At 32.1% G+C, this 72089-nt stretch overlaps 5 protein-coding genes and 1 long non-coding RNA gene across 10 annotated transcripts; 3 read left to right on the top strand and 3 right to left on the bottom strand.

Annotated features, from left to right (window-relative positions):
• The first annotated feature begins 21209 nt into the window (after positions 1-21209).
• LOC18101147 (lysine-rich arabinogalactan protein 18) lies at positions 21210-23811 on the top strand. The gene is made up of 2 exons (XM_006380595.3): positions 21210-21796; positions 23413-23811. Exons 1-2 carry the CDS (start codon positions 21266-21268, stop codon positions 23494-23496), a joined length of 615 nt encoding a protein of 204 aa, XP_006380657.2. The 5' UTR covers positions 21210-21265; the 3' UTR covers positions 23497-23811.
• Positions 23812-36428: 12617 nt separating this feature from the next.
• LOC18101148 (protein DWD HYPERSENSITIVE TO UV-B 1) lies at positions 36429-44055 on the top strand. 3 transcript variants are annotated; one of them, XR_002982950.2, is made up of 10 exons: positions 36429-36692; positions 37438-37504; positions 38865-39118; positions 40201-40816; positions 40921-41571; positions 41703-42143; positions 42730-42924; positions 43049-43105; positions 43336-43493; positions 43589-43694. XR_002982950.2 is itself a non-coding variant. In XM_024605523.2 (10 exons), the coding sequence occupies exons 1-10, from the start codon at positions 36667-36669 to the stop codon at positions 43667-43669; spliced, it is 2256 nt and encodes a 751-aa protein (XP_024461291.1). In that variant the 5' UTR covers positions 36431-36666; the 3' UTR covers positions 43670-44055. The 3 variants fall into 3 exon arrangements, 2 of the variants coding, with proteins under 2 accessions (XP_024461291.1, XP_024461288.1); XM_024605523.2 differs by having other exon boundaries at positions 36431-36692; positions 40396-40816; positions 43431-43493; positions 43589-44055; XM_024605520.2 differs by having other exon boundaries at positions 36431-36692; positions 43431-43493; positions 43589-44055.
• Positions 44056-46832: 2777 nt separating this feature from the next.
• On the top strand, positions 46833-47731 carry LOC18101149 (uncharacterized). The gene is made up of 2 exons (XR_002982971.2): positions 46833-47156; positions 47278-47731. It is a non-coding gene; the product is annotated as an uncharacterized LOC18101149 (long non-coding RNA).
• A 200-nt stretch (positions 47732-47931) lies between these two features.
• LOC18101150 (uncharacterized) lies at positions 47932-50108 on the bottom strand. Its single transcript, XM_006380598.3, has 4 exons — positions 49826-50108; positions 49503-49623; positions 48487-48547; positions 47932-48376 (listed from the first exon to the last, which is right to left on the bottom strand). Exons 1-4 carry the CDS (start codon positions 49854-49856, stop codon positions 48086-48088), a joined length of 504 nt encoding a protein of 167 aa, XP_006380660.1. The 5' UTR covers positions 49857-50108; the 3' UTR covers positions 47932-48085.
• A 402-nt stretch (positions 50109-50510) lies between these two features.
• On the bottom strand, positions 50511-54648 carry LOC18101151 (uncharacterized). Its single transcript, XM_006380599.3, has 6 exons — positions 54481-54648; positions 53665-54074; positions 52300-52610; positions 52122-52178; positions 51082-51506; positions 50511-50944 (listed from the first exon to the last, which is right to left on the bottom strand). Exons 2-6 carry the CDS (start codon positions 54054-54056, stop codon positions 50702-50704), a joined length of 1428 nt encoding a protein of 475 aa, XP_006380661.2. The 5' UTR covers positions 54057-54074; positions 54481-54648; the 3' UTR covers positions 50511-50701.
• Positions 54649-60546: 5898 nt separating this feature from the next.
• On the bottom strand, positions 60547-69267 carry LOC18101152 (U-box domain-containing protein 4). 3 transcript variants are annotated; one of them, XM_024605306.2, is made up of 6 exons: positions 69037-69267; positions 68119-68237; positions 64179-64459; positions 63129-63245; positions 60955-63024; positions 60547-60877 (listed from the first exon to the last, which is right to left on the bottom strand). In XM_024605306.2, the coding sequence occupies exons 3-6, from the start codon at positions 64452-64454 to the stop codon at positions 60818-60820; spliced, it is 2523 nt and encodes an 840-aa protein (XP_024461074.2). In that variant the 5' UTR covers positions 64455-64459; positions 68119-68237; positions 69037-69267; the 3' UTR covers positions 60547-60817. The 3 variants fall into 3 exon arrangements, with proteins under 3 accessions (XP_024461074.2, XP_006380667.3, XP_024461075.2); XM_006380605.3 differs by having other exon boundaries at positions 68119-68221; XM_024605307.2 differs by lacking the exon at positions 68119-68237.
• Between the last annotated feature and the right edge of the window lie 2822 nt (positions 69268-72089).

Genomic DNA, 72089 nt, shown 5'->3' with positions numbered 1-72089 from the left:
TTTGGGGATCATGACACATTACTAGATAGTGCACTTAATCTTCAAATATAAATTAATCAATTGTTGAATTGATAATATATTAAATTGATAATGAGATTAGAATTATAATTTATATTTGGGTCAATATATTAGGAACATAATGGGTCACACGATAAAACAATAAAACAAAATTATCCGTGATATTCAGAGATTATTCCTAAACAACTCTAGATCTGTCTAACGAGATTCTAGGGACTTACGGATAATTTTGTTTTATTGTTTCTATTGTGTGTATGATATTCAGGAACCCACATTAAGAAACATTAGTTATAAATTAAACTGGGATAATTAATCAAGTGTGACTTGATTAAAATATATTTTAGAAATGAAGGACTAGAATATAATTAATATAGGGATTATATTTCTAAACCTGAAAAAATCAAGTAAGAATTTGATTGGTTAATTTCTAAAATTTTCCTGAATTAAAAACCCTATAAATTGAAAAAATATCAATTTTGCTATTGAATAGAGATTTATTCATAGAATAGAGAGCTAGCACTCTATGTATAATAATCTCTCTCTCATAAATAGGGATTTAGGAGATTTCTCACTAGTAGTTTATGTGGATTATCGTTTTAGGCCAAACAATTGGACGGCTTGTGATTTGCGACAACCCAAATTTTAAAGAATTAATCAAAGCTGAAGAAGATTAAATCTTCATGTAATAAATCCATAAACAACTCTAGATCTGTTTAACGAGATTCTAGGGACTCACGGATAATTTTGTTTTATTGTTTCTATTATGTGTATGATATTCAGAAACCCAATAATTTGTTAGAGGTTAGTGATTTTACAATTATTTCCACCTCGTATTTAACTAGTTTAGCAAAAAGAACTTTTGTAATCAACTTTATCAATTAAACATGTGTATTTTCAATTACATTTAATTGAGTATATTTTTTAAAAGTTGAAAATTTATCTTAGCTAATTGACTACTAATAATGCAGCAAATAGAAAAAGAAAAAAGACTAGTTGGTTTGGACTATATCCCAAATGGACTAACCAAACAAAATTAGCAAGAAGAATCACATGAAAAGAAGAATAAATAACAACATGGAAATAAAGGAAGGAGAGAGGAAAAAAAAAACAAACTAGGAAAGAGAAGGATATTATAGACATACTGGAGCTCCGATGATGACACGCACTGTAACATACCGTTCTGACGAAACATGATACGCATGATAATCGACATAGCAAATAGTATGGAATTGTTTTTTTTTATTCTAGAATCGTTTGGTGATTAGCGAAATTTCTACCGAAATTTCAGCAGAGTTTTCCCCATAGTTAAGTATACCAAGTTATCGACATTTCATTGTTCAAAATGTTTTCAACATTTCATAGCCCAATCACCTTTTGACATTTAGGTCACACAAATTCTCAATAGTATAGCGTCAAACATACAATACATAAAAAGAAGAATTATTAGTAATCATGCTCGATTTACCTAATGCATACACGTACAAGTATAAATATAATTTAAAATAAAACAGTTCAACTTGAGAAAGCAAACATGCATAGATATCGTTTCTTTTTGTTTGTGTACTAAATTATCATTCTACTTCAAACATCCATCAAAGGACTTCAATACATAGGATATTTAAGTGAGATATATTATTGTAAAAGGGAATTGATAATTTAGATTACAAGGTGTATTACATGCATAACAAAAGGTTCCTGAAGTCCTTTTGTCTTCTAGTTATTTGGTTGACTGTTATATGAAGGTCCTGCAATAAGATTTAATTAAGATTTTTAGATTTATAAAGAAAATAGTTTTATCTTCAGAGTATCAAAAATGAGAATTATCATTCCCTCATGGTATGTTACGGAAATTTCCTCATTCATAATAGTCATATCCCTTGTAACAACTATGTAACCACGCCTAATTACGTTAGGATACAAGTTTCTAGTCATACATGTTATAATTTCAGAATTCTTATATCGGAGGTAATTTAAAATTTATTATTCTCCAACACTACATAAATGAATGCCAATATTCAATTTCAACATTGATCTTTACCCAAATGTTAAGGGATATTCCAATTCTAACAATTTTCCGCAACTCCAGAAACATGTCCAACTTTATCTTTTGTCATCTCGAAAACAACCCAAATTCAATGGTTTTCATGATTTTGGAAACAAGTCCAACATTGGTTTTCACTCACTATGAAAGCAACCCAAATTCAATGGTTTCCACCATTTCGAATAACATGTCCAACATTGGCTTTTGTTCATTGCGAAAACAACCCAATTTCAATAGTTTCATGATTTCAGAAACAAGTCCAACATTGGCTTTCTTTCATTGCGAAAGCAACCCAAATTCAATGGTTTTTTCTATTTTGAAAAATACATCCAACATTGGCTTTCGTTCACTGCGAAAGCGACCCAATTTCAATGGTTTTCATGATTTCAGAAAACAAGTCCAACATTGGCTTTCCTCACTATAAAAGCAACCCAAATTCAATGGTTTTTGCCATTTCAGAAACAACATTAAACATTGGTTTTTGCTCAATGTGAAAACACCCATAATTTTCTTCTTACGCCCATTACATTCACACATCATTCATAACCTTGTAGTTCCTCAATAATTATCAAAAATTCAAAATTTTAGAATTTAATTTAGTTCATTCTAGGTGAGATTTCGCGTACTTGTTTCTCCAGTCGCGTGAATTCCATCGATGGAAGATCGTATGCCCAACATACCTCTTGTACCACACAATATTTTTTTGTCAATATATGTTTAACGAGTTCATATACTCATTTTATTTTTATAAGGATTAACTTCTATAAAATTTTATCTCAAACTCATTATATTCAAACAACATATAATAAGTGCACTAACATACTGTTTAGTGTTTTTTCCTCCACTATAGTTTTAGGACTCATTTTCCTTCAAGACTTATTTCCTTAGTAAGCTAAGACACACTCACACATCTGGGATGAAAAGGTTCAACCTAGTTCTACCATTTATATGTTTAAATTTGTCGAAATACGTTAGTAGATGGTGTTGTCCTGTAACGTAACAGCCCGACCTCTGCCTTGTTTTTTATCCATATTTGGATTCTATAACTCCAAATGCGACAAGGCTTACCTCCTGTGAAAGCTAACATAATGGCACACATACAGCTACACATCCAGAATCTTAATTCAAAGTCTGGTGTATATGGTGCCCAGAATTTTCCAATTTTGATTGGTCTATGGTTTTCTACTAATATCTGGCATTCTATAGCTCCAATTCTAGTGATTCTAGTTCCATTTAGAAGCTAACACTCAATTCTACAACTTTCATGAAGGAAACTTTTCCCACATTATGCTTTTAACTAGGTCAAATTCTAGTCACAACTAATTAATCAACACAACCCATATTTTTCCAATTTGGATATCCAGCACATAAATTATTATTTTCATGCATTTATTTCTTTTCCTTAACCATTATCACTTACATAATTTATCTTCACACCAACAATCATAAATGAAAATATAATTTACTCAAAGTTAGGTTTCACAAAAGTACAAGTAACAAGGGTTTGTTTATAAGTCTAAACTTTCCAGCACAACATACTTCTTGTGGGATTCTCTACATTATTATTTTCAACATGCATGCACAACTAGTTTTCAAGAATGCATTTCCCCCTCTTTATACTTCATGTTTGCCAAAGGCTTGTAAGCCTTAACTTAGTCTTATTGTTCTTGATTTAGTTAAGGACATCATCACACTTTTCTTCATCTCTCTTCCCTTTCCCATCCCTTCTTAAACATACCCAGAAAAATCCTTAAGAAACTCAATCTAGGGGTGTGATTTTCTGCATATAATTTACCCAAAACATTTGAAATTGCTCTAGTAAGGTTGTATGTTTGTCCTAATTATGTATTCTACTCTTTTAAACCTCTTTCCTCCCTCAATGTTTTGGTTTCTCTTCTTCTTCCCCCTTGTTGCCGCCAACTCTTCTTTCCCCTCCTTCCTCTATTTGTTTTATCTCTTGATGTTCAATCTTTACTCTTATTTCTTGTTTTCTCTCATGTGTTTAATGGTGAGGGTTTTCTTTATGTTTGTTTTTCTTCCTCTTCCCTTTTATATCCCCTCTTGCCGTCAACTATTTCTCTTCCCTAATAGCTGACGGGTTCTTCTTCCTTTTCTTTTTGTTTTCATCCCTCATTTGTTCATGTCTTTTTTTATTTATTTTTTACCACATCTCTATTTACTTAATCTCACGCATCAATGTTTAAATCATTAAAAAGACTTTATCGAGATGAATTTAAAGACTTTAAGGAAGGCTATCATCAAACTTGGGAGTGAGCAACATGTAACATGCAAAGGCGGTAGGTGTGATTTTCCTCTCTTTTTCTCCAATTCAGTTCCTGGCTCTTCAAAAATTATTTGATCAATTTCCACGCAAACCCAAAACTAATTTAAGAGAACTACTTTTTAGCCCAATTAGACTAGGTTGCCCCAAGTAAACTTGCTCCAATGTACTGCTTGTACCAGTCCCACAAGTAACTCAAAAGACTATAGCAACTCAAGTTATTGTATCAGTACAAAGGGAATGCTCTCCAGCTCAATCAAACTACTCTCAAGTCCAAGTAGACTACTCTTAGCCCAAACTTTTTGTCTAATTAGGCCTCGCCTAAACAAGGTTGAATCCTCTCGTGCAAATTTCCAAGAGTCGAACAGATAGCAAACACCATAATACATAGTCACAACTTGCAAGAAAGTTAATACAACAACACACTCTTTTATGCTTACACATGAACTATCAATACGACACCTACTTTTCTCATCAATGACTATCTCTCACCAATCTGTCTTCCTAAAAGGCACATACCTATCTTATTGTTATAACCTAAGTTTAGGTCCCCTAAAATACCTATATTTTTTGAAGTATTCAAAAATTCAAAATCAAAAATATTTTCAAGACATAAATAGATAAGCTTTTAAGCTGACCAAGTCAAAATGCAAGAAGGATAGTCAGATTGGAATACTATTGATAAGATAGGCTAAGAAGGACTTAATTGAAGAAAAAATAAGTTTGAAAGTCAATTTGATCAAAATTGGAAAAAATAATTAAGTTTAAAAACTTAATTAAACCTCTAATGGGTCTAATTAACTTAATTAAGGACTTGTTTGAAGCAAAGCTTAAGTTACAAATCCAACTTGACCAAAATTAAAATAATTAATTAAGTTTAAGGGCTTAATTAAACTTCTAATTGGTTTAATTAACTTAATTAAGGCAAAACTTAAATTTGATAATCAATTTTGCCAAAATTAAAAGAATTGATTAAGTTCAAGAGCTGAATTAAAATTTAAAGGCTTAATTTAAAGGACTTAATTAAAGAAAAAATAAGTTTAAAGGCTTAATTTAGATCCATTTGTAATAATTGGAAGATTAGGGACCTATTTGGACTTTGAAAAGTCTAAATTGATGCAATTAGGGGTTTAAATGAAAGAAATTTGAAGGTTGATTAAGGACCAAATAAATGAATTTCAAAATCAAGGATCAAAGTGCAATAGGTGTTTGCATTAAGGACTAAAATTAATCAAATTGGAGCTCAATTTAAGACAAATTACAAGTTTAATGATTAATAAGGGTCAAATTGCATAATTAGAAAACCAAGGACTAGGTTGAAAAAGACACGAAAATTAAAAGATTCTAAACAATGTTTACAAGGATGTAATTATAGTAATTGAAAAGTTTTCAGTTCAATTGGGTATATAAACGCTGAAATTAAAAAAGCAAGGGCAAAAACAAAAATTATAAAAAACACCACAATAAGTCCATTGAATACACAATGTCATTCACAATATAACAGACCACAAACAACAATCACAATATACTCTCCTATGTTCTTTAGTCTCTTTCACTTTTCTGTATGTTATTTCTCTTCTTATATTTAATGATTTTAGCATCGGAGAGTCTATTATTTTAATAAGAGACTTGTTTTTTAGGAGAGCATGAATCAAGGTTGTTAAAAACGCATTTTTGACACGGCACGGAAAATGCAAAATAAACTCGGATCGTAAAAACGGATCGTAAAATCGTAAGAAATTTTAAAATACATTAAAAAAATAAAAAATTCATACTTCAAATAAAAAATCATACAAAGTTCGGCAGTCTTGTTACTTATTTCTAGAGCAATTACTTTATAGGCAATATATATGTGCAATTCACTCATTGAATAATTGAAGATGCATGCACTTACTCAAAGTTAAACGCATCAAGCAAACTGAAAATAATAAATTCTACTATGGTTTGGAAGAAAGCCAAGTTGCATATAAAGTAGAGATAGGTGAACAGAGGAAAATCAATGAATCAAACAAACTTTCAATTTTAATGGATATGCATTAAATCCAAAATTCTAGAAACTAGAACCAGTAACACAAAACATCTCAATACTTTTCAAGAATCAGATTCAGACTTCAATTCCCAATGTAAGCTGCTATTAGATAGATGAGAGCTATAAAACACATCGGTGACTTGATTAATGTGAACACAATAGCTAGACTATGGAAAAAGCATAAAAACAAACGCAGGACAAAATCCTATTGTAAACAAGTCTCAACATACATCCAAAAAGTTTTCATAAATGGGACAACTCGCTCTCAAACCAGGATAAACCCAGCTTAGTAGAAGAATTGCGAGGAATTGGCATTATCATTCATCAAATGCTCTTAGACAAAAAGGTAATGAAAGAGGACACAGAACAGGACACTTGCCAACACCTAGTGTGTATTTCTTACATTCTCTATCTAGCAGAAGCTTTCCTCCTTTTTCTGAGAAAGATGCATAATACAATAGAGTATACTTACTTAGGTTAAGCAGTTCCTATTATTAACCTTTCCAGTTAATCTAACCTTTTCACCTTTATAATGCCAAAGAGAACTTGGAAACTGAAAATGCACAAAGGATGGATGTTGCAGTGGCTGGTACCTAGGAAAGATGACACATTTAAACAAATGAAGTGGCAGGCAAGCCAACTATAATTCTAGACATGCTAAAATGCCATAAATGCACGAGTTCACTGATTTAATTTTTTTTGCTATGCATGCAAATTCAGTATTTTCTAAATGCAGAAACAACATTGATGGTGAAAATATTAAAGATAACGATCCTGTTCAAGCTTCTTGACAAAAAATCACAACCAAGGTAAATTACTCATTCACAATTTATACAAGTTCTCGACATGATTGGAAACATGTTTCATGTCTTGAAGCAACTAACATGCAAAATTTTAACAGAAGCATAATTCAAATATGTCAAACCATGAATAGTGCATTCAGTGATAAATGTGGAAATATTAACATTACGTTCAATGAAACCTAAATGAAAGATAAAAAAGAATACGATGAGCATGATTTCCCCAAAGTCATAAGAGAGATTAACTCACACTCCCTATTGTCTTATGAACAGCTACAACACGCTGGAATGCCCTCTCAGCCTCCAGAGTTCGAACTCGAAGCTTCAAATCACCTTGCTCGTGCAATGTAGGGTTGATTGCTAAGTAACAACTAACAAGTATGGATGTGGCTGCAGGTGAGTGGAGAGTGGAGAGTGAAATCAATTTCTTAATCTGCTGCGATTTGGGGCAGGGGGGAAAGGGAAGGGTGGAGTGTCGGGCAGGGAGTGGGGAATGGAAAGGGGAGTCCTGACTCAGCACTCAGCAGTCAGCGGGGAGTGGGGAATGGAAATGGCGTGAAATCGTGAAATCGATCCGATTTCAGCGATTTTAACGAGTTGGACCGATTTTACACGAGTTTGATCGGGTTTGACCGATTTTACAGGTTTTTGAGTTTTTAACCCGATTTAACACGTTTTTAAGTTTTGACTCGTAAAATCATACGATTTTACGAGTTAAAACGTGTTTTTGATAACCTTGGCATGAATGACCAAGTAAAGTCACCCCTATCTACCTATCGACTAGTGGCCAAGTCCAATCATCATTTAAATCCATCAAGTGTTCAAAACCAATTTAAAAAAATTTGGACTTCATTGAATACTCCTTTTTGTTTCGTGAGTCATTATTATCAACTTTATTTTCATTCTTGTTAATAACATTACCCATCCTGCAGTTTTTAATGAGTAATTCAATTTTCAATTTTAAAAAATTATACTCAAATAACTAAATAAAATAGATGGTTAATTGATGAATTGATAGCACAAAGACATTTTTAACAAACTGGTTAAAACACAAATTGCAAATAAAGAGTTTAGCATAAAAAATGTGTTCTCTCATATTTCTTTTAGCAATTCAAAATGAAACGTTAATATGATAGGATGTGTTTCCTTGTCAATGAACTTGAGTTTTAAGAAGTAAAATTTAAAGATTGATCTGGGTAGAAAAATAAAAATAAAAATACTACTTATCTGTTTATTAGTCTTTCGAAGGAGACGCCTGCTTGACCTCAAGGCTCAAACTACACAATTTTATCAAAGCTCGGTCAATTGATCATGAACAAACAAAATTATATTTGAGATACCATATCTCTAAATGAGAAGGCCAAATAACATGTTAGACCCGAAACTACAAGAAAAAAAAAACCACTGGCCAATCAATTATATGGTACAAGAGCGTATGTTATGCAGTCCTTTTATTTATTATTTTCCAATCAACCTCTTAGCCCATTTGTTACGAAATTAAAATCTCAAACCTAGCAAGTTAAAAGCCCAAAAATTAATATCGACAGCTGAATTTATTAACTCAAAACTAAAAGGAGTGGTGTTTTTATTCACATAACACTATTTATTTTAATATTTTTTAAATCATTGTTTTTTTTCTAATTTTATACTTTAATATTTGGTTTATTAGATACTGAACTTCATAAATATTGTGTTTTGCTTTATATGTTGTTAACTCAGTTTTATAACCCGTGTCACGAATTTGACGGGTTGACAAGAGTTTTTTTGGTCTTTTTTAATTAACACTTTCATAATTTCATCTTTCAACATTGGATTAATTATGAATTAAGCTTTATGATTTATTTTGGTTTGCTTTCTATGAGGTTATCTCGGTCTCATAACTCGATTTTTTTTGTCTTTTTTTAATTGATTTTTTTTTTTACTTTATCTTTCAACATTGCGTTAATTATGAATTAATCTTCATGATTTATTTTGGTTAACTGTTTATGAGTTTATCTCAATCTCATGACTCGGGTCGCAGGTTTAATGGGTTAACCTAGTTGACTTGAGTTTTTTTGTCTTTTTTAATCGGTATTTTTTCAATTTCATCATTCAGCATTTAGTTGATTAAGAATTAGACTTCGTGATTTTTTTTTTGTTTCCTTTCTATAAGGTTATCCTGGTCTTATGACGTGGGTTTTATGTTTTGCAGGTTAAACCAGGTAGACTTAGGTTGTTTTATTGTTTCATGTTTTTAAATTGATTTTTTTTCTCAATTTCATCCTTCAATAATGAGTTTATTGAAAATTAGGCTTTATAATTTCTTTTTATTTTTTTATGGGGTAATCAATCTCATGACTTTGATCACGAGTTTGGCAGGTTAACCTAGATGGACTCGGGTTATTTTTTATGTTTACTTTTTATAAGTTTATCCCAATTTTATGGCATGGATCACAGGTTTGGTAGATTAAATCAAGTCGATTTTCTTTGTTTTTTTTTAATTTCATTATTTAACATTGAGTTGATTTATATAGGATTGAGAATTGAGCTTTATAATTTCTTTTGATTTGATTTATATAGGATTATCATGGTCTTGTGATTCGGGTTGTGGATTTGGCATGTCAAACTGGGTAGCCCGAATCAATCAAATATGTTGTCGTTTCAATATTTTATGGAAAAAAATGATGTTGTCTTAATTTTTGTTAGTCAAACTATGTTTTTACTGGTTGTCTGAGTTACATTTACACCAATCAAGTCGATCATTATAATAAATAGTATATTGGACCATGATAATCAATATTTTCTTTTCTCTTATTTAATTTTTTTTTCATACGGTAAAGAGAAAATAAATTGATAGGACTTTTTTTATATTGTACAGAAGTTGAGTGGTGATAATTTTTTTTCATTTAAGGTTGGGTTAGTTGAATTTTTTTTCTCTTAACGTTGAGTCTTGCTGCCACCAGAACCCAATAGAGTTGGGTCATAGTGTTGGCCATGTTGCCCATGGGATACAATAGAATTGAGTTGCCGTCAGACTCAAGGCATTTAATATATTCTTTATACTTTTTATATTTTTTTATATTTAAAAAAATATTATTAATTCATTAATTCTCTGCGAAGTTCGGGCTAATATTTATTATAATAAAACAAGTTATCTTTTAGTTTGTAGTTTATTTATATATGATTTTTCCATTCACACTCGCATGGATGGGATTAGCTCCACATATTAGGGAGTTCTTTGCCTTGGACCGAGATAAAAGACTGTTGTTTATAAGGGACAGTGACCCCTCAGCCATTTCTTTTTTCTTTTTTCTTTTTTCTTTGAGATTGGTCAACCATTCCTTTTGATATACGCGCGCGCACACACATGGCTTCATCAAACCTTTTTATTCTTTTCTTTTATTTTCTCTTTTCTCTTTCTTGAAATCAATTACTAGAACATTGTTTAACAAATAAGGCTTCATGTCATTTCTATGTCATAAATTATTAATCCCACTCTACATTTATTATAAGTTTTATTAAGTTGACTATATTATCCTTTATCTTTAGTATAATCATGGAGTATATTATTTTAATAGATCCAAATTTCATTTTCTAATTATTAAGAATAAAAATTAATTCAAATAAAAAACAAGGAAAAACTGATGTTCACAAAATCTTAATTACTCTATAATATTTTGTAAAATAAGTATTTTATTAGTGGATAATATTTGAAAACATAAAAAAAATCCTTTCACAAGGAAAAAAATATAGCATGACCAAAAAGGTTTTTAAAGAAATTGAATTTGGTGATAGGTAATGATGATAAAACAAAATGGTAAAATGTGTATATTCTTATTACAAAAACTTTCTATTAACTATATTTTCTAAATATAAATCTAATATCAATATTTAATATTATTATTAATGAAAAATATAATTAGGGATATTTTGATCTATATAAGTAATTAAAGTACATTATGAAATAGAATTGATAAGCTATGGAGAAGGAATAATACCATCAAAATGGGGGAAAAAAACCATCTAACCGTTTCTAAGAAAATCATGTGAAATGGAACTATACAAACAAATGTGTTAATATAATCTTTTAAAAATCTTGTTTTATATTATTGAGCCCAAAATGTGGGTTAATTTCAATCTATTTTTTACATAAAAAAAAAAAGAATTACTGGTAATGGTTATATGTGTCCTAATATAATGGGATGGCTTAAATATGAGGTATTTACATTTCTATCTATACTAGTTTAATCCTCTAATAAAAGTGTAATCTTTAATTAGTTCTTTCAACAAATAATTACATACTTTATGTCTGGTAATTGCACACAATTTAATAGGGGTGAGGAAAAAAACTGAAAAATTGATTAAACTGAGAAAACAAAAAAAAATAACCGAAAGAACCGAACCGTGAAAAAAACCGATTAAACCGATTAAAATTTTGAAAAAACCAACCGGTTCGGTTCGGTTCGGTTTCGGTTTTATAAGCCTGAAACCGAAAAAACCAAATCGAACTCAAACCGAAAAAAACCGGAAAAAAACAAAGCCAAACTGGTTTGAATCGGTTTTTATCCAAAAAAACCGAACGGAACCAAACCAAAATCAGTCAGTTTGAACCGGTTTCAATTTTTTTAAAACAAATTTCAATTTAGTTATTTTTTTTAATAAAAACCAAACCAAACTAAAAATAATCACCTCTACAATTTATTCCACAGTTATAGATCACAATGAGTGGAGTTAAAGCATTAATAATTAATTGGACCTTCTTCCCCTGTAATATGTATCCCGTGCAATGTTGCGGATAATCTTATAAGATTGTTTTGATATTTTAATTAATTATGGAAATTTAAGTATATGAAATTAGAATCAATTAGTATTAGTAGTTGAAACTTTTTATTTTAATATTTATTTTGTAGTAATTAATATGTTCTGTGTATTCTATGTTTGAGTTTAAATAAATTAAAAAAATAGATAAAGAAAATTGTATAATATTAAACCATGACGATAAGGAAACTATAATTAACTTGTACAAACCTATTTTATAATGTAATTAGACACTTTTTTTTTTCAAAATTTTTTTTATATTTCAAACAATTTATGATCACAAAATATTCTTATAATTTTATAAATTAAATTGAAAAAATACCAATATTTTTATCAAAATTGTTTTCAACCAATATAAATTATAGATTGCGCAAATCAATCATTCAAAAAAATTAATAATTAAGAATTAAATTTAACCTACAGTCGAAATATCAACTTATAAAAGTGAATGTATATTTTTCAAAAATCATTTAAATTCTTTAATGAAATAACACCTTTTCATGTCAAAATTCAAGCCAAATAATATTGTTTCACGTTAAAACTATCGGTTTTGATGAACAATGTAAAACAATACATCATGACTTGGGTAATGTTAACGATAGAAATACCATATAATGAAGTCATGAAAAAATTTAAATGGAAAATTAGACTCTTCACGGTCAGTGAAATTAGGCTAAAACATATGAGCTGGGTTTTGTGTTTAAACATGTGTCTGGATTTAAATATTTTTGAAAAATAATATTTTTTTATGGAATAAGAAACTCTTCACTAATGATAAAAGAAAAAAAATATAAGAAAATTGCCTTGCAATTTGCATGAAATTGTAGAAAAATATTATGTGAAAAATTTGTTCTTTTTGTAACTGGTGACTTAATATATTGATAAATTTTGATCATATCAGCTCAACTCAAATATGAAGAGTGACACAATAGTTAATTGGTGCAAACATTAGTGTCCATCATTGATTGTAATGCTTTCGCTGTCGTTAGTAGAAAAATTAGTTAATTGTTGGTGACATGTTAGTTAGAAATAGCTAGTGGTCGATAAAAGTTGTGCTTGATTTGCACATGGAATGTATTGCATGTGGCACTAGCGACTATTGGTTAAAAATATGGTGTCAGTGTGAAAGTCTTGCACTTTCAGAGAAAATCTTTCAATAAAAATATTTTAAAAAAATTATGTATATTGATAGTGCAAGCATTGTATTTTGACTCTTAATGGCAAAAAAATATATGTACAGGAAGCTGAAATTTTTTTTTTGTATACTGGCATAGTAGTTTAAGCCAAGATCCAAGCAATATAAGTGTTGTCGTTTAGCCATGGCTCAATTAGCCACAAAAAGGTTGTTGTTGTTCGGACCAAACAGCCTAAACGGCAACAACAATTGTTGCCTTGTGGCCATTTAGGTATAAATTGTTAGATTAATATGTCATGAAGTTAATTGGTTGGTTACACGTGATATTATTATATTTATGTGTATAATTATTATTAATAAAGGCTTAATTTATCTTTAATATTCATATAATATTAGATTAATGAATCTAGAGTAAAGATAAAGTTCATGGGATAAAAATACTTTGCAAAGAAAATTATAAAATTGTTATAATTATGGGATTCTTACTGTATCGAAACATTGTTCCTAAAATATTCATAGTCGATGCTCTCTTAAATACTGGACATTCATTAGAGTCATAGAGATTGATATATTTTATGTTCTTTTCTTTATGAAATGAATGAGTTGTTCTCATAAGTTGAGGTATAAAAGATATTTCAAACTAATATGCAGGTGCTTGTCATAAGATATGTACACTGAACTAACCCGTATAAGAATTTCATATGGAGAGATCACCTATGTTTATGGAAAGACTCGTGTGATGGTTGTGTAAATGACCCTTAGACTTGAGATCACTAAGTTATCTTATATAAAGAATATTATACTTTGATCATGTTATATGTTATTTTAATCGAGGTAACGAAAGAGCAGACACTGAGCATATCATGAACTATATGAAGGTACTTGAGTGATCAAGAGATAATTCATCACCTAAGTAAATTAGAAAAAAAAAAATTACATTTGTTCTCAAATAGTATTGATTGGGAAATCCTTGGCCAATGTGAAATAAGTTTTGAAAATGATTTAAATTTTATTCAAACGATCAATGACTATTATATAAAGAACAAACATGATTTAACATTGCAGACATACTTCATGCTTTACTGTTAAATCAGAAAATTATTAATGAAAAGATATTAATTACATTGAGAAATCGGTGACTGAAAGGTTAAGTTAAACCTCTAATGACTTTTATAGTATTTGGAGGATCATGACACGTTGTTAAATGATGCACTTAACCTTCAAATATAAATTAATCAATTATTGAATTAATAATAAATTAAATTATTTAATTTATTTAATTTTATTTAATTAGAATTATAATTTATATACATGCCAACATATTAGAATCATAATGAGTCACACACATTAAGAACCATTAGTCAGAAATTAAACTGGGATGATTTAATTAAGTATGACTTGATTAAAATATATTTTAGAAATTAAGAACTAGAATATAATTAATATATAGATTATATTTCTAGACCTGCAAAAATCAAGTAATGGAGTCAATTTCAAAAATTGTCTTGAATTAATATATGGATATTATTCAGGGACAAATTAATATTTTGTCAATTCATAGGGTTTTTACTAGGGCTGAGCATTTCCGGTTCGGTCCGGTTTTAAACCAAAATAAACAACCAAACCGATTTTTTTTAATTTTTTGAACCGAACCGAACCGAAAACCGGTTCAAACCGATTAATTTCGGTTCGGTTCGGTTTTTTTCTCTTCCAAACCAGTTCAAACCCAATGGTCCTCTCTGCTTCTCCTACAACCTTGACCGCAACAACGTCCAACTGCACATAGCGTTGATTGTTCAAGGGAAAGTTCATCCATTTCATTGTAATTAATCAAATGGCAGGGGGGTTGTAGAAATCCACGGATATGAAAGACAAAAGAAAATGAATGGATCTACTATTCCAATTCCATTTGTGGCACAGACTCAACAAGAAAATTAAAACCCAAAGGAAACAAATCCATAAGGGAGGGGAGGAAAATCAAAGGCAGAGGGTAAAGTGAGAGAGATGCAGAGAAGGGAGAGGGTGGGGGGGGAAAGGGTAAAGTGAGAGACAGAGAAGGGAGAGGGTGGGGGGGCGGGTAGGCAAAGGCAAAGGGTAAAGTGAGAGAGATGCAGAGAAGGGAGAGGGTGGGGGGTGGGGGGTGGGTAGGCAGAGGGTAAAGTGAGGGGGGGTGAAGTGAGAGACAGAGAGGGGGGGCGCAGCTAGGGTTAGGAAATGTTTGTATTTATACTTGTTTTTTTTTTTAAATGATGGTTGATTGAACCGGTTTGGTTCGGTTCGGTTCAATCGGTTTCAGACTTTAGAAACCGAAACCGAACCGAACCAGAATTTTTTTGTGATTTTTTAATCGGTTAATTCGGTTTTTTTTTTCGGTTCTGTTTTTTCGGTTATTTTTTTCCGGTTTTCTCGGTTTAATCGGTTTATCGGTTTTTTTGCTCACCCCTAGTTTTTACATTTCCCTATAAATAATAAGTTATGCCTCTTGTTATTGTTGTTGTTGTTGTGGTATGTTAGACAGAAAAGCTATATAAATCACATAATAGATAATTAACACTCTAGGTATAACAATCTATCTTTTCTAAAAAGAAATTTAATAGATTTTTTATTGGTGGTTCGTGTGTGGTATTCAGGAAACCCAACATAAACAACTACAAATTATTATTTTTTATAGTAAAGTAAAAATAATTCACCATTACCATTCTCTTTCAGTATTTTTAAAATTTAAATTTACTTGTAAGATTTTAACTTTTTTTCTAATAATAAAGAAATACCACTTGTAATTCTAGTCGGTTAGGCAATATAAACAGTTTTCGCAAAGATTCTACTACTGATGCGTGCATATTACACAAGAACAAAATGCTAGAGAATAACTTCCTTTTTTTTAAAAAAAAAAAGTCGAGAATTTTCCTTGGAACATACACCCATGAAGAAGAGCTAGTTGCCTTTGCCAAGCTTCTCACTTTACAAAATTGTATCGTAATTGTTTGTACCCCCTGGGAAGTCCAGAATCGGAAAAGAAAAAGGACGCTTAGCGGACCCACAAAAGTTTTAAAACACTTGCATTTCTTTTTGAATTTTTTAAAAAATGAGCACAGTTTTGTTTTTTTGTTTTTTTTTTTTCAAATTATTATCGTAAATTTTGTGTTTTTAGAAATATCATAATGAAAAACACAGCATTTAAAAAAAAATATGTTGGTTTAAGAAAACACCCCTTCTTTGGCAATTATTGTCAATCCACGTGGCTACCCATAATTGGACTGTCAAACTGGCAAGCTACGTCCCCAGGACCCCATCTCAATCATCACAGCTGTATAAATTTCTCGCTCAAGCCGAAACAGAAACGCACAAAACCCCTCCCCCAACAGAGAATCAAATGATAGCTAGATGTCTGTGTAACCAATCGCGTTACCGAAGTAGCCTAATGACGTGTCACTCTAACATCACCATGACCATAACAATAATAATCATGATCACATGCATTGATGCACCAAATGGACAGGCATGGAACCCATCCAGCCAGATTGTGGTCAAGACGCCACGTTACACCTATCTGTTTGATAGAATAATACCAAATCTGTGGGCCCCTATAATATTTTTGTTTGGCAATCCAACCATCCCTTACCTTTTGATTTTGTACCTTAATAATCTACAATTACACTCCTCAATTATCCCTTGCTTTTTCAATGGTAAAGATATACTCGTGTCACCTTCTACATTAAGTTTTATAAAATTTTGATTTTTTTAAATTAATTTTTATGATTTTTTAATTGTTTTGATGTGCTGATATTAAAAATATTTTTTTAATAAAAAAATATTATTTTAATACATTTCTAATTAAAAAAACACTTTAAAAAGCAATCGTTACTACAAAACAAAACGCTATTTAATTCTCGCTTTAAACTATATTAAAATTACAATGCACCATAAAACTTTTTTAATAAATTCTTTTAAATGCCAAACCCTAAAGTTTAAGTTTAGAAAAAATCAAGGGAACAAACTTTTTTAAAATTGGAAGCAATATACACCTTTCATTCGCACACATTAAAGGTGCACTTAATAAAATCTAGTATTCACATGTATTTTATTTAAGTGAATATAAAAAAATGGGTATTAAAAAATTCATAATATTGAAACAAAATCCATAAATTTATGTCATTTCTTAACCAAAAATTAAGACTTAAATACTAAGATTCTAACATTAAAATCAGATTTATAAAAAAATAATGTAAATATTATTGATTTTCTTAAATAATCAATAATATCTGCCAAAGTTAGAGGGCCAATAAATCTATATGGTACGATAGTTAAGAGTTGATAGTATTATGGATGCTTAACTTGTATTATATAGTTCTTATTAAGAAGAAACCAGAGATGAATGTGAATATAGTAAATTGGTAATAAATGAAATTATAATAAAATTTGAAATGGAAAGTCATAATGCAAATGCATATTAAAGGATTTATTAAACATGCATAATAAATAGTTATATTTGAATTATGAAGTTGAGTATTAATCAACCTATTACTGTTTTGTTATAGGAAATGAAGATATGGAAATGATAGAAAATTAAAAGTAAATTCAGCCAAAATTTTATTGAAATGTGAATTCCATAAATTAAAGGAATATATTATGGTACAAATAAATGTGTTATAAAATGAAGTAATGGAATGAATTTAATATGTTTTTAAGATAGAAAGATGAAATTTAGAAATAATACAATGAAAAGGGAAATATGGTATAAGAGTTTTATAATTGATGGATGACTCATAAATAATCTTGGAAGATACCAAAAGAAATAAATGAAATTGATGAGTTGAAATTGAGGTAAGAATATTTACAATGAATAATTATGTAAGTCAATGTAATGGTATATTATGGGTAATACAAAATAAAGATATAATATCTCAAGTATCAATTGAAAGAAATTATAAGCTATTAAGGATGGAATATATTGTAAATGAATCATAATTAAGAGATTATTCCTAATATTGCCATTATAAAAAATAAGGGATTGTTGACCTTTAGATCTAATATTCATGTTTTTATATATTTTGATGATAACAATAAAATAAAAAATGGACTAAGAACATGCCTTGTTGATAATAAGTTTTAAACATGTTAATTCAAAGAACATATCAACAAGCATGGTGAATCTTGTGAAGAAATCAATTAAACAGTTCAAGAAGAAAGCAAAGTGAAGATTCAGATTAAATATTCATTTTAAGTGCTTAATGTAAATTTTTATATCTTACTTGATAGCACCATTAAAATAAACTCACAAACATCACTAAGTATACATTTAAATGATTGGTAAATCGTATGATAAAATATAAGATAGATAGTTTTAAGAATTCACCAAGGTTAATCTGTTAAAATTAGAATTCTGCATGAACCAATCGACTAATTAGAATAACCAAATCAATGGGTTGATCGTTAGTTCATCAGTGATGAACACCTGAGAATTCTATAGAAACGGGCTAATTGATTGGCATGACCAATCTTTTTTTATACATTCTAGGATTTTTAGACCACTTGGTATTGATAGTGCATCATCTAAAACACGTGAATCATGTGTGATATACTCTCCTCGTGAAGGCATGACATCACGACGACCCTTCCCGGACAGTGTCCTAGAAGGTTTTTGGTTTAATAAGGGAGTCGTTACCTAGTATTATAGTTACTAGAAACCCTAGATAATCTTTTAGAGATTCTGGACAAGGAAATAATTGTATAAATGAAAAGTATAAGCACCCTTAGTATGTCTTACCTGAGGTAAACTGTATTATTTTTTTTCTCTTTATTTGTTATAGTCTGATAATATTTCTATTTCTTTTAGCTTACTATGACGATTTTGCTACAATGAACAAACTCTGGTTTTCTAGGTTAAAGACTTGGTCTAGAATGATAAAATGTCCTAAATTATAATTGAGGAGGATGTGTAGGAAAGAGTTTTTTTGGGTTTTTTTTTTATGTTTCCCTTGATTAACTTTTATTATGACCTCCTTTTTTTTTTTTTTGGCCAGCACACACTTAATTTATATTGCAATTCATTTGGCTTGAAGGCAAAGCAAACCAAAATCAACCATTAAATTTCAAGAATTAATCTATACTACTCATTTAATTTTTGGTGCTTTGTAGGAATAACTTAGAGGCAAAGCAAATAAATATGGGCCCTTGGATTAAGAGTATTGATTATGGACTATTTGATTAAAATTTAGGTTGCTTGGTGAGAGGGTTTCTAATTTTAAAATCGGTCATATCCATTCCACAATTATAATTAGATTGCTAAAATAATAAATGCATTTTTTTTCTTTTTTGATTTTTGAAAAAAAAACAACATTAACGTCGACTTAATGAGCACATTAAAAACTGAACGCGTCAAAAGTATATTTTTTAACTTTAAATTATTTAGAAAAGACGCTGCAAATGATACAAATACATTAAGAACATAGTTTTTGGGTTTTTTTTTTGCTATTTTTTCTGTTTTTGTTTTGATTTTTTTTTAAATAGGGTCAAAATTGGGCAATAGCAATTTGCACTTTCTTTCCATCTAACTAAAACATATGTAAACTTCAAATCAAAAGTTATAGCTACTAAAATATTTTGTGTTGTTCCCTCGTTTTGCCTACGACACATTCATTGAATTTCAACAGGAATATTTGTAAAAACATGGGTTCCATCAATTTCTCCAACTCAATCCGATATAAATGTAAAACAATAATGATAAACTTTTTCTTCTTGATGTAATTACTTAATTTATAAAAATATTTGTATTGTTCTCGTACGTACCTTGAAATAAGGATTTAATCTTTGATTATTAATTATCTTTGCAGGAACCATATCCTCTAGGTCTTTAATAAGATGTTTGTATAACTTAAGAATTGTTTTTAATACAATTCTAAAGTAACAATGCATAGTTTCAACATACATATAGTAAAGACCACTAATAAAATGAAATCTTGGGTTTTGACCTATAATTTGTAAAAATATAATTATTTGCTCCCTAATAGATATTTTTTTGTGTTGATTGTAATTGGTTATGACACACAAATGATAAATTGGTTTCATATGCATTTGTTCAATACAATCTCTACCATCTCGATTCAAAACGCTATCTATATAGAATTCTTTTTAATCAGTTACATTTGTATATGATTTTCTTGGTATATAAATTTTATATCTTTCTCGTTCAATAATAGATGTCCTTGCAACTAGAACATATACTATTACTCTCATACATGTAATATGAATATACTTATTATCCATAACAAGCAAATAATTTTTTTTAAAAAACAAATAAGTAATTTCCAGATCTATAAGGTGTGAAATTTCTAGAATTGTAAAATCTTAAAAAATCATGAATTCTTAAAACATAATTCCATAATCCCTTCAGCTATTAATAAACAATGTAAAGATATGAGCATATATAACATAACAAGTAACTAGGTAGGATATTTTCTTCACCCATCAAAATCAAAATTATTATGATTTAGGATAAACTACTCAAAGGCAGTTTCTAACCACCTAATTTTGAATGGAAAATACAACCTTATAGCAAAAATAAAATAAAATAATGATACACATGAGATCAATATAGAAAATTTTATTATAATAAGTAATAAAACCCACAACAAAGAAAACATGTTAATAAAATTGATCCATAAATTTGAAAATGAGGAAATAAAACACTAAAAATAAAAAAAATATACTAAGAGAATAATTATATTTAGTTTAATTTGATCACAAAGAAAGTTATTTTTGTTAGAAAGATGTAGTTGTTGATGTTTAATGTTAGTAAGTGAATAAGAAATAGAAAAAAAAAGTGTATTTCTTTGCTAAGGGCAAAGAAAAAAAAATTCTTAGCAAAAATGCTTATTATTTAAATTGATTTGAAATCACTTTTCCTTAATTAACTTTTCTAAAATTCATTAAATATGACAAAGTTTAAAAAATAATTTTCATAAACGCCTAATAGTTTGTCCTATTTTGATATGTTTATCTAAAGGCTATTAATAGCGGGCCCCTTTTATAATCAACGATTCAGATCCACCTAATCATGTCCGTTGCGTTTTACTAATGGTCCCTATATATAAGGTCTTCGCTTCTACTGCTATACTCCGACAAAAACACACTCATTCTCGATTCTCAGTCTCTCTTTCAAAAAATGGATCGGAATGGCATCCTTGGTTGGACACTGATTTGCGTCCTTGTGGCCGGTGTCGGTGGCCAAGCACCGGCTGCGACGCCGACATCAACTCCGGCGACTCCAACAACTCCTTCCGTACCATTAGCTGCACCTGCTAAAGCACCTGCAAAACCTACAACGCCAGCACCCGTATCATCACCACCGGCGGTAACACCAGTAGCATCTTCACCGAAACAGACTGTTCCAACTCCAGTGGCGACGCCATTGGCTACACCACCTCCAGCCGTGACTCCAGTTAGCTCCCCACCGGCTCCGGTTCCTGTTAGCTCTCCACCAGAAAAATCTCCTCCGTCTCCAGTGCCTGTTGCTCCACCGACAAGCTCGCCTGTGGCAGCACCGACAGCAGAGGTCCCTGCTCCTACTCCGAGTAAAAAGAAGCCAAAGAAGGCACCGGCTCCTGGTCCAGCATTGTTGAGCCCACCCGCGCCACCAACGGAGGCTCCTGGACCTAGCGCAGAATCCATGTCTCCTGGTTCTATCGCTGACGACGTAAGTTCTATCATTTCATCTTTATCTTTTTATGAGCAATTTTAAAATTGGGTTTAACATGTGTGATATGGCAATGCGGGAATAGATCTAGAAAACACAAATCATGAAAAGTTTATTAAAATGGAAAGATCCAGTTAGGGTTTTTGGTTTGGTAAGAGAACCGTAATGAATTAATTATTGGCGATGTTATTAGGTATGTAGTGTTATACCAGTAGGAGCTCATTTATATTTCCTAATATGAAGCTGATTATTGTGCTTGCTTGCTGTCTTAAGTAGATCGGTAATTTTTTTATTTTATTCATTTCTGTAATTATTAATAATTATATTAAATAAAAACCTAAACCTATACTGATTTATAAAGCAATCGAGTCCTAGTGTGCCTAGACCTTACCTTAAATTAGAGGTCAAGCATTCTTGGACTTGCAAGATTAGGCTCGCTAGCTCGCCTGCCTTTTAAAATCAAAGGCTAGGCATGCCTAGGCTTTCAAGCCAAGCTCTCGTGCATATGGATGCCTGGACCTTGGAGTTCATGCCTACACCTTTTTTTAGACCATTAAAATTAAAATTTCAATATATTCTCATTTAAAAAATAAGTAAAAAAACATTTTAGGAACCTCCAAAACTCTATTCCTAACCACAAAAACACATTCTAATCAACTTTTAAACTCAAAACTAAATTGAACTAAAGCAAAATTTCTGGACCTTGATGTATTTTTTATCGGTATCATTAGAAGCTAAAAACACCTCTTTTTCACTCCTTTTTTTAAAGTCAAACCCATAACCATCTGTATTGTACTCCTCCTTTAAAGTGTAACTCATGGACACCCAAATTAGGGTTGCTGGTGGTTAGAATGTGATTGGGTGAAAGCTGTCTCTCCTCATTTGTTTTTTGTTTTTTTACTGAAATATAGATTTTGATAAAAATAGAGATCAAATTGTTGATAGACGCTCCATGAACAGTGTAAATAAAAAAATATTAATTTTTATCCTTATTCTTTCATTTTTAATTTCTCTTGTTATTTTTTTTAATTAAACCCTATAATTGTATTGTATTTCGTAATAGCAATCAGTAATGTTTCACTGTAAGTAGTACATAGCCGTGAGTATTTTGTTGAGTAGTGAAGATGATGGAGATACTTCTTGTCGGTGCGTGCTAAATAACTAGTGATATGTGAAGTGTAAAAGAAGAAGAAGGAGAAAGCTGCAGCAGCTTCGTGTCTCACACTCGAGACTGGTTCTAGTACAAGACTAGTAAACGCGTTTTGTAGCATGTGAGATGCACTTTCTGACAAGTGAACTCCCATTCACAAAAGAGTTGTCCACTACTCTGACATCAATGGGATTTGCACGCTTGGCTCACCGCCGACAACTTTTGATCAGATGTTAGAAGTTCCCGGAATCATTTCAACCACCAGAATCTCGCACTCGGTACTGGTTCATGCCAGCATGTATAGAAAGATCTCACTGAGGAAATAATGCTCGCGTCAGAATGTGATTTTAACGTGGGTCAAGCTATAGAGAAATGTTTTGTTACTCGTAGATATGAATTTAGCTGCAGTAAATATCATATATATATATTTTTGAGTTCTAAATTTTGAGCGAAACAATTACTGCAGAGTGGAGCGGGAAGAACAAGATGCTTTCAGAAGATAGCAGGAGGTTTGGCATTGGGATGGGGTCTGCTTGCTTTGATCTTCTAGAGAGATAATGTTCTCATCATCCTCTCTCACCTGGAGTATTATTATTATTATTATTATTTTGATCACATTGGATATTATTTAAATTTATTTTGACACTGTCTGGTTAAGTTATTACTATTGGTACTCAATGGCGCGTGGTTTGGTTTCATCGTTCCTGAAGGAAAGGGGGGTGGGAGGCATTGGGGATTGATTTGTATGTATTCTCTTGGGAGATTTTGCGGGTGGAAGGGCTTTGTATTCTGTAGTTTTCTTCTGCTCGCTCTCTCTCTTCTTGGATTATTACAGACATGATGATTCTCTCTTGCTTGCTTTTAACGTTTTGTATTTAGCACACCTCTCTAGGTATTCCTTTATTCCTTACTTGTTTGTTATTTAATGAGAAAAAACTGTTGATTATAAGAGAAAGCTACAAGGAAGAAAGAAAGATGGCGGCGAGCATTGGCCAGGCAATTAGATTTCGATGAGTCAGCTCGGCAGAGCTCGCGAGTTAGCTTATAAGATAATTTAATTGTTTATAAAGGGTTTGCATGGTGTTGAGTAGTTAAAATCTTCTATCAATGAGATCTAGCAGTGCGGTCCGTCCATTCTCTTGTTAATCAATGGTCGTGGTAAGAGCTTCGTTTGACTCTGTTGTTTGAAAGGAAAGTCCTATTTTGAGAAATCTTGGTCGGGGAAGTTCAGAAAGCTCTATTTGCCATTTATGGAAGGACTAGATGTTATCTAAAACACCAACGTTAGGAAGAATTTGATCATGTCTATTTTCCTATAACAGATAAAAAAAAGTGTAATTTGTTTTATATTATTTTCATATTAATAAATTACTCTCTTAAAAAAAAAAATGATATGATGGAGCTAATGGATCTTTCTTTCACTACATTGATTATAAATCCATTATGATATTAATGAATTTCTTAAACTCAATTTTAATAAATGGATCGTTTGATTTCCTAATTAAATAATATTTCAATTAGATATTCAAATTAATTAAAATAGCTAGTGTATAAATAAAGATTTAATTTAAATCCAATAAAGATATCGTAAGGCACTTGTATTTAATTAATTTTTTACTATAAAGATAAAAGAGATTTTCTCTTGCTTTTTTTCATTTCAATCCCTGACTTTTAGATTTTTTTTTATTTTCATTCAATTAAAGCTTTAATTTTATACTTTCTTCTTAATTTCATCCCTAAATGCATTAATTCAACCCAGTCATTTGGCCACTTCTTACAATTAGGCAATTTTAATCCTAACATGGCTATAATGAATTTGAGTTAAGTAAGACTTTAATCAATTTGAACCCAACAGGTTCATTGTTACTTTGAGTCCGGAAAGGCTGCAACAAATTTAGGTCTAGCAAGACTAAAAAAACTCAAAATCATCAAAGTTCATTATAATTTTGAGTCCAACAAGGCTCCAAGAAATTTAAGTCTAGCAAAACTCTAGCGAATTCAAACCCAACAAGATTCATTGTAATTTTAAGCCTTTCACAACTTCAACAATTGAATGGTAATCTCTATGATTAAAACTAAATTGATTTATTGAAAAAAATTAATTTTTTTATTTAGAAAATAATGTAAAAGAATAAAAAGAGAAAATAATATATAAAAAAAGAAAAAAAATACAAAACAAAAAGAAGGATAGTAAGCTCTCCAAAATGTCCGGGATTAAAAATTAAATGTCAAGTGATAGAGCACAAGAAGCTTGGAGAATTAAGATCGTAATGAGATCACTCGCCTTAATATCAAAATCTAGGTTATAAACCTAAAAGATATCTACATGAAAGAAGTGATCATATATCTTTTAACCCTTTAAACACCATTTAAGCCTAATGCATATCCATTCTTTTCATAGATGTGAACCATAACCTACATAATGTGTCTTCAGAAGTCAATTCTGATAAAAAAAAAAAACTTTTTATGTTGAAAGATGTCAACCTCTATAAAGAAGAAAAAAAATCATAATCTGGATGTGAACCGCATGTCATTTTTATGAATTGAGCAATCTTTACTAATAAATGGACAAGCTTAACACAACACAAAGCAAGATGCTCTCATTTTTTAAAGCAAAAAAAGAAAATTTAACTTTGGAACCTTTTCTTTCCATTTTTTCCTTGCATTTAGCAAAAAAAATCTATTTGAGCCAGTTATAACCAAATTTCATTAAAAATCACTTTTTTTTCTCACAAGCCCAACTAACCATCGCCTTATGTGCCAATAAAATATCCAAAAAAACATCTTAGCATTGAATAATGTGTTTTGGGCTCTCAACCAAATAAGTTTAATATTCATGAAAATACTTTTAAAATTTACACCTTAATGATTTTTTTTTAACAATTAGATTTGAATGAATATAGTCATTAAAATTTGTAGCAAAACAGTGAGTCGAGTAATTGGAGGACATCAAAACAAAAGCAACAAAATCAAAGAGTTAAGTAACTGGAGGACATTAGAACAAAAGCAACAAACTCAGATAATCAATGATAAAATTGAAAAAGGGGACCTATACTTCAAACAAGTAAGTATTTATTTATTACTGTGCAATGTTCTCATGAGACCCATATGTAAATCCAGTAAATTTGAACCCAACAAGGTTCATTATAATTTTGAGTCCATCAAGGCTCTAACAAATTTGAGTTCAGTAAGACTTTGGCAAATTTGAAACTAGTAAGGTTCATTGTAATTTTGAGCCCAACATGACTCCGGTAAACTTGAGTCCAATAAGACTCTAGTTAATCCGAAGCCAACAAGGTTCTTTGTAATTTTAAGTCCAGCAAAGCTCCAGCAAACTTGAGTCCAACAAGACTCTAGCAAATTTGAACCTAACAAGGTTCATTGAAATTTTGAGCCTAGCAAGGCTCTCATAAACTTGAGTGTAGCAAAACTCTAGCAAATTTGAACCCAACAATGTTCATTGCAATTTTAAGCTCAACACGACTACTATAAATTTAAGTCCAACAAAACTCTAGCAAATATGAAGCCAACAAGGTTCATTGTAATTTTAATCATAGTAAGGCCACAATAAATTTAAGTCCAGTAAGACTCTTACAAATTTAAACCCAATAAGGTTCATTGTAATTTTAAGCCTAACTTGGGTCGAACATATTGAGCCCATCAAGGATCCAACGAATTAGTCCAGCAAGACTTCAATGAATTTGAACTTAATAGGGTTCATTTCAATTTTTTCAGCCTAACGATCTCTAACAGATTTAAGCTCAATAGGTTTCCTTGTAACTTGTTTGAGTTCAACCTGGTTTAATTTTAATTTTTCCTAAAAAAGATAATCACCTCCAAGTTTACCCGATTTTAATTTTTCAAAGAGAGAGTGGTCATCTCCAAATTGATTCAATTTTATTTTTTCACAAAGAGAATGATTGTCTTTAAGTTGACTTGATTTCACTCTTTCAAAAGAGAGTGGTTATCTATAAGATGACCTGATTTTAATTTATTTAAAGTGAGTAGTCATCTCCAAGTTGACCCAATTTTAATTTTTTACTAAGAGAGTAATCATCTCTAAGTTGACCTAATTTTAGTTTCTAAAAAAAAAGTGGTTATATCCAAGTTAACTTGATTTTAGTGTTTTTTGTAAAGAAAGTAGTCCCATTTGATTTGATCTAATTTTGAATTTCTACATTGAGGTTGGTCGCCTTTGATTTGACCCATTTCATTTAAAAAAGTATTTTTTTTTTATAAGCTTACTGCATAAATGCAAATTATTTTCATATTGTAAAATAAGCATTGTAAAAAGAGGACAATTATCATAACCTATATTTTGATTCCAATTATTTTTTAAATAAAATTACCAATAATATCTTTTAAATTTTAATCATTATTTTAGTCACTTGTGTTTATTTAATTTTTGTGTATAAAAAAATAAAAATATTATGTCATTTTCATTTCAATCCCTAGCTTTTGGATTATTTTTTTAATTTTCATTCAAGTAAGCCTTTAATTTTAGACTTTCTTTTTAATTTCATCCCTAAATACATTAATTGAACCCTCTATTTTGGCTTTTTTGTTTTTACAATTTACTTATTGGTTTCTAAAATTATGTAATTTTGACTAATTTTGCTCTAATTTTCACCTTTTCTCTTCAATTTCATTAGGGAAAGTAGGATAGACTCCCTCTCCAAGAAGAAAAATTTCTTCCATCCATTTGCTTAATCATCTTCCTTTCACCCATACTCAACCAATACACCTATATAAACAGAACCAATTGAACCTCCCTCATATTCGTTCTAAATCACTCAAACCCGGTTGAATGAACCATTATAGTACCTCTTGATCACTATCATTTTCTTCAACCAAAACACCACCACTATCCAGGACTAGCCTTCACCAATATCTTCTTCCCCTTCATTCTTAACGTAAAAACTAACATTTTCCCCTCCATTCTCAGCATAGAAACATCATCTTCATCAACCACTCACATTAGCCTCTTAACAAAAAAAAAAAAAATTCCCTGCTTTTAGGTTTTTTTTTTTTAATTTTCATTCAATTAAGGGTTTAGTTTTGGATTTTTTTTTCAAACCATCCTTTAGTGCATTAATTGAACCATTTAATTTGGTCACTTTTTACAATTTAGTTTTCGGTTTCCAAAATTATACAATTTAGACCAATTATGCCTGAATTCTCACTTTTTTCTCTTCAATTTCACTGTGATTGAATTAATTGAACCCTTCTAATTCTTATATTTTCTCTTTAATTTTATCCTTAATTGAATTAATTGAAGCCTTTAATTTAGGGTTCTTCTCCAGTTTAATCCTTGGTCCTTTAATTCTTTCAATTAAAGCCAAATTAAACTATTTTTCTTAAAATATTTTTTAATTAAGTCCCTAATTGCATTTTAAATTATTCATGATATTTTTTTTACATTTTTTTAACTCAATCTTGGGATTTTAAAGTCAATTATTTGTCTAATTTTACCTCCAACTATATTCTTGTTATTTATGTGTTTGATTTTGTGTATACTGATAGTTTTTTTTATACACAAATGTGATTTGTATATGTTGTGTGAGTTTGAGCATTTTCATAGTAATAAAAAAATTAAAACAAACAAATAAAAATGATTTATTACTGTAAACTTTCTTTTGTGTTGTGTCGTATTTTTCATAGATATGATATAATAATTTGGGTTGGGTAACGTGATCCCACATAGACCTAAATGAGTAAGAGTGGTGTCTTTTGATACTATTCTAGACTTAGTAAAAGGAAAGGGGCTAAAACCTATTATTTTCCCATCCCTATTGGTCCAATGCTCATTTTAGAAATAGTTAATTCGACAAGTCTCATTTTTAAAGATTGATGTCAAAATTTTTGCGAATCACCTAAATCAATAAGTCTCCTACTTCTAGGGACCAATATTGAATTATTCATTAAAAATGATAAAAGGATTGTAAGCAAGCTTAGGAAATAATTAGAATATTTCATGGCAAATAAAAAGATAGATTTATAAGAAAACATGTGGTAAAGCTAACATTTCATTTGAAAGAATATGGTAAAGATGACATCATTCTTCCATTAAGCATAATTAACTCTTTATGTGAATCTTTAAAACTAGCATTAATCTTTAGGATTTTTACTTTTCTCTAATTACTAGGTGGCGACTTAAATTTTTCATATATTTTCCCATTTTATTTTGGAAAGTCAGAAAGTCCCATTTATATCTAGGTGGGATAACATGGTGTGGCATTCATTATCTTTTGGTAAGTGGCTTTATTATTTTTAAGCTCAAAGGGCATAGTCTCTATACAAAAAGGTCACCCTATCTATTATAAAAGATGTTTTCTCCTCGTCTTTAGAATGCAAAGGGATCTAGTTGTAGCCCAAACTCGTATCTAGGGAGCTTAAGAATTCAAACTCGATCATGGAGTCTACAAGTCTATCTATTTTAGGTAGAGGAAATTTATCTATAGGATAAGTTTTATTGAGATCGATGAAGTCTACACACATCCATTATTTTCCATGGATTTTATTTATTATGACCACTTTAGCGAGTCATTCAAGGTACATCACTTCCCAAATAAAACTAGCTTCAAAAATTTTATCCACCTTCTCGGATATAGTTTTTATCTTTCCCCTTTAATTTTTTTTATTATGATAAATAGGAGGGAAAGTTGGGTTTACCTTTGGCTTATGGGCTGGCATGTCAAGGTTAATGCTAGACTTATATGAGGGCTAAAAAATAAAGTTATCTTTTTAGATGTTGAGGATCTTTATAAGGGCTTTTTCTTGTTCATGATCCAAAATAGAGCCAATATTAGTGTTCATGCTTGTATTTTCTTATGAAGGGTGACCCTTTGTAACACTTATATTGCTTCAGTGCACAATCCTTTTCTTTTCTTCATAGACCTTTTATAGTTTACCACTAAAACATTTTTGCCTAAAGACAAGTGAAGATTCATCTTCTATAGCCTATTTGGTTCTCTCCTTATTATGCCACCATATTTTGATATAAAACTTTATGGTTAAGTATCTTATACTAATAAAATCATTAATTTCATAGAGAAACGGTTTACAGATGATAGGATCATAGAAGCCTTCATCCTTTAGGGTTATTCTGAGTAAAAAATAGGGATTATAATGGGCTTATTAGGACAACTATCCCTCCTTATATATCGTGTCAAATACACTAACTATGTCATCTTGGAGGTTGTATTAGTTGGGTTAACTTGACCATCTTAGAACGGTGTTAGATGGTTCTATAAAAATTATGCATTCCTTGAGCATGATGTGCTTGGATAGGTCTGGTAACCCACCAAGCCTTTAATTGATGACCTTGATGAGCCTTTTTATGCCAAGATGATATATGGGCAAATACTAAACCTAATCATGGGTTGTTATTAGGTTTGAGTCTTAAGTGAACGAAGCAAATCTGGCTTATCACCACCTAAACGATAATCCTCATACTAATTTTATGCTTTACATTACATAGCTTAATCCATTCAAATTGTTCGAATATTTTAAAACTTCAATTATCTATAAGTTAGATTGGAGACTAAATAAGGATATGATCTTTAGTATTTTGTCGTTCAATGCCATAGTCAAAACATCTATCATCAGGTCATTAACCATTTCTTGTATGCATTCATTTTGTAACTTCAATTACCCAACTATCAAACAATATCCCCCCTATCTCACTAGTATTCTTTCTAGAAAATGTCTTACTTAATCAAATTTCTTATGATAAGTAGCGTTTAATCATAGTAGACAAAATTACATCCATGACATGATTAATTTTTACTATATAGTTGTTTAGGATATGTGGAAAACTAGGTATTTATCAGAATTTTTAATCATTCATCAAATTTTTAACAAAGTAGTCAAATATTAATTAGTCCTTACAATTTTCTTTTTTGGATAGGTTTTTGTTTTTAGCTTTAATTTTAATAGGAAGAAGAATCTATAAATCAACTTGTAAATTCATCAAGATCAAGTTTGTTTTCAAATAATTTTAAAAATACAATATAACAATGGTGTATTTATATAAATATATATTTTTAACTATTTGTTTTAAAATTATAAATAGCATTGACAAATTAACAAATTAGATGTGGAGTTGATCAATTTTGGATAATATTTAATTTGTTATGAGCACATGTGGAGTCAATGTCTTGTTATGTGCCTATCACAAGTTAAAAAAAATAAATAAACTTTCCCATCTTTAATGATTGTACAATTCTGATATCAAAATTCCAAGTAAAAGTTACTAATAAAATAAAAACAAGACAATAGGTATTTGAGAGTATTTTTTTTAGCGCTTAAAAAAACAAATAAAATAACATAGTACATAAAATATTTTAGAAAGTAGTATAGTTTAGAGAGTATAAGATGACATCTACAACTTGCGAGTCGCAAGTGACATTTGCGACTCTCTTCAATTTAAAAAATAGACTTCCATAATTTAAAATAAAGAGAGAGGAGAGAGGAGATAGAGAAAAACAAGGAAAAAAAAGAAGAAAAAGACCACCAATATACATTGAAACTCCGATGAAGACATAATCGATACCGTTGAAAAGATATCGACGAGACAAATCCAATGACACCAAGAAATGTCACTATCATAACTCATTTTGGGTTATTCCCCAAAATTTTACCCTTTTTCCTTTTAAAATAAAATAATAAATAATAGCAGCAAGAAGACTGGCATTTTAAAAAAAGCAGGCTAAGGAGGATTCCAAATATACATAAAAATCAAGCTACAATGGAATTGAGAGCTTAATTGTACCTCATTGTATCCAAAATTAGAGAAACAATATAAATTTAAGGTCAAATCAAATCATTATTGGACAAATCTGCATAAAAATTAAGTCTAAGAACATAATTAGATTTTTAATAGGCCAATTTGATTTAATCATAGACCAAATTAAAGTATAATTATGTTTAAGAATTAATTTGGGTATAATTAAAGGATTTAATTAGATGAAATGACTTAATTATACTTTAAGCTAGCATAATGGCTCTCGCTCCGCAGCAGGTCAATAACATTTTTTTTTAATATAAAAATTTATTTAGAATATAGAGAATGCTTTAAGCACCTTGGGTCTAACAACCGTGAGTTTGGCATGACTGCAGACCAAAGACACTTAAAACATTCTCTAAACTCTTTATATATTTTTTTACATTTTAAAAAAAATTGATATTGACCTGCTGCAGAGCGCGAACCAATATGCTAGTGTGTGTGTGTGTGTGTGTGTGTAATCATAACAATATTTTAGTCCTCCATTAAAAAAATATAAAAAATAAACAAATAAAGTGAGATAACTTGGTGATCCAAGACATGGACCTTTCACTGAATCATATTTTAATAGAGTCTACCATATCTAAAACTATCTAAAAACTATCAATTTCATTTCAAGTGCATTTTGAATGGAAAAATTCAAACATAATATAGACTAAATTACCTAACAATTATTTTATTTGCTCTAATTTTTTTCTTCATTCTATTTTTTTAAAAAAGAAGAAATTAATTAAGGGATTAAGTTATTAACTAATTAAAATAGAAAAACGATATATATATATATATATAATTTTGAAATTACAAGGATTGAGTGTATAGTTTTGTCAACTATAGGGATTATGTTATAATTAACTCAATTTTATTATTATTATTATTAGTTTTTAAATAAGGAACTCCTTTTGCATGTGTTATGTATATGTCATTGTAGAACATTTGTATCGATAAAAAAATGATTCTTTGGACTGGAATGGCTCCCAAATCCAAGTAACTTGGGCTTGGCGTGGTTGCCAGACTCCAGATGCGTGGGTCTGGTGTGGTTCCCAAACCCAAGCATGCAAGTTGGCATAGTTGCCAGAACCAGGCGCATGGGTCTAGACCCAAGGTATTTGAGTATGACAAATATGTTTGATTTGACAAACAACAAACAAAGAGGACAATTGTACACTTTAGTTGTTAAGAGAGAGAAAAGAAAGAAAAAACACAAATAATCGATCACTAGCGGCAATCCAATCATTATCTCTCTACACGCGCCACACCATGTGAAAGAAGGCACGACTGCGCATCCAGTGAGATGGTAGATGGCCAGATTTGGCCACCAAGAAACATCACATGCATCTCCTTAATGACGCAGGTGCCACCCTTTCGCTGGGGTAAAAAAATAAAGCCAAAGAAACGTCTCGCGAAAAGATAAGAAATTAAAAGTGAAATTACTATTACAATCCATATTAAAAGCTCTCTTGATTTACAATAATTTCCCTACATCATTTAGCTTTTTTTATAATGGTTCAAATTAATTTTATTAGGAACTTAAGTGGTGAAAAATTAAGTTTGAGAGACCAATTTGGGCTTAATTTAGAAGATTGGAATTTTAGAGGACCAAACTGAATTTTTAAAAAGTTAATTGGTTCAAATCAGGGGTGAAATTGCAAGAAAATTAAAGTTTTTGGGGTCAATTGGGGGTTAAATTGAAGAAATTCGCAATCAATGACCATTTTGAAAAAACATCAAACTTTGGGGACCCAATTGATTGAAATCAGAGGTGAAATTGAAGATAATTGAAAGTTTAATGGTCAATTGAAGGTCAATTTGCATAAATTCAAGACTAATGACCAAAATGAAAATGGTGCTGAAATCTAGGGCTTACATTAAAGTTCGACAAGAAAATCAGGGGTGAAATTGCAAGAAAATTAAAGTTTTTGGAGTTAATTAGGGGTTAAATTGAAAAAATTTGCAACCAATGACCATTTTGAAAAAACATCAAACTTTGGGGACTCAATTGATTGAAATCAGGGGTGAAATTGAAGATAATTAAAAGTTTAATGGTCAATTGAAGGTCAATTTGCATAAATCCAAGATCAATGACCAAAATGAAAAGGTGCTGAAATCTAGGGTTAACATTGAAGTTTGATAAGGGTAAAATTGCATAAAATTGGAAGTTTATGGTTAATTAGAAGTGCAATTGAAAAAAAATTAAAAGCAGGAGGACCAAATTGAACTTTGGCCAAACCCCTAAATTAAAACCCTAAAAAGTCCAAAACGGTATCGTTTTGAACAATTAAAAAAGGGAACCAGACAACATGCTGTCTGGTTACTGTTCATCTTCTTCTTCATTTTTTGCCTGAAAGAACTGCTCAGGTAACTACTTTTCAATAGCATTTAATACTTCGTCTCTTCATCAAATTTGACAAAACATACATCACCATGATGACCTGACATTTAACTATACCTCGATATGGTTCATTTTGGTTGATTGACACCGTAGCGCCGCGGTGTAGCCCTTAAATGGACAACTTAAGGTAGCCTTTAGCTGCCAACTTTTTCAGACCATGATAACAACTTTGAACCAACAGTTGGGGTCTTTCCGGTTTGAATCAAGGGCCAATATTTTTTTTCAAAAGAGACAAAGTGTCCCTCTTCCACCCCCTATAAATAGGGGTGGATTTCATGCATTGGAGGAGAATAAATTCGGGTCCAAAATTGGCAAAAAACTAGCTTCTCCTCAATCCCTATTTTTTTTTCCTCTCCACCGATTTTCCTCTCTTTTTTCGTTATGTCCCCATAGTGATGCCACCATCAGCGTCACGACAACCCTTCCCATATGACCAACCAGCTATTTCCCCTTGTATCAAGTAAGTTTTCTTCTCCTTCCTGCGACAAAACAAGCCACTGCATACAGAAGGTAAATATAATTAACATGGTCACTAGGCCTGGCCAGTGACCATGTAACGCATAGGCTGGACCCATTTCAGCTTAGCCCAATAAAGAGAGAGAGAGAGAGAGAGAGAGAGAGAGAGGGGTCAGGTTTGTTGGGTCGCTTGTCAGCCCAACCCGACCCGGCTGGGTCCAGCTTAGATGGTTGGGCCAGATCTAGCCCAGCCTATATAATAATAATATTATATTATATAATAATATAACAAAAGAAAATGAAAACATTCCCAAAAAATTCCAAGGGTCACTTTAAAACAAAATTGAGATTTTCTCGCATGTTTTTCTACCAATTTTATTCAATATCGGGCCATAGACTTATACTGTAAGATATGAACCCAGTAAAAAATATCTGATTTTCTCTGAAATTTCTTAAAAAACAAAATATAAAAAAAATCCTTATTTAAAAAACACAAAAAATATTTTGTTTTCGTGCACACGACCAAGTCCTAAAAGTTTTCCAAGCAAATTTTCATAAAAAAACAAAAAATATATATTTCTCATGTTTTAAAATGTAAAATTGATATCATAACCAATTTATGATCATCCGTTAGGGTTTGACCAAAATATCAAAAATGCTTCACCAATCATTTTGTTCATTTTATATTTAAAGTGTTAGGATTTAGCAGTAAAGACTTCCTCACGAAGGGAGATCTACTTTGAACCTTAGACAAGACCAATAGACAGAAACATGACTTAGAATAACAATCAAATAACAATGTAGTTTACCTTAGGTAAGGTGCACTGAGGGTGATATGTCTTTCCCTTGCACAACCAGTCCCTTACCTAGACTCTTGCAGACCATAAGTTTCCCAGTAACTATAATACTAGGTGGCGACTCCTAAATCTTATAATCATAATTTTATAATTAAATCCAAAACTCCTTTTCACCATCACTCAGGAGGCAGACTCGTCGTTCTCGACGTCGCATGCCCTACAATAGTCACAAATGGTGATCGGAGTGGGCTACAAGAGCTATCTAAATATGTTGGGGCTCATTTGCCTTTAGACGACTTATGTGGCACACTTCGATCACCATTGGTGACCTTCCTTGATGTCATTTGATTCATCTCGTCAGAATTTTCTCAACGATACCAGTGATGTCATCACTAAAGCTTTGGTGTGCCTCCGAGATTTTTTTTTTTAATTTTTTTACTTTTTTATCTATCCTCTCTCTTCACAAATTATAAACAGGAGAGATGAAAGAGAAAAAATAAAGAAAAAAAAAAGATCCCGAAGGAACACCAAAGCTCCGATAATAATATCACTATTATCGTTGGAAAGATTTCGACGAGACGAATCCAACGACATAAAAAAGATCACTAACAGTGACTAGAGTGTGTCACACGAGCTGTTCAAAGGTAAAGAAGCCCCGACACATTTGGACGGTTTATGTGACCCACTTTAGTTATCGTTTGTGATTTTTCTGGTGTTGTTACATTTATTTTGTTAATATATTTCTAATGGCACCGATGACATCATAATCGGAGGTTCAGTGTGTCTTCAGAGTCTTTTTTTTTATTTCTTTTTCTTCTTTTCTCTCTTCTCTTTTTATTGTAAATTATATCAATTTATTTTTAAAATCAAAGAGAATCACAATAACATTTATGACTCGTAAATTTTATTACTTTTCTAAATATTTCATACATACGTTATGTTATTTTATTTTTTTAATGTAAAAAAAAAAAAACACTCGGGTACTTGGCAGTAGATGAGCATGCATTTTATTAATGTAAATAAGATATAGCTCAGACATCACTGTCTGCCATGAGCCCACAGACACGTTAATGGAGATTTGACTTATTCACAACTGATATGATATGAGCAGTAGTCTTCTGCCTATCCATTTGGTATCGAGAAGCCACTTCGCTTATACAACCGCCAATACGTACCCTTCCTTTGGTCATAGCACAGGAATCTTAATTCCCTCTTGCAACTTCAGTTCTGTATTTCTGTTGTGGATGAACTGCGTATGTGGCATACGTGAAGCAGAGCCCATCATTTCCATCAATGGATGTCTCCAGCTTACAATCTCGGTATCTTTCTTTTTGTTTGGTTTCCTTTTACTTTCTCCATGCCTGTCTCTGTCTATTTGCTTTAATGACTTTTGTTTCTGTTGTTCTTGCTTCAGTATAAGGGGACTAAATTGTTAAAGATTGTGTAGCCTTGGGGGTTGGGGGTCAAGTTTTCGTATCATATATATGGTTATATGGAGTTGTTGAAAAGAAGCAAAGAAGATGCTGAAAAATTCTTGGCCAGAGAATTGAGTTTTGATAGATTTCGAGCTAATTTATGTCAAGAAAAGTTTGAAATTTAGCAGAAGGGTGTTCCTTTGTGGATACCCACAAGAACGAAAACAAAAAAATCATTTATATCTTTTTTTATTTATTCCAAGTTTAATATCTTTGCATAATAAACCACTAATATATATAAAGCTTACCCTTCCTTTATTCTTTCTCCGTCCAGTGTCCTATTAAGTCCATTATGGAAAGTTAATTTGTTAGCGGTGTCCGGCAAAATTTGATCTTCCTCTGCTGCCTTTGATGCAATAAATCTAGTCTAATATGGTCGAAACTTAATTCACGAGTAGTTTGTAAGCTTAAAAAATTGTAAATTTCATTACTACATCTATGAAACTCTTTTGTGTGGACATGCAACTTCCCATCAGTTAATGGTCCGAAGGATTTGATGGCTTGATGGACGGCTTGGTGCATGGCTCTTTTGTTCACAAGGTCTTTATTGTTGACCTTTATTGTTTTCTACTTGTCTTTTTGGTTCCAGGTACCTTGATTCTTGCAAGAAGCATGAAGTGCTACCCAACTCTGCAGTTTTGTCATGGTTTTATAAGGTCTTTTAATAAACTTGCACTCATTTTCTATTGTTGTTCCTATGAATATTCTTATTTCTTAAAAGTTCTTATATGAGATTTTACTTTGATCTGCCTTTCCCTTTCGATGTTACTTGACACTTTGAGATAATATAGTTAAAATCTATGGCTTTCTAGTTTATCAATGAAAGATACTAGAAAGTAAGCAAATTGTAGATGGCTGTGAAAAGTTTCCAGCGGCTGGATCATTTTGATTTCAGTGTTTGCATCACCTAAGAAGTGCACTCTCCAGAAGTAATAGAAGCCAGTGAAGGTTGGAAAAGAATAGCACCGTGCACTAACTAGATAGTGGGCTACAGACGAGAATGGTGCAGAAATGTTGCCTAAGGACTGCAACTGCAATGATAATTCTGTTGCTATATGGTGATACCAGCTAGACTTTTCTGTATTCTGTATTTATAGGCTCAGTAATGTAGTAATCCAATATAATATAACTGCACTCCTCTGCAAGCACTAGCTAAATGTATCGTGTTCTGAAGCTGTTCTCGGAATAATTTAACTTTGTCCTTAAAACCAAGCAGCTCTGCTTAATTTGTATGTTTTAGACAGGATTTGCAGGCATGAGTTGAAGATGTTCAATCGAAGAGAATATCATCCATCAGTTTAGCAGAAATATTTTGCTAGTAATAAGACCAGCTCTTAGAGGAAGTAGGTTGATGAAAACTTCTTTATTCACAAGTCTTAGTTCGTCTGAACATTCAGAGTTGACTATTGATGTAGAATATGGTGGTCAAAGGTTAAGGTGCAAGGCCTTTATTAACCTTTTAAGGACTTGTATATAACTGAATCTAATGTTGTTTTTCGAAATGCTTGAATAATGTATCTTTTTCTTGTTAAGGAATTAGCAGTGAAACTAATATTACATCGATCCTGAAATATTATCAATATAGTCTGCTATAATGCCTGTATGGATGAACTAATATAACTACAGCCTTTTGATCAGCTTAGTACTTGTCGAAAAGGATGGCTCTGTATAATAATCCACTCAATACTAAACTTCTTTCAGACCACTTCTCTGGCATTCGTGTACAGACCTTTTGCTGATTGTTAGTTTACAATTAATTTGTGGTGCTTCTACTGATGAGTATCTTAGATCAATCATCTTCTCATAAATGAATGAAAGAACTTATGGCTCATGTTGTGTGTTCACATTTTAAAGAATAACATTTGCATCCTACTGAGCGATACTAGAATTTTACACCTTAAATTTTTGACTTCTCAAGCCTGTTGATACATGCTTCAATAATTTTTGTAAACTCATGCATTTTTAGCACTGAAGGCACCAGACACTTGAATTACAATTTTTCTTTTCATTATATAGGCTGAAATCCAGAAGTCCGAACTAGGGAAGTGCAGCATTAAGTTCTTTCTGAATCAGCTATGTAATGCTGATATTTATCCCCTGATTGATGTGTTCCTGGCAATAGACTCTTCTGATGTTGATGCAGTCGACATACTTCATGAATCACCTTGCAATTTCAATGAAGAATATGTTATGCCTTTGTTGCAGACTATCAATCTGAAACTCCGAGTAGTTGATCTCCATGACATGTCCCCGGAAGAGAACTTTTTGCAGTTAGTATTATCACCTTCTTATGCCTCACTTCTGAATAATTTTTTCTAGGATAATTTGCCTTTCATTTTCTATAATTTCACTTCATTATCTATCATTAAGTTTCATTTAATTTTTAGATTTTTCCCTTCTTGAATTTAAAAAAGGTGGCGGGGGGAAGAAATTTGATGTTGAGGCATGAAGCTCTCATAACTTATTTTAAAATTTTGATATAAAATCACTGTAATTGGAAAATTCCACTCTCCAGTGTATGTTGGCCTTCGAAAAGAATATAACGATGGAAACAAGACTATGGATGTTGGAGAATAATATGAATGCAAGAAGAGAGTGCAATTTGGACCAATTTAATGGGAGAAATTCAGTTTGAGTTCTTAAAAGTAGAGGGAAAAAAGCAGCAGATCTCGCTTGTGGAAATTTTCAGTCTATAAGAACTAGTGCAAAGGGGGAAAGGTTTAAGAATTTGGGCTGGCAGATTTGCCTGGGAATTTGCCATTTTATGCCCTAAATTGATAGAATAGATATACTGATAATGGAAACTACACTTGGTGAATAGATAAATTTGTGTAATGGTAAACCCTTGTTTTGCCAAGAACGCAAATGTCATGTTAAGTCTTATCAGTATTCCCTCAATGTGGAAATGCTAAAGGTCCAGACTTTGGTTGAAATACCCATCTCAGGACCCAGCAACAGTGGCAGTACACAACTACTTTTTTAAGGAGGGCAGTTGATAAAAATATACATTATAATTTTTATAAAAGGACTTTTTTGAATGATGTAAATATGAGGAGCAAAGCTATAATATCCTAGGGAAAATTTCTTAGGTCAGGGAGGGTCCTAGCCACTCTGGGCCCTTCCAAGGGATCTCCACTGGCCACCATAATTATGTAATCCGTTTCTTGGTGCATTTGCATTACTTAATTTAGTTTATTGTAATGAAGTGCTTCTTGTCCATCATCTTATGCGTGGAAATGACATGCATGGCTAATCAACTCTACTTGAGGAGGGTGAAGTTTCATCATCCTTGTGTGTGTGGTACTCTACATTTATTTACGTTTCAACATCCTGTAATTTGGGATCTTTCCAGGAATTTGTGTCATCATGGCCTAGCGTGTCATATTCTAAACATGAGGTCTACTCATATCCAAAAGCTCAACATGGCTGGAACATTTATGCAACTACACACCTTGAATTTGGATTTTTGCACTTCAATTGGTAGTTTGGATAAAGACTGTTTTTCTTGCATGCCAAGTCTGATGCGTCTCTCAATGTGTGAGACTAGGGTAGCAAATCTCTGGACAACCACTGCTGCTCTATCAAAACTTCCTTCCTTAGTAGAACTACGGTTCCAAAATTGCTTATGTTGCAAGGATACTGGACCATGTCCTGCATCGTTTGGTGACAAAGCAAGAATTGCATTTGAGAAACTTGGTTCAGCACCATTGAATATGTGTCTATCCAGTGAGACATCATCTATCAGCATTAGAGATGCTACATTTCAAGGTTTCCATGCTAAAGAGAATTGCGGGGACTTACTTTCTCTCACAGGTTCAGCTTTGATCAAGGAAGGGTCTGGAAAATTTGATAATTTATCGCATATCAGTAAAGTTGAAATTTCAAGCTGCCTTCAGAGAGTAGGTTCAATAGAAATATCATCTGATTTCCCACCCAATTTGAATGGACTATCAAATTTGGAAAACAAGGTAAGAGGATTTGCTGGTTAGGAAGGGAAAATTTTAAATTATTGAGTGCTGTGATGAGTCTTTTTTTTAGTTTGTCTAACAGGTCTCTTTTTTGCGGATTATAGATTACAGACAAAGAGGAGATCCTTGCAAGAGCACATATGTGGGACTTGAAGAATGGCCGCCCTACCTCATTAAAGAACTATATTTCACATCATCCTTCACCCATTTGCTTTGAGAAACATTATAGGGAATACATGGTTGCTTTGTTGCCTCGTTTGGAGGTTTTAGATAATTTTTCCATTACAAAGATGGACAGAGAAATGGGAAGAACTATTTTTTCAAAATACTATGAGTACTTACCATATAAACGACAGAACAAACAAAGTGTTGTTACTGTTCTGCAGAAGCGTGAGATGGGAACAACGGGTGCTTCCTGCCCAAATTTCTCAAAGTTCAAGCAATCATGCCATTATGGAAAGAGTCCATGTCACTTCTCAAGGTCTCTTACCGCTGCCAAACTTGGGTCTGCTGCATGGCCTTTGTTGCATCCTTTGCACACCTTTAGCCATATATATAAAGAAGGAAGTAAGAGGCTTCGTGCAAGGCAGTTTGAATACCATCCATCTGATTCTCGTCTGATGGTTTATGGAACTCTTGATGGTGAAGTTGTTGTAATCAATCATGAAAGTGGGAAGCTAGTTGGTTATGTTCCATCTGCTAACAACATGAACAGCGTTTTGGGTCTCTGTTGGCTCAAGAAGTATCCTTCAAAGGTATGTGTTACCAATAAATTATTTGTAGCAACATCTTAACTTTTTCGTTATTATTTAGATTTTGAAATCATCTTACATTTTGATTCTCATAAATGTGGCAGTTGCTGATCATCTTTTATGTGTGTTAGCAGCTGCTTGCTGGTTCTGATAATGGTTGCTTGAAGTTGTTTGACATCAGTCATATACCGCCAATAGTCAGTGATGTAAATTGCAGTGCTGGTGTGGTCACTTTTGATGACTTTGACCAATTGACTTCTGTTCATGTCAATTCTGGAGATGATCAGTTTTTGGCTAGCGGGTACTCAAAAGATGTTGCTCTATATGACATCTTTAGTGGAAAACGTTTACATCTATTTACTAATATGCATCGAGAACCCATTAATGTCGTGAAATTTGCACACCATTCCCCCTTCTTGTTTGCCACTTCCTCATTCGACCATGATGTCAAGCTGTGGGATTTGAGACAGAAACCACAGTGGCCATGCTATACAGCATCAAGCTCAAGTGGAAATGTGATGGTTTGCTTTTCACCAGATGATCGCTATCTGCTTGTATCAGCTGTTGATAATGAGGTATTCCTTGTTAGATTACGTATATACTCAAGTGATATTTGGAGAAACTACTAACTAATTCTAAATTTCTGATCACATGAGTGTGTTTGGTTTTTGAACTTGAAACACAGACTAGAGAGAAAAGTTGGAGCGGAAATTTCTAGTCTTTCACTTCTGTTTGTCCACTTGCAGGTTACATAACTGATATATCTAGAGAGAGCTAGGTTACCTAATCTGACATGCTACTAACTTGTACTCCTGCAATAAATTAATCTTCATACATATTAGATTTTATATCAGATTAGCTCCCAAAATACAAGTACATACTACTTGCATGCATACAGTACACTTCTAAAAATATACTGTAGAGTATTTAGCAAAAGTTTCATTATTCTAACAGAGCGAATATGGATTCCATGGTTCTTGAAAGGGTTTGTTCGAATGAGCATGGTCGTCAATAAAATCTTCCAATTCGACCTCACCGTTTAACCCATCTCACTTTAGATGTCACCAATGTATCATCAAATGCAAGATGCTGCTTTAGGTTTCAGGATGTCCTTTTTCTCCCTTTATCCGACAATAATGAACCTGTTGTTTCTGGTGTCAGGTCAAGCAACTTCTGGCAGTAGATGGGAGGCTTCACATGGATTTCAAGATAGCTTCAACAGGAAGTGCTCATAACTATACCCGCTCCTACTACATTAATGGAAGTGACTACATCATTAGTGGAAGTTGTGATGAAAATGTTGTCCGAATCTGTTGTACTCAAACTGGAAGGCGACTTAGGGACTTTTATCTGGAGGTATGCCAATGATAGATTCTTAAATTCCATTTTTGTATCATTCACTTGAGTCCATTACTTCTCTGCACAACTCTTATTTGTGACAAATGACAAGGAATTTGACGTGGCTCTTGTTTCTCTGCAGGATGTGGAATCTGGGAATTCTCTGTTTGTTCAATCCTTAAGGGGTGATCCTTTCAGAGTAAGTTTTTTGCTGAAAAATTATTGTGCTTGCTATTTTCTCATTTTCTTGATCAATAAGATTTTCTTTCAGATTTAGATATTCGCAAGGATTAAAATATTCATCATTGAAAGAAATGCCAACCACAAGTCCAAATTCAAATTTCTTGCGCGGTTTTCATTTCTAGTGTACATATATGCAGCAGTTATACATTTATTTGCTGAAAAACCCAGAATATTCATGTTTTTCAGGATCTAGGCATTATCTTTGTTTTATGTGGAATCAAGATATCATTGTGAAGCATTTTCTGGTATGAAACATTTATTAGTCGTGTTCCCAAATGCAGCTTTTCCACATGAGTGTGTTAACAGCCTCTAAACGTCCATGTTCTAAGTGGGAAATCATCAAGGTAACTTCTGCAACCACCAGTGCTTGATGTTGTTTGACAGTGTTAAAGCTTAGAGGTCATTTGCAGTAGCTGAAACTATTGAGATCCTTGTGCAGGTCAATTTACTAGCTTCCAGCCATGGCACCGAAGAGCATTCTCACGGTCAAAACATCCGATCCACCTTCCTGGGAGGTTGACGTTGGTATTTAATTACACAGTAAAGCTTGCATGTATAGTTATGTATCTACCCCGTGTATGTATTGCAAAGGGGAGCTATGTCGCCTTTCTCTGTTTTTTTAGGAGTTGAGAAAAATTACACGACAAAGTAGGGCCTCGTCTAATTGTGCACCAAGTTCTGCTGCCATGTAGGTTGTGCAGGACTGGTTTCATCAGGGCAATGACCCTTCTACAGCTTGAGTGCTACGGTTCTAAATTTGAGAACTTGTTTCTCTGATTTAAGGAGGTCCATGCTTGAATTCAAAAAAAGATAAAAAAAAGTGTATCAACTTTCCATAGCTTGAGAGTAAAATAGTCATTTGATAAGCTCTGCCTCTTGATAATGATCACAAAATTGTATTCCTAACTGTTGTTGTTGATGTCATGCACTCAAGTGCAAAGTTTCTCCCCTTATTTGTCTACTTTTTATATCGTCATTCTTGGCAGAAGTCATGCTCTTCAATCCCTATGGCTATGACAGATAATAAAGAGCCTTGCACCGGTAGTTCGAATTTTTTCCTTTTAGCATCGAAGGCATTTTGTTTCCTTTATTGAGATTTGGTAATGAAGATTTGAAGAGATCGAAATGCTAAAACTCTTATTGATCTTCAAAGAAGTTTTTCCCAATCCGTCTTACGGTGAATTGTATCAGTATATATACAGATGAATAGATTCTAATCTAGGAAGGAAGCTAAAACCAATCCTAATGTTTACAATGCATTTACACAGAATATTGTTTGCTGTTGTTACAAGCATCTTTTCAGCCTTGTTTTCAGGTCTTGTGATTCTGCGCATGAGTCTCGGAATCATGTGCTTGACATGAGGTGATTTTCCTTACATCTGGTTCCCTGGAATAAGAACATGAAGCAAGCAAACCTCCTGACAAGGATGAAAAGCCCGAACTACTGATGTGCAAGGCCAACCAGGCACACAAAATACCAAGTGGGATGCACCGCATACACGATTTCTTTCATGATTTTCTGACATAGGATGCAGTTTCTTTCTATAATTTAGTAATTTTCTCTTCAAGGCAGCCCATGAAGGACTTGCTAGCCTGTTCTGTCTCTCTTGTGCTCTTCTTTTTTCGAATTTGTTTACAGAATACGAGCCATTGCCTCAAGGAAGCAGCACAGGATGTGTTTCCCTGAGAAGCCACTGGTAAAGAAATAACAATAGAAAACAAGTGCAAGTTGAGAGATGCCACACAGCCTGCAAGTCTCTCTCAGTTCTTATATCTTTGTTCTCTCTTATTCTAAGGTTTGAAATCCAAGTCTTTACCAAACCCTATAAACAGTTAAAAAATTGCAATGCAATTGAGGCGCATTGGAGAAAGCCATTACAGCTTGCAGTGAGCCCATCACAGCTGTTTCAAGTGGGCATGGAAATTATAAAGAAATTGGTGTGAGTGCCCGCGGTGGCGACCCTTTTTACCACTGGCAACTAGAAACTTCAGCAAATAAGTTGAAGTAAACAATATTGCATCTGACAATTTCTTTAGTATTATGACCCCACCATGACGATGATTATTTTTTAAATATATTTTTTTTCTTCATATAATTCTTTTTTGACAGTAACATCTTTGTTTTATTGGTAGCATGATTTACTGAATTAAAACTAATAACAATAAAAGTATTCGTAAAAATTCCAATGACTTGAATTCAAGAGAAAAAATATTTTTTTAATAAAAAATTATCTTTCCTCATTTATATATTTCTTTTTTTTATAAAAACCTGTTTTTTATTAGAAGCATTGTTTTTTTAATAAAAAAAATTATTATAACTGTGAATACAAGATTTGATAAAAAATAAAAATTAAAAATTATGAATCAATAATTTTTCTGCACATGTATGAGTAGACATAGAATAATAAATCTGAAAAAAAAAATAATAAAATAACAATAGAAATAATAAAATAAAAATTCTATTTTTGTTGAATATTAATAAAAAAAATATTTTAAGAAAAATTATGTCTATTAGGTTAATATATAATTGTTTATAAAGTAATTGTTAGAAATGATGTAATTAGGTAATTGTTTAAATACTATTTTAATAACTTTTTTTAAAAATATATATATTCTAGAATTTTAAAAATAAAAATAGAAAAGGTTAAGGGATAGGCATGCCTATGCTAACAAGACAGGGTCCGGCCTCTAGCCTAAAAGAAAAATCCTAGTCGCTCATGGGTCTAGTCGCCCATGGCAAATAATGCATTGTTTTCATGGAAAAAATGAAATTTTATATCAGATTATAAAAAGCTAAAAGAGTGACCATATTTACATAAATCAAAACTTCAAGGACTAAAATAAAGTTTTCCATGCTTTTTGATCGGTAAAAATTAAAAAGGGTGTAGTTTTTTACACTTATCATAAAGAGCATGTAAAGTGGAAAAAATCTGCACCTATAAAACTACTTACAGCGTTTCTAAAAAAAAATTTATTATTAAAATTTAATATAATTTATATGTTTTGGATCGTTTTGATGTGCTAATATCAAAAATAATTTTTTTAAAATAAAAAAAAAATTATTTACATGTATTTCGACACGAAAAGTTATTTGAAAAGCAACTGCTACCACACTGCCAAACATATTTTTAAAATAATAAAATTATAAAAGAATAAATTTCAATAACCGAAATGAAGAAATACACCATTAATGTACAATGCCATTCATAGTAGAATTCAGTCAATATTCTTAGTTGAAACAGTGATTCTTAAAGAATTGAATTTTTATGTTCTGTGGATCGTCGTTTCGGTGGAAACACTCCCAAACACCGACAAAGAGTGCTTCCACGAGAGCACGAAACAAAAGCCTCAGTCAGAAAAGGAAAAATAAATAAAAACTATTACTTATTTAAACTATAGTTCACATAGCCAATGTTTTGAATTGATGTAATTTGGTCGAGCATGTGGCTACACGAGCAATTCTTGGCAGGAGGAGATCACAACTCCACTAGCACTAGCCTCAGCTTTTCGTACATGCTAATGCTGCGAAGAGCAAGAGGAGAATTAATTAAAACCGCAGTTCCCAAACCTATGCTGTGGATGTACATGTTCTTGAATTTATTAACACCTAGCGAGGAAGCTGCTAGTGGCACAAAAAGAAGAAGAAACCTGCTAGTGCCGGGCTACACAAGTCGAGACAAATCCATATCGATGCCCCGCCCCCAAAAAAACCCTCCTCGCAATGTGTAATTAGTTAATAATCTCTTGCAATTTCCCACGTAGGGCTTACCTTATAGTCTCCTTAGGCCACTATAAATACCCTTGTAAACCCCCTCAAGGCCATCACCTCCCAAGCAGTGACCTCTAGCTAGCCCTGCAAATCAAGCCTTGCTGATATAAAAAAATGAAGCTCTCTTTTGCAGCACTGCTGCTACTTTCAGTGGTCCTCCTGTCCTCTTTCCTTCGGTTCACCATGGCTGTGCCCAACCACGTCGCGTCACCTCCACCTCCCTCCCCAGCAATTCCAAGTAATCAGAACCATTCACCTAGCTGCTATACACAACACACACATATATTTTATAGTATTGGGTTTTTTTTATTTATTATTACAGACTAATTGTAGATTTATTGGCTTGGAAAACGTGACAGGTTTCTGTGATCCAAAGTGCAAGGCTAGGTGTGCCAAGGCGGGATACTACCAACGCTGCTATGACTACTGTATAATCTGCTGCAAAGATTGCAAGTGTGTGCCTTCAGGGACTTACGGAAACAAGTCAGAATGTCCATGCTACAGAGACAAGTTGAACTCAAAGGGCACCTCCAAATGCCCTTAAGAAATCCATTATCCCAACCTTTATTTTCCCTTTTCACTCAATAAAATGCAACAACTTGTACTTAGACATTTCCAAAAACTGAATCTATATATATTCATGACTGTTAGTAGCATTGTAATAAGAAGATGGAGAGCCATAATGTTGAATAAATAGCGTAGACGTCGTTTCTGGTCTTTCTTGTCTCATTGACTGTTGTGCACGAGCTGAGTTCTTAAAAAATGTGATTCTCCGGTTTCCTAGTACTAGTTTACTCTTATTTGAGCTCGGCATCTTAGTTATTATATACTTTCTCATTCTGATCACAGCACCGACTTGTTCAGCTCTGATAAAGTAAATATTTAATCTCGGTTTTTGTAGAAGGGAAGGTGCCATGCACATTGATAAATTAATATGATATTTAATCTTTTCCCATTGACAATAGAATTTATGAACACATATATGGATCATCAAACATATATATATATATATATTCCCTTGAAAAGGACAATATAATTAACTCCAGGCAATCTGTTAATAATGTTAATGATAATCACTCTTTGAAACTTTTCAAGTAATGGCCAACAATATTGTAGAGCCAGCGCGCATTACATCAATCGAATTATTTGTTTAGGATGATGAAGTCATCAAGATGCTATAGGGCTTCCTTGTAGCATCCTTTTAGTGAGCTTAGCTGAGACAAGGGCGAGTATCGTTGCGGATGGCACAAAGATGACATCAGGGATGGCCTTGATAAACCCTAACTGGGGCACATTCTCTCCTGCTCTTTTAGCAGCCATGGCTGCTGGAGGTGTTGCTAGCCCAATGATAAAGGTAGAGTCATCTAACTTGCCAGTGTTTAATTTTTCCTTCATGAAATTGATAAACATTTCCTTCTTTTCTAACTCTGGAGCTGCTCTCCAATCATTGTAACCAGCCTGTAGGACAGTTTATAATGTTGTATATTAATTTGAGATTTATAGAATTTGGAAGCTAATGAGAATATATGTGAATGTGCAGGGAGATCATCCTTGAGGGTTGAACTAACCTCTACATCCTTCCTCGAGGGCACATCATAATGTTTTCCAGGTAATGACGAGTTGAATGTGCTGCGTAAAAGTTGTTTAAAAGGGTAATTTTGTTAGAAGGAATATATATATATATATAGGACTAGAGATAATTGAGTAAGTTATAAACATGGTTCATATATAGTTTATCAAAAATAAATTAATTAATCTTTATAATATCAATTAAATAATCATTTGACTAGTGTTGAATGTATTTAATTTAGTATTATTTTGTTTCAAAAAACAAAATCTTTTCTGATCAATATTTCCATCCTATACCTTCTTTTTTTTCCTTTTTTCTATTTAATAAAATAAGAATAAAAATAAAAAGGAATTGAAAGGGAACATGAAATAAATGAAAAGGATTAAGTTATAAATGAAAAAATATGCGGAATAAATACATAAGGACTAATTAATTAGTTTTTCCAAACTATAGGGACTAAGTTATAATTAACTCGGAGATAATCTCATTTTACACCAGATAGATTAATCAAACATCACTTCAAAGAAGGAACAAGAGATGCCCCTTCAGCCTTCTTATGTAATCATAGCAATTACCAATCAGGATAGTCCATCCCCATAGAAAAAATAAATAAATTGGACCAGCATAAGTCTTTCTCGCAAGGTTTTAGAAGGTGTTTAAAAGTATGGTAATAATTATTTTTAAAATATTTTTTTATTTGAAAATATATTAAAATAATATTTTTTTATTTTAAAAAAATTATTTTTAACATCAGCACATTAAAATAATCTAAAAACACTAAAAAAATATTAATTTAAAATAAAAATAAATAAATTTTTTTATAAATATTTTTAAAATATAAAAACAAACAGAACCGTAAGTCTCCATACTCATCATACTCATCATGACAATAGAAATGCAAGAAGGCAAAACCTAAGACAGACACGTGCATGAGAACTTTCATTCTATATTTTTTTTTCTTACTTGTGTTCTTATAACATTTTATGAAAAAAAATGCGGTAATTGTAATCTTACTTGAAGATTTCAAGAACAGCAACATGGAATTCATCGAATGTCTTGATATTTTTGTCCACAAATTGCTTATAGAGTGATCCCATCACATAACTCGGCATCTGTGTTGAAGGAATGGGCAGCCCTGCCAGCAAACAGTCGGCTCATGATTATTCACAATCTTAAACACAATCACATAAACGCTTGTTCATGCTTTCACTTAAATTTGAGAAACGAAAACAAAAGGAAGAATAAAACTAGGTTGGAATCGAAGGGAAATTGAAGAAAGGGGGGTAAAAGGAAAGCATCAGCAAAATTACACAGTATTAGATCACACTATGGCTAACCTTTTCCCATGAAACTCATGATCATCCCCATTTTGCAAACTTGAACACAAGAGTAGATCCATCGATGGAGAGGTTATTATACAATGGAATAGGAGGATAAAGATGAAAAGAAAGGGAATATTTTGTTGAGTTTGGAGGTCGATGCAAGCAAAGAATACATTATCTGATCTAACAACTCTTTTCTTAATATGAAATCTGATTCCTGGCTTGGAAGAGTCGTTGGCTTCAAGGAGGAGCCAGTAGAGATGGTGTGATTGCTGATAAAACTCAGGAATGCCCTACTTTTCCATTCTGAAGCTCTTTACACTTAACTTCTTTCCTCAAATAAAGTAAATTCCCCTTTCACTTCCCTCCTTTCAATTTCAATACCAAAAGGTGCAGCTGCAGAAAATTACTGCTCCAGCATGACCAAAAAAACAAAACAAAACAAAAAAACCCCGTGCCTTTCATTTATTTTACTATGAAAGCAACCCAGTCAAGCCATCAACCTTTCATTTTATTTTAGCATGCCCTTCTTGCCAAAAAGTCTCGATGCAAGGAGATGAGAGCCTCGTGCAGATTGAATTATAACAACTCTTTAATTACCATCACTGCTTGCCTAAAAAGACCTGTGAGAATTTGAATGTGTAATGGCTAATGAACCCTTTTTTAATGAATAAAAACTAATGTATTATGGAAGTACGAATCACAACAAAACAATAGAATTCAAACTTAGAAACAGTGCACAAAGTGGCAGCAGATGGAGAGAGATTTACAGAATAAGAATTATGCACTTGATTTTGCAGTATAAAGGGGAGAATAGAGAGAAGACAAGTCAGAATAAGCAGCATGTACAATTCTAATCACAGTAGGTGCCAACTTTTCTTTTGGGAAGCCTTATTTTCTCCTCCCCCGCTTTCTCTTGTTATTGGAAGCATTGAGCCTGGATTTAGGAAGTGATTTCCCACCGCAACGCGCACGAGTCACTAGCATCTCTTTTGGCAGCTCAGGTTCTGAAGCTTGGGTTGTTTGCTTTTCCATCACTCCCCAAGGCTTCTCTGTTACACCACTATTGGATTTTTTCGAGTTTCCTATCTCCTCTTTCACTGCAGCATTATGTATCAGAATTCCTTTCTCAGCCTGAAAATATGACAAATAAACAGCTTCATAAGACTTAACAATTGTTAGCAAGTGGCCTCTCCATGACTTAAAACTGTAGTTTCAAACAATGATGAGTGAAAATGAGGTAAATTATAAATCGTGGAAGAAGCACGTACATTTCCACACGAAGCCCCAACATGCAGTAGGCCTGTGCTCCCAATCATATCAGATCGAGAGGTGGCCTCTCTATGACTTGAAACTGCAGTTTCAGGCATAACATTTCCCATGTTAGATACAGCATGTGGCAATCTAGAAGGCGTACTATCTCCCCTTTTGGCAACTGAAGCTGGATTGCAATCAGAACTGGTCAAAGCATCAGATGGTGCAAGTAAGCTCAATGCATTGACAGAAGAGAATTTCACAGGATTTTCACTAGCAACTTTGTCTACCCTGGCCTTCAACTTATGTACTTGCGATTTTAGCACCTCTATTTGTCTAAGAATATGTTCACTGATGTTATCACTTGACTGAAGAGACGCCAATCCATCTTGAAATCCAAACTCATCATTGCCATTAATTGTCTTAGCTGAAAAATCACCACCTATAAAAGAACATTAAGAACCCAATAACCTTGCAGAATTTTCAACCACAACAATAATCAGGAAACATATAATAGTCTTATGTTTTTGAACAATCATGTCTTGAACATATGAGTGAGTGAGTGCAGATGGATCACCTATAACATTTCAAATTACTGCTCTCATTAACCTGAATAATTGCAATGTTCCTAGTCAACATGGAATTAGACAAGTACTTTGACATTTTCTTAAAAAAAAAGAAAAAAAAAACAAATGAAATGATGCAGAGGAGAGAAGCATCAAATCAACAACCAAAACTATTGACAGACAGCATGCATGAGGCTACTTTCAAACAAGACATCTTTGATACACACAAAAGTCCTGACATGCCCCCCTCTAAAGAGATTGAAATGAGAGTCCTTCACTGAACAAAAAGCTCAAAATATAGAAGCAAATAAAGTCAGTTAGGCATACTAGAATTTTTTTTATTTTAACCCATATTCTAAAGCTTATATGGTAAGGCAAGCAATTGGGAAGTTCCACATAAAATATCTATAGGAGTACGCACGGATTTCATAGATCTTGGCCAGGAAATCATTCATTCCCAAAAAGTAATAGTCAATAATATTTTTCCTTACCAAGGTTAAGGCAACCATCATCGATAGAAGCACCATCAATAGCAGACTTCCTATTTTCTGCTCAATACAGAATCAAAAGAAAAGGAAGTTGAGGCTTATTGTTTTTCATTTACAGCAAAATATTTGTAAGAATAGGAGTATAAACAACACAGAAGGCAAGGATTGGCAACTTTAATACCATAATATGAGAAGAGGTTGTGTTGTAACATATATGATGCTACATCCGCAGTCTCTTCAAATCTCTTTCTTTTCTTTCTCTTCATTGCTTTCTTTCTTTCCATACAAGTAGAAAATGGCAGTGACTTCACAGGAAAACCTTCTTCCATAAATGTTTCATGATCAAATAGTTTTCTCCGTTCATGTTCTGCAATTTCTCTGTCATACTTAAGCGCTTGGGACTGAAATTCCTTAATTTGCAATTCTACCCACTTACATCTCCACATAAGAGGACGTATAAATCTCCTCCAATGATCTGTCAATCTTTTCCTCCTGGAAAATTGAAAATAGCCACAAAGGTTGCATGGGAAACAATATTTGAAAGCTAAATCAAGCAAACAGCACACGAACATAGTAAAATTGAGGAAAACATCTTAAGATTTTTTTCTTTTGTCTTACATATACTAAACAAAAAGGAAAACATGCAAGACTCAGGAGGACTTGGCTGTGACAAATGCAGCTAGTAAATATATACTAAAAAGAAGGAACCGCATCAGTCTCATTGAAGCAAGATAAAAATTGTTACAGCAAGGATTTAGGCCATACAATGATTTGATTATGGATATGTCTGTCAATGCTCATACATCAGGAGTACATAGGAAATGAGAACATAAATTTTAACTTTAATAGAGAAGCAAGATAAAAAAATAAAAATTTATAGCAAGGATTTAGGCCATACAATGATTTGATTGTGGATATGTTCGCCACTGCTTATTCATCAGGAGTAAATTGGAAATGAGAACAGAAATTTTTACTTTAACAGAGGGCAAGCATTACAACCCTACAACAACCTTTCAAAGAATGAGAGGTCAGGTAGCAGCAATGTAACAATAACATTGGTGCTCCTATGACTGTAGATGCGAGTTTAGGAAAACACAGCTGTAAGTTACTATTACTATGATTTCCACTGCAATGTCAAAGAGAGGCCTATTACCTACCTTTCAGCAAACAAGATAACAAAATACATACACTGGATGGTTTGCTACGTGGATCTAAAATTTTCTTTTTTCTCACAATCCTAACCCAAATTTATGTTTTAAGGCCATTCATACTGCAAAATACAGGTTAACATAGCAGGTGGCAAGTTAATCAATGACAACAATGATGACAACCATGGAGGTTTGCACAAGTTTGCCCCCTACTAAATTTCAACTATGTAATTTCACTGAGAAAGGAAAGTTGATAATTGATGATAGTCCATAATTATTATTTCATGATGCAATACCTAAGAGGTAGAATTAGATTAATTGATTTCTTATGTTGCCGTACTTACAGTTGAGCACTAAATTATGCGTCCACAAAATAAATCAATCAAACTAATAAATACCTCATTTGAAATGCTCCACCATATCCATCAAATATAGAGATCGATCCCCCTCCAACAAATAACTGTGACTCAACTTCAGTATCAGAAGAAACACTCTTAGTCTCAGATTCCAAGTCCCCAAAAGAACTCATGCTCTCAGTCGAATCCTCATATCTAGCTACAATTTGCTCATTGTCACTGGCATTGGTACAGTCAATTATATTAACCTCCACGTCCGCACTTCCAACAGCTGCCTTATCTTGATCATCATGAAAGCCTTTGTCCTGACAATTACTTGCACATTGCAAGACCTTATTATCTTCAGGATCTTGCCGCACACTTATATTCTCTTTACTATCCGAAACTTCCACAGCAACAATCTGTTTGCTTTTTATCTCCAAGTCAGGACCCATGTTGATTTAACTCAATGGCTGCAACAGAATAATAATCTCTTATTCAGCTGTTCAATTATCGTCACCCCATTATTCAAAACATGTAAAATATCCTTGAGAACAAAAATCATTTTTTTATGATTTTCGATTTCCAAATTACAGAAACAGATTCTAATAATAACAATAATATCTAAGATAAGAAAAATATAATAAAATAAGAATGAAAAGAACGCAACTTTAGCAACCAAACAGAGATTTCACTATGGGAATTCACTGAAATTATGGGAATTCACTGGAATTACACAAAACTTTACATATCTAATACAGATAATACCAAGAAAGAAAAAAAATAGTGAAAACTGAAGCTATTGAACCTAGAATTGGAATTGAATAAAACCCTAAACCCTAAGAGTTAGATTAGAGAATAAATCAGGCAATTAGTTACCTGAGGAAGGGTTTTTGGGGCTCAGATTATGGCGAGGAAAGATTCGCCGCTGGTGTGGGTTTGACCCGGTGAGAAAGAGAGAAGGATTTTTTTATATATAATATTTTTATAATTGTAAGAGACCAAAAAGTGTACTGCAGCTGAGAGAAAATAAGGAAGCGCAGGAAGAACTCGTATATATGTTACAGCTTATACGAGAATCATACAAGTGGGCTCCACTTAGATTTATATTGTATTTAAGAAGAAAAAAAATCATAAGAATATGATACAAAATACAGACAAGTACGGGTTAATAGCACGTTTTGACCGTCTTTATATAAAGCTTTTTTTTATGAATTCTATTTTTTTCATTTAATGTTTTGTTATTGTTTTTATCTTTTTGTTTAATTTTATTAAATAATGTGACATATGTTAAAAAACATATACATTGATTAAAAAAATTATAATTTAAAAATTTCTAGAAGAATTTTGAAGTTAAAAATAGTTCTTTCTTATTCATTTATTTTTTTATATTTAACTAAAGCATGTTTTTTTTATTAGTAGTTTTTTTTTTAATAAAAAGGATAGGAAGTTAAAATATGTTTTTATAAAAAAATTCAATGATTTGAAACAAGTAGGTAAGAATGTATCGCTTCAATATAAATTTCATTTATTTATTCATGTATTTCTTTTTTTTTGTTTCAATGTAAACATAATTTTTAACACCAGCATTTTTTAGTAAAAACAACCTTATCATGATATAAAAAGAAATTTAAATAAAAAAATATTAAAATTCATGTCTTGATATTTTATATGCAATTGAAGAAATTAATAATTAATCAAACAAATTATGTAAAAAATATAATAAAAAATAAAAAGAATTATTAAATATTTTTATCATTTTAAAATAAATTGCATATTAGATTCATTTATAATAATTAATAAAAAAAAATGATTGATAATATTTTTAGGAAAAGATATGATTTTATTTGAAAACTATGGCAAACTTAAATGATATTTAAGTGAATAATATTTTAAATTTGACTTTAATTAATTTGTTTATAGTAAGTTTTATCCAAATCCAAGGAAAACAACAAACAAAAGATGCAATCCCCCATGTAAAAATAGGACTAAAAATAATAAGAGTTTAACGAGTAATGAAAACCTGAGAAGAAAAGGAATGAATAAATAATGATGATAATGATAATAATAAGTGTCATGTATAATGGATGGGATAAGCTCCATAAATAAATAAAGAAGCATTGTTAAGGTTAAAAATAAAAATTTTGAATTTTTAGCATAAAATTCATAATGTCAACAAAATCAGTAATGAGTTTTGGTGAGTAAAAGAACAAGAAAAATAAAGAAATGATCCTAAGACATTAGTGTGGTAATAAATGGTAAGATCTAATAAAATATAACATAAAGAAAAAGGGCAAGAATGATGGTGCAAATATTGGTTAAAAGAAAAAAAATCGATAATGTTACCGTGAAACGGTAATAAGCCTAGTAAATAAATATAAAATATAAAATAATTATATTTTTTAAAAGATAAAATGGCCCGGGGTGTTTAGAGAAATAATTGATATGATTTATATAATGATTAAACAAGAAAATTTGGATGTTTGTCTAAAATCATCTACCGACTAATTTTACGATATCAAGCATAACTCTCGATCTGAATGTTAGATCAAGCTAAGATTTTACGAGTAGACTCTTGACATGTTTTTTTATCCTGGATTAAAATTTCAGAGCAATTGGAGTTTGATATGGCTGTATAAGAGTGGAAGTAGTCAGACAAAATTAAAAAAAAAATATCATGTAGACTTACTAATGACAATTTCATAAATAAGTGGAAAATGGGAAAATTCAGTTCTTGCTCTCTCTTTATAACTAATGGGTTTGCTGGAAAAAAAAATAAAAAAAATAAGAGGAAGAGAGTTTTAGTGAGGAGAGAAATTTCAAGAAAAAAAACATAGAAGTGATGAATGAGTGATTCTAACTAAAACTTTTCAAAGAAACAAATGAAATAAAAGAGAGCAAGAGAGTTTGGCATTTTAAAAGCAAGAGAGTTTGGCATTTTAAAATGAGATTTTAGTGAGAGAAAGTGAAGAATTTAAGGAGGAAGAATGTGAATAATAAACTAGTTAATGCTGTGACACTTGATTTGGGTTCAAAATATCTAGGTAAGTTGTTTTTATGCAAGAATTTCATGTTTAATTATGTTTTTGTAGTAGAACATAGAAATTTCTAAATTGTGAGGAAATTAAAGTTTATGTAATTGTTGAAATTGTGTAAAGTAGATGTGTTTCTTATGATAAATGATGGTGGTGGTGGGTTTAAATGGTGTTATCGAAGAAAAATAAAATTATAGAAGATGAAAAAATTTTAGGGAGTGGCCGGCTAAAAATAGGTAAAAAGGTAAGAATTATGGAACTAAAATGAATGTTTAAATTTTGTATGTATTTAACCTACGATAGTGTGTTGATAATGATTAGAATTGGATTAAATAAATTATTAAATCTCAATTGATTTTCGTACTAGTATACTATGAATTTATATATATATATATATATTTAATCCAATTCTAATCATTATCAACACACTATCGTAGGTTAAATACATACAAAATTTAAACATTCATTTTAGTTCCATAATTCTTACCTTTTTACCTATTTTTAGCTGGCCATTCCCTAAAATTTTTTCATCTTCTATAATTTTAATGTTGAAGGATTATATTAATGGGTTAAGATTTATAAATTGAGTTGGATAAACATGTTTAAGGAGAAATTTATGAACAATAAAAGATCAAATTATGGAGATCTTGATGAGAGAAATGATTTATGATCATACAATTAGTTTAATTGATAAAGAATTTTTTTTTATATGAATGTGTTTAGCGATAACAGATTCCTTGTAAATAAATTTTCTTGGTTATTTTGCCCTATGTTATTTTTTATTTCTTTAAATTAAAGAATTTATACTTTTTAATAAACTCTATTAAGATTAAAAAAACTCCTTACTCAAAAGGGAACATAAAATTTCTATTCGTATTTCCTTCTTTAATATTAATCTCACATATAATAATCTTTAAAATGAAATGATTAATAATAACTATAATGCGAATAACATCATGTTAAAAGTATTTTTTTTTGGGACATGATTAAAAATTTTGTTCACATTATATGCTTTTATATATAAAAATTTTATTTTGAGACATGATTTTTTAAAGCAATAATAACTCACAAATATTTTAAATAATAATAGTTCTGGTAGGAGAAGACATCTTTATTTTATAATATAAATATTAGAACATGAGATCCAACGTTTTGTCATGTTTTACTTTCTCTCAAACTTTTTCAGGAGTTGTCAGTTATGAATATTACAAAATATAAGTAATTAAAATAAAAAATGATTTTAGATTAAAATATATCATATTTTTTACCTTTATATTTTTTTAATAGTAAAATCAATATAACTTTCGATATTTTTTCTTAAATTAACAAAAAAATCCTCCATACCTTACTGTTTATTTAACTCAAGTTTAAAAATTAAACCATGTAAAAATTGTTTTGATATAATTCAATCAGAAAATTCAAAAATAATTTTAACAGTTCTTAAATAAAATATAAAAATAAAACTGGAAAAAAATAATAAAAAAAGAAAATAATAAACAAATGATTGAATTAAAAAAAAATTGTTTATATTAACTTCGAAGCTACATGATGATTCTAATCATCACATGCAACCAAGAAGTAGGGGTGTTCACGGTCCCGTTCGGTCCGGTTTTAACCCAAAAATTCAACCGAACCAGAAAATAGTATTCCTTGTTAATATAACCCGAACCAAACCGAGAATAGCTTCAAACCGAACCGGTTTTGTTCGGTTCGGGTCGGTATTTTAGCATTCAAAACTAGAAAAACCGAAAGGTTTTTGTTGCTGCCGTTGTATGCCTTAATCTGGGACGTGGAGATTGCTATTGAAGGTTATCCAAGGATGAAATAAATCAAAATAAGCCGATGCATACCTTAATCCGGGACACGCACCTTCATTTAGCAACCGATTGTTACTGCCTGTAGAGCAATCTCCACATCCCTAGCTTCGTGCCAATCGAGGAACGAATGAGAGAGAGGAGGGAGGGGGGCGGCTGGAAGGGTTAGGGTTAGGATGTTTTTTTTATATTTGTATTTTAGATTCAATTAAACCGGTTCGATTTGGTCCGATTCAATTGGTTTAAGTTTTTTTAAACCGGAACCGAATCGAACCCGGTAGTTTTTTTATTTTTTTAATCGGTTTATTCAATTTTTTCTATTAGTTTGGTTTTTTTAATTAATTTTTTCTTAATTTTTTCAGTTTAATTAATTGATTAGTTTTTTTAAACACCGTTAACAAGAAGTTTCGAATTCCGCATTTAGCATTCTCTGATCTGTACGAACCCTTGTGAAATTTCTTTACCAAGGAAGACCTTTCGCCAGTCTTGGAGTTTGAAGCTCGATATTTATGGTATTAAACTATTGAGTCACTACAGCAAATTACTCGTTCCGCAGCGCCGGTTCTTTACATTTTTTTATAGCATAAAAAAAATGTATAGAGGTCAGTGAGTTAAAAATTTAAAGTATCGGGTTGGTGATATTTGTAACGACATATTTAATAATTTAATAATAGAAATAATAAATATTAAATAAAAAAACTTGAGATAACTTAAATTATTTTTAAAATTAATAAAAAATTCTATAAAAAAAATAAAATAGAGCTCAATCTCTAAACAAATAAAATATTAAGTATAAAACAGAAAAAATATAAATTTAAAATAAATAATAATTTTTTATCTCGTGTTATGCCATGAGTTAATATTCTTTACCTAACTTTGAAAAAATGGAGAAGGTGACATACTAAACAATATATTTTTAAAACAAATATTGAGAAATTAGTTTAATTTAATTAAAAAATACTTTTTAAAAAGAAGTTAAATTTAATAAAAAAACAAAAAATAAAAATACTTAAGATAACCTAAGTAATTTTTAAAATAAATAAAAAACCCTATATAAAGCAACAAAAAAAATTATAGAGCTCAATATCTAATTGAATCAAATGTTAAAGGATGAAATAAAAAAACATGAGTTTAAAAAATAAAAAATAACAAATAAACCTAAACAAATATCTTAAACTTGTGTTAATCTCTTAAGATCATAATCCGTTAAATCCTAGACTCTAATTAAAAAGCTCAATTTAATGTTGAATGATAAAATAAAATAAAAATTCAATTTAAAAAAATTATCAAGATAAAAGAATTCAGGTAAACCTCTTCGTGATGAATAAAAAAACACTAAGAAAGCTCTTTATTTTTATTTGAGCCACTGCACACGCTGCTCTAAGATAAAAGAGTGACTCACTTGTTGGAACGTTCCACAAACACACCAATAACTTTTTTTATATATATATTATTAATTAAATTACTAAATATTGCAAAAATAATCAATGTGAAATGACTAATATATTCATAAAGTCAAGCCTAAGAATTTTTGGTTGCATGGGTAGTAAATTAAAAAAAAAAAAACCCTAAATCAAAATTAATTATTATTTATTTTTTTTATTTTTGCAGATAACCAAGTCATTTAACCAGTAAAAATTTATTAATTCTAAACAATTCTAGAATGATAAATAAATTTATGAAAAGACTATTTTACCCCAATACCACATCATCGGTTCTATCAAACACAGACAAGAAAACCTTCAACCTGACCATAAATAGCATCACGGGGATATGAGTAAACCCTAAACAAAAATGTACATGATCTTGATTCTATTAATTGAGGACTCAACCTTCATGCAGATAGAAGACAAGCGAAGCACATCTCGCTTCATTGGACTCCTTAACCTCGTGGCAATTGGCAATTTGAACTGCAATAATGTCAATTCCAAATACTTGGAAAATTCACTGCCAAATATCGTGGGTTCTAAAAACTAGATTGAAAATTGTGGAGAGAGTGCCCCCACTATTTTTTATGCAAACAATCTGGTGCTTCGACAACAGTTACATAAACATAACTCGCATAGAAAGCAGACATGAATTCGGCATGACATCTCTGAAATAACATGGATCACCATCCATCATCGCATTGCTCAGGCTCTCTGCAAAGACAATTCACAGGTATATTTTCCTTCCACATTCACATGTAAAATGTTTTTCACAAGAGGCCTCAATCATGCCCTCCCATAAAATCAATTCTCTACAAATCATTTAAAAAATCCAAACCGCAAAACCTTCATATGCATTATTTGCAACATCAAATGTACACGTTATGTATAGAACTTGAATCAAAACCTTGGATCGCATTGACAGGTTGTCCGTCTCATATCAAGCCCTTCCAGCATTACCATGCCGTTGGTTTCTGAAGTAGCTAAGAAGGGACTGCGCCTGCAAGCAACCAAAAACTCGTTATCATAAACTTCCAGAAAAGAGATGAATGTAGAAAAGCATCTTCAACCTTGTACCTTTTCCTTAGCCCTTGGAGTGCCAGATTGAGACAATGCCACTAATGGCGGGACAGCACCTTCTTGGAGCACCATGTGGCAAAACCTACTACTATTCGTGCACAGCTGCAAGAGAGCAGCGGCTGCATTTTCCTTCCCTCTTACAGAACCCAACTCAACGACCTCAACAAGAACAGGGATCCCACCCTCCTGACCAATGGCATTCCTTCCCTCAGGAATTGTCGCAAGATTTGCCAAAACAGCAACTGCCTTATCAACCATCCCAGCTGCCGGGTCCATCAAGTCCACAAGATGTTTAACAGCACCAGCTTCTACAATTCGGGCCTTGTTTTCATGAAATATTGACAAATTAAACAAAGCTGTGGCTGCATCCTTCTTCCCCCTTGGAGTCCCATTACCCAGTAAATCAACCAGTGGTCCAACTGCCCCAGACCTCCCAATTCTGACCTTGTTATCCTCAATCACAGAGAGGCTAAAGAGAGTGGCAGCTGAGTTCTCTTTAGCCTCGGGGCTTCCTGTTTCAAGGACATGAATCAGGGGCTCAATAGCATCTGCATTTGCAATTGCTGTTTTGTTGTTATCATTTATTGATAAGTTAAGAAGTGCTGTGACAGCATTTTCCTGGATTTTTTTGTCTGTTGAGCAGAGCAAATTAACCAACAAGCCAATGGACCCACAATTTGCTATAACAATCCGGTTATCCATGTTGTGCTTAGCAAGTAGCCTCAGTTTAGCTGTTGCGTCTCTTTGAATATCAATTGAAGTGCTCCTCAAGTCCTCAACCAGCTTCCGAACTTCCATTTCAATGCCAGCAAGATCAGCTCTTGTTTCAATAGCCGGAGAAGAAACTATCCTTGGCACAAGCCTATCAGAAGGCCGGCGCCAAGCTGTTTGGCTTCGAGACCGTGTATCAACCAAAAAGGATGGGAACTCAGGTTCTCTGTGCGGGGTGTTCAAGGTCGAAGATGCCTGTGGCTCTGGCTTCACCTCCCCAGAAGTATCACTGCTGTAGGAAGTAAAATGGTTTGAGAACTCTGTTGATTCATTGGCATCTCCTGATGCTCCTTGAGGAAAAGCTGCATGAGTAAGTGCACTGGAGGCTGATGCACTTCTGTTGTGGTTCTGAGATTGCAGACCATCAGCTCTAACAGCAGTTGAAACTTCATTTCTAGATGGTGATGCAGACCGGTGGCAAACTGAATCCAAATACCTCTCTTCTGAGCTACCTGACCTTTCTTCAGAACTCATTAATGATATTCTTGCAATATCCAAACCCTGGCCATTTCCAACTGCACCTGACAAGGAACCCTCAGAAGTAGAACGGGGATGCAGTGGAGAACTTCCCTCTCTATGGATTCCACTAGAAGAGATCATGCTCCTACCAGGTGAACCAGCAGACCGATTTGACTCGGGAGACAATGGTTGGTTTTCCCTCAAATGAGGAAGAACATGTGAATCCCTGGATGCAATAGACTCTACATGCACAAGAAGTGGTGAGGGCTGATTGAAGCTCATGGACTTTATGGGATCAGGAAGCTTCACATTGTTTGACTCACACCAATTTGCAATCAATGCCTTTACAGTGTAGTTAGGTATGAGATTAGTGTGAGCCAGAGTCTGCCGTGTCTTGGGACACACAGTGAGACCAAGTTCAATCCAGTTTTTAATGAATGCCCGCTCATAAGTTTGCCCTGATGCCACAATTACTGGATCCGTCATCAACTCAAGAGAGAGGGGACAACAAAAATCAGCAGGTATTGGGACTGGACTAGATGACTGTGACTGCTTTATCAGAACAAGGCGTTCATGTATGTGGGTCACAAGTGCAATCATTTGATCAATAAACTCAGCTTCTGCAGTTTTCTCAGCTTGCTCAGCATTCTCCTTAATCTTCTCTAGGGCCACTGCTTCAATCAAAATCTCCTGATTGGACCTTAAGCACAGGCTGTCTGCAATTTTCACCAGGATCTCTGAGCTGGGTCCAACACCCTCCTCTTGGCCACTTATAGCTTCTTTAATGATGGATGATGTTTGCTCATATACAGAATGCTTAATTTTCTGTATGCAGTTCTGTAATCAGACATTCAATTGTTAGCTCATAGCTTACAGAGGTGTATGCTCTTTCTATAAACATTATAGCTACAAGCTTAAAACAAGATTTTGTGGACAAATACCTCAAGAGAAGATGAACTTAATTCATCCGGGAGTTGTTGATGGGAAGACTTCAATAGCTGAAAACTATCCAGGCCCAGATTACGAATCTTCAATGTTAATGATTCAATTTGCAGAACCTAGACACCATGTACAAGAGAAGCTTAGCCAAAACAAACCTGATCCTTTTTAAAAGGGTAGCAAACATTTGGCGTTATCTTTTTGTTCCTATTTTCAGTAAGTAGCTCTATACATTATGCACAAGTAATGACAAACATAAAGAAGATAACAGTTCATAATGAAAACTAAATGAAGGCATATAATTCAAGATTTCAACTTTCATTGTTCTATGAATGAATATCATAACTTAAATGCCTGCTTTCAACTTCAAGAAACAAAGTATGAAGAAATGACAGCAAGAATGAAGATGAGGATAATGACAGCAATGGCAACAATTCCCAAGCTTCAACTAATCAAGTTCCACAGATGGATGCTTCCAGGAATTTCACAGGTCCAGAGATCTAAAAACAAAGTGAAGCCTGTTCCAAGGCACTGCTGGCTCCCACTATTTGCAAATTTAAGCTTTCTCCAACCTGGCCCCCAGCACATTTATTTACCAGCATTTGCAGTTATTGCATTTCAGTTCCAGAGAAAAAAATCTTATATATAAAGGAAATTACCGTCACAGGAAATGAAATAAATGCAGTGAACAGATGATCACTGGCACCACCAGCACTGCATCTGTCACTGTTAAATCAACAACCTAGCATCTTGTTTTCAACAACCAAAGCAGAAATTCCTATCAACGTGACTACCCTCCACCTTTGCTATTCTTCAACTCAAACATCCGTGCTACATTCCCACCTTTTGTCACCATGACTAATGGCAAGTTGGTAATAGAAATATAAAGAAAGGGATTCAATATCATTACATAAGCTAACAGCATATGAAAAGGTCAAACAGGAACTAATCATGAAGAAGCTAAACCAAGGTAAGCTTTGATACCACCCTGAAAATCCATGAGTAGAACAAACATGCCGTCTATAATCACAAAAATACAGTCGAAAACTTACAAAATAAACTTTGCTTGACAATGGTTGCCAGCTCTCAAATATCTCCCTCAATTCGTCAACAGATCGACCTAATTCTAGAAAATCCTTATTAAGCACTTCATCAGAAGCTACTTCAGAATCAACAATGGCATCAAATATTGGCTTCAACAACTTGAGTATCTCTTCTGCCTTCTGGTAGTACTTCTGAACTGGATCAGAACTGATGTTATCATCCTTTGATAAATGTAAGAAGGTAGAGATGGTTTTGAGAAGCACTTCTAACAATGATATCTCCATCACACCTGCAATACCGGAAAAAGGAAAGAATCATCAATAAACTAGCAAATCATTACAGTGGAGACTCTTTAGAGCTATACATAGAGTTCAATCAGAACTAACAAAAAGCACAGATTGTGCTACATATGCAAAGGTTGAAAAGATTATCAATAGTTGCCGTATATTCATTATGTATCACAGTCATTTAAACTTGGCATTTTGACACACTTGCCTACTGACACTACATGATCAGGGAAGAAATATGGTGCTGGATAAAACTATAAGTCGTCGTGATATTTTCCACCCTCAAATGTTCTGGGCATTCAAAGTTGATCTCCAACAATAGAAACAGTTAAATTCCTAGAACTTAACTCCATGAACTTCTATACTTCATGCTCCAGGCTATGACAAGACATGGAGGTAAGGAGTAGAGATGTCAGGCACTGTCTCTTCCAGACATAGAGCAGGTTATAACAAGCATGGTGTTAGATAAGTTGTGCTGAAAAGGTGAAGGGGTAAAGGTGCCATAGTGGTTGTTTAGAAAATGACACCTCATTGTACTGGTACTTGTTTGTTAAGAGGAATTTTAGAGTTCTAATGTAGGAAGGCAACAATAAAAGCTCTTTAGAAAAAGATGAAGCGAGACACTAAAAGCTCTTTAGAAAAAGATGAAGCGAGACACTAAAAGCTCTTTAGAAAAAGATGAAGCGAGACACAATGGATGAAGTGCAACATTCAATGTCTCACAAAATGGGGGATGTGCCTGGTTAGCCTTTCATGTTCAAGCATTATGTTTTATAGGGACAAAGCCAAAGACTGAAGTCCAGGGAGGTGGAACTCAATTCACCATAAAAAAGCATGGATTCTCATAGTTAACTGTTAACTAATGATTCATTCTCAGCATGTGATCACAGATCAAGAATCATTACATTAGGAAGTCAATCCAAACATCTGAAGATGCAATGAATTCAAACAAAGCAGAGATGGCTAACAAAATTCTTTAAGATGGAGCAAAGGATCTAAATCTTATAAACCCCATGAAAGGTCTTTGCACTCCGAGGTCTAGCAAAGTCATAGCTAGATACGGTAAACAAGGAAACTTATCCAAAAAAACCCACGAACAGAGCAAGAGAAAAAAATCTGCCACAATCTTTGAAGCAGGTTATCACTCGAGTGGTAGAAACGAAGAAAGCAGTATCTACCTGTCTCATCGTAAATCAACTGGCTATTAGGAAACTCTTTCTTAGTTTCTAAATATTTAGAGGTAGTTTACTCGATCATAAAAATGAAAGAAAAGATGTCAGATTGGAGAGTGACTCCCTACTGCAAGTCTACAACTAATGAATGTCAATAAGCAATACAGAGATTGTATCAAAGAATAAAAAGCAAATATTATACCAAACTAACCAAGATAAACAATGATAATGCAAATAGAGTGCCACAAAGCAAGGGTTATAAAAGCTATTGCTGTACAAATGGTATTCAATTTATGAAGTAATTGTGCGACAAGCCATTTCAATCCCAACAATGAGAGAATTGATGCCAACACAAAACTTGACAGAATCATTGCTCAATGAAGCATTCAGCCAAATGACAAAGGTATTTTACATGATTCCTTGTACATTAGTTAGCAATATCAAGAGCAATGTCTCCATCAAATCTTTAATACTCAACACTTCTCTTACCACTTCCATTGAGGTGCTTCTTGGAGCAAAACACAAGATGGAGACAAACTTAGTAATGTTTATCATTGTAGGATGACAGCATTATAAGTCCTACAGTTTTTCGAGCTTTTCTACTTGAGTCCTAATACTTTATTTTGTAACAATTGAATGTCACAATTGCCAATTTTGTATCAATGTATTTCCTAAATGGGATGTCTTGTAACTCCAAGTGGACCTGACTGCAAAATTATCAATGTCATCACTGATCTGGCATGCAAATCGGCTAAATGTTTTTAAACACAAAGTCAGCTAATGGCACTGCATCATCTGTCATCTGATCTCGAAAAATAAAAATAAAAAAAAGAACTGGAATTGCATATCTCTCATTCTAAATGCCCCAGAATGCTTCCCAATCATAACCCAAGTATCACCATCTGTCCATGTCCCAATTAAAAGCCTAACACCCAACCTAATTTTAAATTCCAACCTCCAACTGAAGCTTCTAAAGAAACCATACACCTGTCAAACATACTGGCAATGTGTATCTCATGGCATTGTCTACTACAATTTCTAAGAACCAACCAAATGTTGATCCTGAGATTAACATCGTAGCAATTAACTGTACTAAACCAAATCCAAATAAGATAAAAACAATCACAAAAATCTAATTGTATCCCTGCAATTAAAAAATGATCTTGGCCTTATGATCGACAGAAAGGTTGATTATCTTCGCTTCATTGCTTCCAGTTCAGAGGCTCTGGTATGTGGTGTGAGTAAATTTGATTTAGATTGCAGTGTTTCCCAAAAGTTTCTCGAAGATAGTCAAAGATAGGACTATGGTGGCACTTAGTGTTAAAAACAATTTATGGTTGCAATGGTGCCAAAGGAGGATAGTTTGTCGTGGGACTGAGATCAAGGATGAATATGAGAGTTGATGGACTTGTACCATGGAAAGGAAATATGAGAAAAGTCAGAGGATAAGAAAGGGGGCTATGGATGTTTATCAAGAGCATGGTTCTTCCATTGGAACCCTTGCCAGGATGGTAGAGACATTGAAGAAAGGTGGAAATTTTCAGGTTTCAGGATTTGCACAGGCGTGCAATAATCATTTTAGTTTTGATTTTATATCTTAGTCTCACTCCCTATGAATGTGAAAGTGATTATGTGTCTATACAGTTAGCCTATCCGCATGCCATACCATCATGGCATAAGCAATTAATTGCCACATCAGCTAGGAGTTAACAGACATTGCATTTAAGATTACATTGATAAAATCACATTTAATTGTTACAAATTAAAGGATTCGGGCACAGATAACAAAATTAAGAAGTCTAAGGCTTCTAACGCAGTTCTCCCTTATTAATCCTATTCACAGAAAAAGATAAACACATAAATGAAACGATAAGCAAAAGTTTGGAGAAGAAATTGAACACATACAGGGAAGGAAAAAAAAAACTCTCAGTAATCATGGCTTCCTAGCCAAGGTGACCATGTCTTCATCCTTACAGCAAGTAATAAATGCCAATATTTTTGTGAGTGGAATATGAACGGTATAAATTGATTCCTGCACTCAAATTCAGCAAGGACCACTGGTCTAGGGCAATGATATAATCCAACTGCTAGTTAGAGACTTGAGAGCAGCCATTTTATACAAAATTATCAAAATGAAGGACTTTCTAGGTTACTTCACAAGATCACAATTCAGCAGGACCATAATTTGGTCGTTTCCTTTTTGTCTCTTTCAAATATCATATTTTCTTGCTTAGAACTCTTTCACACAAAGTTTCCAGGAATTCAACTGATCTGTGTCATCAATGATAACACACGCAAATAAAGACATGCTTTTTTGCCCTTTCATTGCCAGTTTTAAACCACAATCACCGTTTTCTAGATGGATCATTTCTGAGGATACAGTGTGTTTATTGATGATATTAAGGATAGGAACTTTCATATGGCTTCAAACATGCATGACAGTTAAAATATTTTGTCACCTATCATGAAAAAGGAAATTTCTCACTTACTTTAAAATTTTCTCTCTCTGAAAGGTTTCCCAAGTAATTACTTGCATTCACTCCTCTTCCCCTCAAATAGGATCTGTGTTGATTCGCGCAACCCCAATCTCAACTGAAATTTAAACATGCTGTTTTCAAAACCCAAAAAGAAACCAAATATTCATAGGTTGAAATTACTGAGACATATGAGCCCAAGGAAGGAACAAAAAACATAATGCATCGGAATTTTATGGGAGAAAAGAAATGAAATTCAAATCACTAGAATTCATAATATCAAGGTAGCATAAGAAGCCTAGCTTGCACCCATCAATCAACCAAATGGGGAAGTTAGACCCGATTTGATTAGAATGCTTCAAAATATCAAAAGCTTTTAGTACACTTAAAATCGAATAACATAGGTAATACTCAATCCAACCCCACTTTCTAACTTAACCATTCGAAGACAATAACAGCTAAAACCCCCCTTTTCCAATAAATAAAACACACCTCCTGCATTTCAAGCTTCCACAAGCATAACTTTAAGCCCAGATTGAAGCTTTGCTAACACTCCCCGTCCATTCAGTCCTCAATTATAACACTGACAAAAACTTTCCCGAATCTGAGTTGCTATTTTTTTTTATTTACTAAAAGCTTTGGCATCCTAAAAGCGTTTCAAATTAATACAAAGTGAAGATGGCATAGAAGCGCAGAATTAATCATTTGAGCTTAAAAAACAAAGAAAAAAAGGCAGTGGATCAAAATAGTCAAAACTCTAAAAACAGAGACCAGAGATGGAGGAAGGTTAGGCCTTGATAGTCTAAATTGGAAACCCTAAAAAAGCAAACATTTGACGAATTGAGCAGCAGCAGCAGCTGGATTATGTTAAAGAATAAAAGATAAAGAGAAAACCCTAAGATAGATCATCAAATAAAAGGAGAATATCTTTACCTGTCTGTTGAATGCAAGCCGGAAGACGAGAATGAAACTCCCAATTATATTTCTAATACTCTCATCACCACCATCATCACTATCGTCATAGATAGAGAGAGGTTTTTTTGTGTTTTGTTTTGTTTTATTTTATTTTAGAATTCACTTTCTTTTGGAAAATGAAAAAGGAAAAATCAACTACAGATCTTCTTTCTTTCGCTTGCTCTCCCCCTCTTTGTAATGCTATGCAGGGGTTTTGTTCTTGTTGTTTTCTGTTTTTAGTCTTTACTGGTCAACTTACCCGCCGCGGGTTCGTATTAAAATTTAACTGCTAGAATTTTAAAAACAAAATACACCGGTGCTGTTAATTTTTTTAACAGCAAGAAATATTTAAATTATAAAATGATAATTAAATGTATATTTTTAATAAAATAAATTGATGATTGCATGCTACAATAAATCTTAAAAAAGATTGTTAATAATAGTTAAAAACTAAATTGAGAAAAACAGAGCTAGAAGTTAATTTTTTATTTTTTTTCTTATTTGAATAGATGTTAATATTTTTTAACAAAAATAATAATTTATATTTTATTAAGATAAAACAATATGTTAGTATAATCCCTCTTTTTTAAAATAAAAATAAAAAACAATCAAAATAAATACCTATTCCTTCAATTTGTTATAAAAAACAATTTTGTGTAATAATGTTTTCAGAAAAAAAAAAAACTTTAGATGATGATAAATCAAAATAAAAAGTTTAATAATTAAAAAAAACTTTAGATGATATAAAATCAAAATAAAAAAGTATCCTTCTTTATCCATAGAATATTTTTTAAGACAACATCAAGTTCAAATTAAACAAAAAATAATTATTTTACATTTTTTATGCAAATATATTAAAAATTTAGGAATAATATGCATTGTTTTGAAGAACTTTTATTATTATTATTTAACTCGCTCTTAGTTAACTCACCCTTACACACACGATCACCCTTACACATAAAGACCCCGTGTCGTGACTTCTTTCATAATCCAAAATTTAAATTAATGATGGTCCAAGTTAACTTTATAGGACTCAATCGATTGAAAAAGTCTAAACACAACTCGATCAACTTATTTTGAATCCAGTTTAATCTTAAAACAAAGTTGTTGTCATTTTAGTGTGTTTTATTGTTATTATTGAATTGACAATATATTGAACTGACTTGGGTTAGGTAGATTAACCCACTAAACCCACAACCCAAGTCATCAAGTAAGTTATTTAATAACTTTATTTTTTTAAATCAATTTTGTATTTTATTGCACGACAATAAAAAAAAACATTCTCAAGAAACTGATTCTAGGGTGTTTGAGAGTGTGGTAGCGGTTGCTTTTCAAAATGTTTTTCATTTCAAAACATATTAAAATAATGTTTTTTTAATTTTTAAAAATCATTTTTGACATCAGTACATCAAAATGATATCAAAACATCAAAACATATTAATTTAAAACAAAAACAAATTTCAAATTTTTTTAAAAGAGCTTTCAGACCGCAATGTCAAACACCAAGCTCGTGCACCTAGATCTCTTTTTTATTTCTTTTTTTCTATCATCATATACTCAATTAGTTAAAACATAAAACACAACACATGTCATTTACTAATTGACTTCCCAACCACTAAAAGTGCTTGAAAAGTGGGGGTAATATCTTAAATACCCAATAAAGGCATTTCAACTTTTTTTTAATTAAAAAAAACTAATAAAATATTATAAATACCTCAATAAACTTATTTTAGATCTTAAATTAATATTTAATTGATTAAAAATAAAAAAAAATAACGTGATTTCAAAACAACATTTTCAAGCCTTAATTTATTTTTTCTAGAAATATAAAAATTTATAACACCTAAATATAACTTATCTCGTACTTGTCACTCATTAATATCGATACCTATTTTTTTTGTTACTGGAATATGGGTAATTAACAATTTTCTCTCTCTTTAACATTTTCTGACAACTCTCTCCTCAATCAAACCTAGAGATTAAAAAATAAACAAAATAAATTTTTAGACCAAAACTAAAACCCCAAATACTAAAGGTAATGTGGAAAAAGAAAAGGGAAAACAAATGGACTATGAGCCTATTTGGTATTGTGGTAACGTTTTCTTTTCAAAATATTTTTCGTTTGGAAATACATTAAAATAATGTTTTTAATTTTTTTGTGACATTTGTATCTTTCTAAAATCATTAATAGAATTAATTTGAAACAAAAAAAAATTAATTTTTTTAAAAGTACTTTTAAATCACAAAACAAACCAGCTCTAAAAAGGGTTTTTCTGTGTGAGTTCGATAGTGGCAACATGATTTTCTCTTGTTTTACAATAAACTATTTTGTCTTTTAATTATATCTTTTCATTACAAATTAAAACCATACCTCATTTTATTTGACTCTAATCAAGTCTAAAAATCAGGAAAAAAACCATTCAAATCCATAGAACACGCGAAGATAAGAGACAATTACTTGACAAAAAAACCCAAAACATTTCATTAAAGGATGCAATTAAAAAGAAAAAAAGTTTGATAACTAAAAAAAAACATAACAATATTACAAATCACAATAAATTTGATAAGAGGCCTATGATGTTTCTCTGCATGGTTAAACGCTACACGATTTAGTTTCTTTCTATTATTACTATTATTATATATATTTTTTCCTTATTTTTATTTTCGTTTATACTCAGTTATGCCTATTAAGAGGGTGCATCTGCGTTGTCATTGTTCTGTGCTGTGGGCTCTAAAGCATTGATGCCTTCCGTTGCTTGAGGTTTAAAAACGAGGTTAAAAGGGTTAGAGCGAGTAGTTAACAGAATAAGGATTCATGTTCTCATAATTATGATTAATTGAATTAATCATCATTATAAAAATAAAGAATATTTTCTAAATTTAAATATTCCAACTCGTGATCTTATGTAAATATAAGAAATTCATTTGTTTTTTTTTTTTATCTATACATTCTTTTTTTTAATATAAAAAAAATAGTATTATGGCATATGAGGGTTATGGTAGTCATTACATATTTATCTCTTTCTTAATAG

The sequence above is a fragment of the Populus trichocarpa genome, chromosome 7 (assembly GCF_000002775.5).
Source record: "Populus trichocarpa isolate Nisqually-1 chromosome 7, P.trichocarpa_v4.1, whole genome shotgun sequence".
NCBI lineage: Eukaryota > Viridiplantae > Streptophyta > Magnoliopsida > Malpighiales > Salicaceae > Populus > Populus trichocarpa.
Note: the sequence above shows the minus strand (reverse complement) of the source record. Positions and strands in the feature narration are given on the sequence as shown.

Coding starts and splice junctions, on each gene's coding strand:
- LOC18101147 (XM_006380595.3), top strand. CDS start 21,266: ATGGATCGGAATGGCATCCTTGGTTGGACACTGATTTGCGTCCTTGTG. Junction 21,797..23,412: donor CTGGTTCTATCGCTGACGAC/GTAAGTTCTATC, acceptor CAATTACTGCAG/AGTGGAGCGGGAAGAACAAG.
- LOC18101148 (XM_024605520.2), top strand. CDS start 36,667: ATGGATGTCTCCAGCTTACAATCTCG. Junction 36,693..37,437: donor GTCTCCAGCTTACAATCTCG/GTATCTTTCTTT, acceptor TTTTGGTTCCAG/GTACCTTGATTCTTGCAAGA. Junction 41,572..41,702: donor TCAAGAAGTATCCTTCAAAG/GTATGTGTTACC, acceptor GTGTGTTAGCAG/CTGCTTGCTGGTTCTGATAA.
- LOC18101152 (XM_024605306.2), bottom strand. CDS start 64,454: ATGGAGATATCATTGTTAGAAGTGCTTCTCAAAACCATCTCTACCTTC. Junction 63,246..64,178: donor TGTCAAGCAAAGTTTATTTT/GTAAGTTTTCGA, acceptor CATGGTGTCTAG/GTTCTGCAAATTGAATCATT. Junction 60,878..60,954: donor CTCCAAGGGCTAAGGAAAAG/GTACAAGGTTGA, acceptor GGTTGCTTGCAG/GCGCAGTCCCTTCTTAGCTA.
- LOC18101150 (XM_006380598.3), bottom strand. CDS start 49,856: ATGGGGATGATCATGAGTTTCATGGGAAAAG. Junction 49,624..49,825: donor CATGAGTTTCATGGGAAAAG/GTTAGCCATAGT, acceptor GTTTGCTGGCAG/GGCTGCCCATTCCTTCAACA. Junction 48,548..49,502: donor GCTGTTCTTGAAATCTTCAA/GTAAGATTACAA, acceptor ACTTTTACGCAG/CACATTCAACTCGTCATTAC.
- LOC18101151 (XM_006380599.3), bottom strand. CDS start 54,056: ATGGGTCCTGACTTGGAGATAAAAAGCAAACAGATTGTTGCTGTGGAA. Junction 52,179..52,299: donor CAACCTCTTCTCATATTATG/GTATTAAAGTTG, acceptor TGTATTGAGCAG/AAAATAGGAAGTCTGCTATT. Junction 50,945..51,081: donor TTGGGGCTTCGTGTGGAAAT/GTACGTGCTTCT, acceptor TCATATTTTCAG/GCTGAGAAAGGAATTCTGAT.